Source organism: Polyodon spathula, chromosome 12, assembly GCF_017654505.1.
Source record: "Polyodon spathula isolate WHYD16114869_AA chromosome 12, ASM1765450v1, whole genome shotgun sequence".
NCBI lineage: Eukaryota > Metazoa > Chordata > Actinopteri > Acipenseriformes > Polyodontidae > Polyodon > Polyodon spathula.
In genome coordinates this window covers 1736672-1806934 of record NC_054545.1, presented here as the reverse complement: position 1 = coordinate 1806934, position 70263 = coordinate 1736672, and the positions used below count along the sequence as shown (strand labels likewise).

The window sequence follows — 70263 nt, the reverse complement described above, 5'->3', positions numbered from 1 at the left end:
CCCTCCCTCTCTCACCTGACATTTACAACCCCCCCCCCTCCCTCTCTCACCTGACATTTACAACCCCCGCCCCTCCCTCTCTCACCTGACATTTACAACCGCCCCGCCCCTCCCTCTCTCACCTGACATTTACAACCACGCCGCCCTCCCTCTCTCACCTGACATTTACAACCGCCCCGCCCGTCCCTCTCTCACCTGACATTTACAACCGCCCCGCCCGTCCCTCTCTCACCTGACATTTACAACCGCCCCGCCCGTCCCTCTCTCACCTGACATTTACAACCGCCCCGCCCGTCCCTCTCTCACCTGACATTTACAACCGCCCCGCCCGTCCCTCTCTCACCTGACATTTACAACCGCCCCGCCCGTCCCTCTCTCACCTGACATTTACAACCGCCCCGCCCGTCCCTCTCTCACCTGACATTTACAACCGCCCCGCCCGTCCCTCTCTCACCTGACATTTACAACCGCCCCCCCTCCCTCTCTCACCTGACATTTACAACCGCCCCGCCCGTCCCTCTCTCACCTGACATTTACAACCGCCCCGCCCGTCCCTCTCTCACCTGACATTTACAACCGCCCCCCCCTCCCTCTCTCACCTGACATTTACAACCGCCCCGCCCGTCCCTCTCTCACCTGACATTTACAACCGCCCCCCCTCCCTCTCTCACCTGACATTTACAACCACGCCCCCTCCCTCTCTCACCTGACATTTACAACCGCCCCCCCCTCCCTCTCTCACCTGACATTTACAACCGCCCCCCCCTCCCTCTCTCACCTGACATTTACAACCGCCCGCCCCTCCCTCTCTCACCTGACATTTACAACCGCCCGCCCCTCCCTCTCTCACCTGACATTTACAACCGCCCCGCCCTCCCTCTCTCACCTGACATTTACAACCGCCCCGCCCCTCCCTCTCTCACCTGACATTTACAACCGCCCCCCCGTCCCTCTCTCACCTGACATTTACAACCGCCCCGCCCGTCCCTCTCTCACCTGACATTTACAACCGCCCCGCCCGTCCCTCTCTCACCTGACATTTACAACCCCCGCCCCTCCCTCTCTCACCTGACATTTACAACCGCCCCCCCCTCCCTCTCTCACCTGACATTTACAACCCCCGCCCCTCCCTCTCTCACCTGACATTTACAACCGCCCGCCCCTCCCTCTCTCACCTGACATTTACAACCGCCCCCCCCTCCCTCTCTCACCTGACATTTACAACCCCCGCCCCTCCCTCTCTCACCTGACATTTACAACCGCCCCCCCCTCCCTCTCTCACCTGACATTTACAACCGCCCCCCCCTCCCTCTCTCACCTGACATTTACAACCGCCCCGCCCGTCCCTCTCTCACCTGACATTTACAACCGCCCCCCCCTCCCTCTCTCACCTGACATTTACAACCGCCCCGCCCGTCCCTCTCTCACCTGACATTTACAACCGCCCGCCCCTCCCTCTCTCACCTGACATTTACAACCCCCGCCCCTCCCTCTCTCACCTGACATTTACAACCCCCGCCCCTCCCTCTCTCACCTGACATTTACAACCGCCCCGCCCTCCCTCTCTCACCTGACATTTACAACCCCCGCCCCTCCCTCTCTCACCTGACATTTACAACCACGCCCCCTCCCTCTCTCACCTGACATTTACAACCGCCCCGCCCTCCCTCTCTCACCTGACATTTACAACCGCCCCGCCCGTCCCTCTCTCACCTGACATTTACAACCGCCCCGCCCTCCCTCTCTCACCTGACATTTACAACCGCCCCGCCCCTCCCTCTCTCACCTGACATTTACAACCACGCCCCCTCCCTCTCTCACCTGACATTTACAACCGCCCCCCCGTCCCTCTCTCACCTGACATTTACAACCACGCCCCCTCCCTCTCTCACCTGACATTTACAACCACCCCCCCTCCCTCTCTCACCTGACATTTACAACCCCCGCCCCTCCCTCTCTCACCTGACATTTACAACCGCCCCCCCCTCCCTCTCTCACCTGACATTTACAACCGCCCCGCCCCTCCCTCTCTCACCTGACATTTACAACCGCCCCCCCCTCCCTCTCTCACCTGACATTTACAACCCCCGCCCCTCCCTCTCTCACCTGACATTTACAACCACCCCGCCCCTCCCTCTCTCACCTGACATTTACAACCGCCCCGCCCCTCCCTCTCTCACCTGACATTTACAACCGCCCCCCCCTCCCTCTCTCACCTGACATTTACAACCGCCCCCCCCTCCCTCTCTCACCTGACATTTACAACCACGCCCCCTCCCTCTCTCACCTGACATTTACAACCCCCGCCCCTCCCTCTCTCACCTGACATTTACAACCGCCCCCCCCTCCCTCTCTCACCTGACATTTACAACCGCCCCCCCCTCCCTCTCTCACCTGACATTTACAACCGCCCCCCCCTCCCTCTCTCACCTGACATTTACAACCGCCCCGCCCTCCCTCTCTCACCTGACATTTACAACCGCCCCCCCCGTCCCTCTCTCACCTGACATTTACAACCACGCCCCCCGTCCCTCTCTCACCTGACATTTACAACCGCCCCGCCCGTCCCTCTCTCACCTGACATTTACAACCCCCGCCCCTCCCTCTCTCACCTGGCATCGCTCACTGCACGCAGCCTCAGGGTAAAGGTTGCAGGAAGCAGGCTCTGGCACTGCTGCAGCTGAGGAAGGAGTCGGAGCAACTTTTAAAACTCGCAGTCGATAGCAGTGCTGAATGAGCAACGACAGGGACTCAAAAATGAGTAGAGAAAACGAATGCAATAAAACACAGGAGAGCGAGGAGGCTTCTGTTTATTACAAGATTAAAACATAATGACATTAAAAACAAACATTCATTTAAAATACAGGATTCATTTTTGTTGTGGTTGTTTTTTATATAACAATATTATTTTTTTACATCTCAAATAGCTCCAGTCAGCAATTATAAAAGCACTAACAATGAATATATATCACATTCACTCGGCCAAGTTTGACAGATGAGTAACAGAAAACCACAGAAAAAAAGAAAGAACAAGTGAGTGTGATTATGAGTGGGAGAGACTGATAGAATACAGATTCTATTCAGAAATATATCCTTCGGAGTGAGCGATCGAGGGAGTTAAGAATAAAATCTGAACTAACAGGAGGTGTGCGGAGTCCTGGAGTTGACCGACACAAATTCACACAGACAAAGAATTCTTCAGGAACGCAACCCTGATGTGCCGTGCAGTTTGGGAATTAACTAGAACAGTGTGGAAAAGGAAGAGATTCAGAAATCAATATAAGCAGGAAAGTTTGGGATGCAGGATCTAGACAACAGTCCAGTACTAGTAACAGTAACCCACTACAACACAGTGTCCCTGACAGCAGCTTCCAACTAACCCTGCTGCTCTCCCCTCTGTGCACAAACTCCCCTTCAAACAGGCAGTGCTGCGAAAACACAAGCGAGAAGCAGGTTTCATTTACTTACAATATACATACATGCTTTTAACGAATTAATAAAACATTTCTCATTGTAAAAAATAAACTCACTTTATATATTATACCAACGTAAGCAATTACGGAGTGTGTGCTCTTGGGAGCAAACTGCTTTTAAATTATTATTTTATGAAGCAGAAGATGAAAACGCTTCAAATTTGTAACCATCTCCTCCCCACCCCAGCTGAACAGCAGCTAACAAGGAGCATGTAGCACACTGACATTTGAAAAGGAGCCATCTCTCAAGGGCATACAAGCCAGTGTCCTCGTATTTGTTCATTTCTCCATGCTGGTACGCACGTTATTTATTTTTAAAATCAGAAACTACATAATGATAAAGGGGCAGTGAAGAATTGTAAGAATAGCTGCAGCAACAGTTTGATGCCAGCAGGTGTCACTGTGTGCTATGAAAACTCTTATTATATCCTATTAATTTGATTTTGAGGCCATGGCTTTTGTATGTGTGCATTTGACAGAGATGTTAGACTAGCTCTGTAAGGGTTTGTTTCATTAGCATCACACCCATGCGGTCAGTGGGCCAGATCCTGGGTGTGGTAAACCGCGATGCCTAAACCCCTGAGGTATTTGAGACGCAGACTCTGACACGGACTGGACAGGCTACGGCAACGTCTACCCTACAGAAGCCAGTCATAAGGAACACACTCAATGCAGCGCAACAGCTACACCTGCTGGACCACAACTCTATCAGCACTTTACAAAGACAGAGAACAACTACTACAACTATCAAAACGTTTCGGTGTCCACTACAGAAAAAAAACGAATTTAAATAAAACAGGGCGCAAGATTAGTTTACTTACAAAAATGAACAATGCAGCCATGTTAGTGCGATAGCAGTACTGTGCAACGTGTGATGCGCTCTATGTAGTGTGTGTGTATATATATGTATATTACCTATACACACACTGAGAATGTGCAGAGTGAAACATTAAAAGCTACTTTGAGAGCGAGGTGAGACGAGCGGTCCCATTACATTCATGTCCCCACTTCCTCCCAAGCTTCGTGTTTATCCAGCTCCTGCTCAGCCATTCTTTTTTAGATCTTTTTCATGTTTTCTTGATGAGAAACTCTAGAACCATTGTGGACGAGCGGTCAGTGGCGATGATACTCCTGTTACAATAATGCAAGCTAACAAACACAGACAAAAGACTTCCCCTCAAAATGCCTGGGTCTTGAATTTATAACCCAGCTCCTTCCTTCCTTCTTATCATCTTCCAACAAATTATCATCTCCGACTGGAGCAGTTTGAGCCATTGCAGGTTTTGCCTGTGAGGCTGCTGCACTGTGCAGCCATGCTAACAGGCACATGGGTTAGACCTGGCACACACAGTGGATACACGATGCCACTGCTTTCATTTGACACATAAACCTGTCTGCTTGTAGTCTGAACACAAGCACCCCCAGACCGAAGAAACTTGCAAAACAAGGAGGTGTGGGAGTGAATATGCACGACTGTGCAACCAGCAGCACAGTGACAGCAACACTCACAACAGACTGGATTCAGACAGGCTCTTCTGAACTGCCCTGGGTTACTATATCACATTTTCACTTCAACACAAACACACAGGCTTATCTGCTGTCTAAGCAGAGCCCCCATGTGCACAACCTGCACGATTACAGGCTACTCAAAATACACAACAGTGTCTAAAATAAACTTCTATCCCCGCACACAGAAATTCACTATGGTTATAATACACATTGACCATAGGTTACCATGGGTAGAATATGCATTGACCATAGGTTACCATGGGTAGAATATGCATTGACCATAGGTTACCATGGTTATAATACACATTGACCATAGGTTACCATGGGTAGAATACGCATTGACCATAGGTTACCATGGTTATAATACACATTGACCATAGGTTACCATGGTTATAATACACATTGACCATAGGTTACCATGGGTAGAATATGCATTGACCATAGGTTACCATGGTTATAATACACATTGACCATAGGTTACCATGGGTAGAATATGCATTGACCATAGGTTACCATGGTTATAATACACATTGACCATAGGTTACCATGAGTAGAATACACATTGACCATAGGTTACCATGGTTTACCATGTGTTTTTTTATTTATTCTTTAGCATACCTCTAAAAGCTGGGATGGCAAAAAAAAAAAATCAAGTTATCTTTAAAAAATATACACAGTGAATGTGTTGCTTTTAAAAGTGCGGCCCCTGGTGCCCTACTCTCCTACTCTGCGTGCAGGGCATCGCTATGGTGCTTCCTGTGGGCGGGGGGCAGCAGGTGGGCAGGCAGCTCATTGGGCAGCTCGAAGCCTTCCAGCTTGATCTTGATGAGGTGCTGCGCCAGGGCGAACTCCTCGTCGTCCAGCATGCCATCCCTGTCGCAGTCAGACAGCTTCCAGATCTTGCCCAGGACGGAGTTGGGCAGCTTGGATGACACCAGCTCTTTCTTGGCGTTGGCTCCGGAGATGCGCCCATTGATGGGGGACAGGCTGTAGAAGACCTCGTCGTACTTGGGCTTGTCCCGCGCCACGATCCAGTCCTCTGTGTCGGCCCCCTCTCCGACCCCCTCCCCGTAGCCGTGCCCGAAGGGCCCCTCCTGAGAGCCCTGGAAGGCTCCTCCGCTCACCATCCGCGCAGGCATGGCGCTCTCCTCCTCGCGGATCAGCGTCATCAGCTCCGCGATCCTGGTCGCCAGCATCTTGTCCACGGACTCGATGAGCTTCGGCTTCATTGGCGGGAACTTGCTGAAGTCGTAGTGCTGCAGCTGCTCCTGCGAGACAAAATCATCACAGGGGTGGAAACAACGCTCAAACTGCACAGCAGTGTCACCCATTCCAGGCTTTACTACCAGCTTGATTAGCCACAGTGTACAGGTGTGTCAAACTCCTAGTAAAACCAGGAAAGGATCAAACTACCGTGCAACGGGAGTCTTATTTCCATCTCTGCATTATTCAGAAATTCACTGACAAACTAGACACTAACCTAAAAACTACAGTAAAACACAAAGTACACGCAACAATACACTGCAAACTACACTGCATTAAATGAGACTGACTTAAACGGAGGGGATGGTATTTGGTGTGTTCAGTGTGTAGGGAGGAGGGGATGGTATTTGGTGTGTAGTTCAGTGTGTAGGGAGCAGGTCTGTCTCCACCCCAGGTGAGATGAGGGGGTCATTTTGCAGTGGATGTTGTGTGTGTCTATATCCTGAACCCCTCTCTCTGTGGGTGAGTTGTTAGTGTGTGTGTGTGTGTGTGTCTGTGCATGCGTTGGCAGTGTGTGTGTTCAGTGTCTGTGCACAGTGTCTGTGTGTGTTGCAATGTGTCTGTGCAGTGTATTTTACCTGTATCCTGGTAAAGGGAGGGAAGTCCCCTGGTGAGATGCGGTGCTCTCTGCAGTGTGTCTGTGTGCAGTGTCTGTGCACAGTGCCTGTGTGTGTTGCAGTGTGTCTGTGTGCAGTGTCTGTGTGTGTCTGTGCACAGTGCCTGTGTGTGTTGCAGTGTGTCTGTGTGCAGTGTCTGTGTGTGTCTGTGTTGCAGTGTGTCTGTGTGTGTCTGTGCACAGTGCCTGTCTGTGTGCAGTGTCTGTGCGCAGTGCCTGTGTGTTTTACCTGCATCCTGACGACGGGAGGGAAGTCTCCCGGTGAGATGTGATGCTCTCTCTGCAGGGCGGTGTAGATCTCAGGCAGTTTGCTGATCAGCTCCTTCTTCTTGGAGTCCTTCCCGAACATGGCCGGCATCTCCTTCTTCAAGTGGCTGATGATGTAAGCGTGGACCTGCCACATGGGAGCAGTGTGTTTAGAGACAGTGCGTTTAAAACAACACCAGGACAGAAATGAGAGTGGCACCGAGTAGCAGTTTCAGCCATTCCAGCTATGAGCTTGGTGAGCCACAGTGTATCGTTAACAAGTTCAGGTGTGTCTTATTAAACACATAGCCAAACCAGGAACGGATCAAACTGCTGTGCAATATTTCCACCCCTGGAGCAGCGTGTATCTGATGACAGTGGCAGACAACAACCTGTACAAATGTATGAAGCACACTGTACAAATCATCGCTCTTGCAGCAGGACTTGCTTTATATTTGAGAGTGCGGTTTCGGAAACTTTCGGCTCTGAAACACAAACCCTGGGGGCTGTGAGGGAGCCTGCAACCAACACACTCCCACCCCTTCCAGCCACTGAGGATAGCAAAGACAAGGAAACAGAGCGAGGGACAGAGGAAGGAAGGACTTCTCTCACGCTTTCCCATTCCTTCATGTTTTTCTTTTAATATAAACAGCTGCCAGGGCTTCAGACGACCTTAAATACCTGAACGGTTTAGAAAAACACTGGGAATTAGAAAGTATTAATAATAACAACACAAAGTGAATGGCACGGCCACAGATTCCCATATCCCTTCTTTAGGATCTCCCTTGTTTAAGATACAGTATCTGCTACAGCAGTGGAGCAGCGACTGGCAACGGCACAAGTAAACATGACAGTCAAACAACAAGAGCTTTCGAGGGGTCCAGCTTCAGGTTACAACGAAGACAGGGTGCAAACCAAGACGACAAACAGGAAGCTCCTCCCGGGAACGCTGAGCCAGTCCAGTAACTGGCAGGATCTGCAGTGATGCGAGCGAGCAGCCGGGCACGGGGAGTGTTCGGCAGGAAGGAACGCAGAGCACATTTACTTCCTTTCCCTCTTGCCTGGCTGATGGAAACTCACTCCGGAAGAGATAAGCCAGGCCTGGCTCACAGCTGAGAGCATTTGTGCTTGCTTATGAACACCACAAACTACCAATAAAGGTGGCGGCACTGTTAAAAATAAACCAGCACTGTCGTGCTTACCTGGTCTGCTTCCAATATTTGTTTAGCTTCTCTGAGCAATGTTGTCAATTGTTTATTTTATTTTGTTCCATTCTGTTCACTTTCAGAATTAAACAGCGCAGGAATACTCATGTGTACATCAGCCAAAGAAACCTGCTATCAAAACCTTACTGAGTTACTGTGCATACACAAGGGCACATGTAACTGGTACAGTGGAACATTACAATTTGATAAGAACATCTCATCTCCTCCATACAGTAGCTACATCCGTACTGTGAAACTTTAGACATTCTTTCAAACATCTTTCCCGTCTCCCCTCCCCTCGTACCTTGGCGAGCCGTGCTCTCTTGATGAGGTCGTTGAGTTTGCGCAGGGCTGCGTTGCGTGGGAGGCTCTGGATGTCTTTGAACAGGTCCTGGGCCTCAGCCTCGAAGAGCTTGCGGTTCTCCGTGTTCTGCAGGGGTTTGGACCAGAAGGAGCCCAGGTACACGCGCGCCACCTCTGGGGTGTTGATCACCTTGCCCAGTGACCACATGAGGGCGCCGTACACCCGCATCAGCTGCTGCGTGTCCACCTGGTCGGCCTTGTTGAGCACCACGCGGATCTTGTCGTCCTGGCCGCGGAACGCGCGGATGGCCTCCGAGAACTCGTCCGAGATGTCCAGCTTGTGGGCGTCGAAGAGCAGGATGATGCGATCCACCCGCTCCCCGAACCACTGCAGCACCTGGGCGAAGTCATAGCCTGCAGGGGGCCGAGCAAACATGCAGAGTGAGGGCGTGATCACTGAACCAAGCACACACTATATATAACAGAGTGAGGGCGTGATCACTGAACCAAGCACACACTATATATAACAGAGTGAGGGCGTGATCACTGAACCAAGCACACACTATATATAACAGAGTGAGGGCGTGATCACTGAACCAAGCACACACTATATATAACAGAGTGAGGGCGTGATCACTGAACCAAGCACACACTATATATAACAGAGTGAGGGCGTGATCACTGAACCAAGCACACACTATATATAACAGAGTGAGGGCGTGATCACTGAACCAAGCACACACTATATATAACAGAGTGAGGGCGTGATCACTGAACCAAGCACACACTATATATAACAGAGTGAGGGCGTGATCACTGAACCAAGCACACACTATATATAACAGAGTGAGGGCGTGATCACTGAACCAAGCACACACTATATATAACAGAGTGAGGGCGTGATCACTGAACCAAGCACACACTATATATAACAGAGTGAGGGCGTGATCACTGAACCAAGCACACACTATATATAACAGAGTGAGGGCGTGATCACTGAACCAAGCACACACTATATATAACAGAGTGAGGGCGTGATCACTGAACCAAGCACACACTATATATAACAGAGTGAGGGCGTGATCACTGAACCAAGCACACACTATATATAACAGAGTGAGGGCGTGATCACTGAACCAAGCACACACTATATATAACAGAGTGAGGGCGTGATCACTGAACCAAGCACACACTATATATAACAGAGTGAGGGCGTGATCACTGAACCAAGCACACACTATATATAACAGAGTGAGGGCGTGATCACTGAACCAAGCACACACTATATATAACAGAGTGAGGGCGTGATCACTGAACCAAGCACACACTATATATAACAGAGTGAGGGCGTGATCACTGAACCAAGCACACACTATATATAACAGAGTGAGGGCGTGATCACTGAACCAAGCACACACTATATATAACAGAGTGAGGGCGTGATCACTGAACCAAGCACACACTATATATAACAGAGTGAGGGCGTGATCACTGAACCAAGCACACACTATATATAACAGAGTGAGGGCGTGATCACTGAACCAAGCACACACTATATATAACAGAGTGAGGGCGTGATCACTGAACCAAGCACACACTATATATAACAGAGTGAGGGCGTGATCACTGAACCAAGCACACACTATATATAACAGAGTGAGGGCGTGATCACTGAACCAAGCACACACTATATATAACAGAGTGAGGGCGTGATCACTGAACCAAGCACACACTATATATAACAGAGTGAGGGCGTGATCACTGAACCAAGCACACACTATATATAACAGAGTGAGGGCGTGATCACTGAACCAAGCACACACTATATATAACAGAGTGAGGGCGTGATCACTGAACCAAGCACACACTATATATAACAGAGTGAGGGCGTGATCACTGAACCAAGCACACACTATATATAACAGAGTGAGGGCGTGATCACTGAACCAAGCACACACTATATATAACAGAGTGAGGGCGTGATCACTGAACCAAGCACACACTATATATAACAGAGTGAGGGCGTGATCACTGAACCAAGCACACACACACTGCAGTATCCTGGTGACTATTCATTGGGTTACTGGCACTTCAAACCAAAAGGACAGCCCAACCTGCAAGCCCAAACACTGAAACTTGTTAATCAAATGCCTCGTGTTTGTGAGGCTGTTATTAAGGCAAAGGGTGGTTATTTTGAGGAATCCAAAGATTTAGAGACAATTTACAATTTTCTTGAACATTGCTTTGATACTCCTTATGTTTTGTATATTGTAACCTGTGTTTTCATTTTCAAGTACTTACAGAAACTTATACAAAGTAAAACATTGTCAATTATGAAAAAAACTAGTTTCCAGCAAGTTTACTCAGTTTTGACTGGTACTGTATATTTTATTGGACTTAAAAAAAAAAATCTGATAAAAGTTTGTAAGTATGAAAAACTACACAGAGCCCAAAAGTTCATTCTTCATCCTTACGCACAATACAATAACAGCAAGTCTTTGTTGAGGCTGCCTGGAAGGAGCCCAGTTTCACCAGCTGCATGCTTCCCCTCGTTTCAATTTCTTAATATTTGTGTGGTTTTGCTGAGACCTTGTCTGAAAGAGGAACTGAACCAGTTGTTTTATATATAAAGACTCACATCGAAACCTGTGTCAAAATAATAAAGTTTCTTTTTAGATGTCCTGTGTGTCCTATATATATAAATAAACATTGTGTGTAGGGTGTGTGTTATTGTATATCATATGTAGACTGGGCTAAGCTGACTCAGATGCTCAAACTGTGCAAAATGAGATCCTGCACATGACATAAACTTTTCTAAGTGTATTGGACGTTTGACAAACCCTTAGGATTTCTTACATGATTTATAATATTTACCACAAGCCTGTGCCTTACTGTACTGTCTGAAGTTATGAACGATGTTTCCCATGAAGCTCTTCTTCACGGATTGTGGATAAAAACACCAACCTCGCGTCAGAAAGGCAGGAGTCTGCCGCTTCAGTACCAACACTCAGACACTGTGTAACTGCTGGAATGGAATCTCACATTATCACAGCGATGAAACACACAGCCTGTGACAGCAGGGGACAAGGCTTTCTCCAAGGCTACCTGCACCTGGAAATATACTTCCACGCTGCAAACTATAAAAAGGGAACCACAAATCAGACTGCCTTTCATTGCACTGTAACTGCACACTTCCGAAATGTTTCCGGGAGGCCTTGTACACTGAAGGAGGCCCTGGACGAGATGCTGGTCTGCTCTCGATTCTCATGGTTTTATCTTTAATGTGATATTATGCAGTTGGAATTGCTGCTGTAGTTTAGAAGTGGCTTCCAATGTTTAATTAATTTATAAAAGTTCATGTCTCTGATAGTTTATGCTGCCAAAACTCACATTGTACAAAGTCTTTGTTTCAAGACAAACGCTCCCTAAAGAATGACATCATCACAAGAGTAGTTATTAGGGTCATTCCAAGGTAAACACTTTCAATTGAATCATTTCTTTCCTCATCCCAGAACCAGCTCAGAGAGAGTCCAGATAAATGAGATAAACTGCGAGTGTCCGTCTCATTTAATTGAGCGAGACGTTTTTAATAAAGCTGCAAAACCCAGTACATGCTGCCTAGGGTTATACTGAGTGCATTACTTCTGAATCTGGTTATTCAAAATTGGGAAATACTTCCAAAGGAATATTATAGAAGCCTCATCAGCAGCAAGGATTTTGCAATGATCTTCTGACTGTAGCTAAGTCCATGCTATTGCTGACCCAAACATCCGTGCTATGCACTGTCCCTTGCAATACTGTGATTAGTACTTTGCTAAATTTGATTCTGGCCAGGGTTTCTTTATCATGTTTTCAGCCAGCTTGTGCATTTCAGTGCTTGAGTGTGTGCGTGCGTGTGTGTGCGTGCGTGCGTGCGTGTGAGTCAGTCACAGTAGTTAGTTCAATACATCAAATCAGAAAGAAATGAAGTGAAAGAGCAGAGCTCAGAGTCAGCAGCAACAGAATTCCTGCTGGAGGAAACGTGTTCACTGAGGGGTTGTATTAGTGGCTCTGCAGACCCACCTCACTGTTGGGTTGTATTAGTGGCTCTGCAGACCCACCTCACTGAGGGGTTGTATTAGTGGCTCTGCAGACCCACCTCACTGTTGGGTTGTATTAGTGGCTCTGCAGACCCACCTCACTGTTGGGTTGTATTAGTGGCTCTGCAGACCCACCTCACTGTTGGGTTGTATTAGTGGCTCTGCAGACCCACCTCACTGTTGGGTTGTATTAGTGGCTCTGCAGACCCACCTCGACTGATGCGCTGCTTCTCTCCAGACAGGATCCCGGGGGTGTCAATCACGCTGATACTCTGCAGCACCTGGTTGGGCATCTGGGAGCAGACAAACCTGCAGAGAGGAGCAGAGCGAGAGGGTTAGAGGGGCAGAGAGAATGACACTGACAAGAAAAGGTTGACAGAACACAAATGAAACTGGATGTTTTAGTTGTGTGTGAATACTAAAGCAGTATGTAATAGATCTACAGGGCAGTGTGTGGGCTGCATCAACAATCGCAGCTCTTACACAGACCTCTGCTTTCAGCCTGTCCGCTCCCCGCTACACCTACCGATACTCCCCCACACACACAGACCTCTGCTTTCAGCCTGTCCGCTCCCCGCTACACCTACCGATACTCCCCCACACACACAGACCTCTGCTTTCAGCCTGTCCCCTCCCCGCTACACCTACCGATACTCCCCCACACACACAGACCTCTGCTTTCAGCCTGTCCCCTCCCCGCTACACCTACCGATACTCCCCCACACACACAGACCTCTGCTTTCAGCCTGTCCCCTCCCCGCTACACCTACCGATACTCCCCCACACACACAGACCTCTGCTTTCAGCCTGTCCCCTCCCCGCTACACCTACCGATACTCCCCCACACACACAGACCTCTGCTTTCAGCCTGTCCCCTCCCCGCTACACCTACCGATACTCCCCCACACACACAGACCTCTGCTTTCAGCCTGTCCCCTCCCCGCTACACCTACCGATACTCCCCCACACACACAGACCTCTGCTTTCAGCCTGTCCGCTCCCCGCTACACCTACCGATACTCCCCCACACACACAGACCTCTGCTTTCAGCCTGTCCGCTCCCCGCTACACCTACCGATACTCCCCCACACACACAGACCTCTGCTTTCAGCCTGTCCGCTCCCCGCTACACCTACCGATACTCCCCCACACACACAGACCTCTGCTTTCAGCCTGTCCCCTCCCCGCTACACCTACCGATACCCCCCACACACACAGACCTCTGCTTTCAGCCTGTCCCCTCCCCGCTACACCTACCGATACTCCCCCACACACACAGACCTCTGCTTTCAGCCTGTCCCCTCCCCGCTACACCTACCGATACTCCCCCCCACACACACAGACCTCTGCTTTCAGCCTGTCCCCTCCCCGCTACACCTACCGATACTCCCCCACACACACAGACCTCTGCTTTCAGCCTGTCCCCTCCCCGCTACACCTACCGATACTCCCCCACACACACAGACCTCTGCTTTCAGCCTGTCCCCTCCCCGCTACACCTACCGATACTCCCCCACACACACAGACCTCTGCTTTCACACCTACCGATACTCCCCCACACACACAGACCTCTGCTTTCAGCCTGTCCCCTCCCCGCTACACCTACCGATACTCACCACAGACCTCTGCTTTCAGCCTGTCCCCTCCCCGCTACACCTACCGATACTCCCCCACACACACAGACCTCTGCTTTCAGCCTGTCCGCTCCCCGCTACACCTACCGATACTCCCCCACACACACAGACCTCTGCTTTCAGCCTGTCCGCTCCCCGCCTCTGCTTTCACACCTACCGATACTCCCCCACACACACAGACCTCTGCTTTCAGCCTGTCCCCTCCCCGCTACACCTACCGATACTCCCCCACACACACAGACCTCTGCTTTCAGCCTGTCCCCTCCCCGCTACACCTACCGATACTCCCCCACACACACAGACCTCTGCTTTCAGCCTGTCCGCTCCCCGCTACACCTACCGATACTCCCCCACACACACAGACCTCTGCTTTCAGCCTGTCCCCTCCCCGCTACACCTACCGATACTCCCCCACACACACAGACCTCTGCTTTCAGCCTGTCCGCTCCCCGCTACACCTACCGATACTCCCCCACACACACAGACCTCTGCTTTCAGCCTGTCCGCTCCCCGCTACCCTACCGCTACACCTCTGCCGATACTCCCCCCACACACACAGACCTCTGCTTTCAGCCTGTCCCCTCCCCGCTACACCTACCGATACTCCCCCACACACACAGACCTCTGCTTTCAGCCTGTCCCCTCCCCGCTACACCTACCGATACTCCCCCACACACACAGACCTCTGCTTTCAGCCTGTCCGCTCCCCGCTACACCTACCGATACTCCCCCACACACACAGACCTCTGCTTTCAGCCTGTCCCCCCGCTACACCTACCGATACTCCCCCACACACACACACAGACCTCTGCTTTCAGCCTGTCCCCTCCCCGCTACACTCCGATTCTCCCCCACACACACAGACCTCTTCTCTTTCCAATGTCCTCCATCCCTCCCTCCCTCCCTCCCTCCCTCCCTCCATCCATCCTCCCCCCTCCCTCCCTCTCCTCCTCTCAACACAGCTTCCTCTTTCTGGTCTGTTCTTCCTGCCACACATCCTCTACACGTCTGTGGAGAAATGTATTTTGCTGTAGAAATCAACCTGATGCATGCACAGACAGTGCCTTCTTCATAAGGCCTCCCTCTGTACTGCAGAATTGGTTATAAGGCAGCATTGTCCCTGCTCCTGTTTGCCAAAACAGTGGCACTTTCATACTTCTGTAAGGCAGAACACAAACAACATGATCTTGTAACTGTGTCTTGCATTGTATATTACCCCCACCATCAAAAATATAGCAACATAAAAGTTTGGGAAGGAGAAGAGCCCGCTCAGCTTACTAGCACAGCGCTTGCTCCTACGAACGCAATCGAACTCAAATGGACAGATCTACGTGCTTCTTTAAATGCTCCCCGTGTTTCACACAATACAGCCTGCCAGGGTGTGTGTGTTAATTATCAGGACAGTTTATTAATCAGAGCGTTAAATTAATTAATTGACAAATCTGATCAATCCGGTCACGCAGCAAGACCACTTATCCACTTTGTGGTAAAACTTGGCGACAGCAGCCTGTACCTCAAGTTATCAAGAGTGTCAGAACCTCAAAGAGTTTGAGGGTGTGGAATCATTTATAAACAAGAACCTGAGGATTGTTTTTTATCTAGTGATGTCCGAGCTTGCCAGAGTATCTGCGTCAATCCTGATTCCAAACCCTTTTCCTTTTAATATAAATACAATCAACTCCCTGAACTGAGTTCAGAGCTTAGAGACAGACAGAGTGAGCGCTCTGCACAGGGTCACAGAGGAGAGGGGGAGGGGGAGGGAGAGGGGGGGGGAGTTGTTTATTTATTTACCAGTGTTCTGTTTTATGTTCCTCCCTCTATTGAATTACTCCACTTCATGATTTACTTTTTATGTTGATGTTCACAATGTTTATGTCGTGTTCATATTATATTCTGTACTTTGAATTGCTTTGCCAATACTACCAAGGTTGTCATGCCAATAAAGCACCTTTGAATTTGGATTGAAAAGAGGAGAGTGAGAGTGAGAGAGAGAGAGAGAGTGACACACACACACAGGAGACAGAGACAGGCTACTCCTTTTCCTGCTCCTCAAAGGAAGCGGTTGGATCCCGGTGTTCAAGACAATCTCTCCTGAGAGCAGGCACAGTGAGGGAGACTGGGAACACTGGTGATACTGGGGACAGCTGGGCGACAGACACAAGCTATGCAAATCCTGCCTTCCCTCCAAACCCACCCCAGCCTGACTCCATTCAATTGATGTAAACAGCATTGAACACAGTACCTGTTTAAATTATTAAGATGAGTGTTTGTACATCGGGGTTAAAATTAACATCCAACAGTCTCATCCACGACTATTAAACATGCTTAGAATACATAGTCATGCAGAAAATAACGATTCCCACTAGAAGAGGCGTGCTAAGGAGTCTCCGTTTAGCAGGACTGCATACTCTACCACTGCAGTGTTTTACAGTTAAGTATGAGCTGTGAAAGATGATTTAGTTAGAAGTTTGTGTTGGTATTAGTGCATTACATCCAACAGTGCATGCAAGACTAGTGCAAGACGATGTAAAAACACAAGGCAGAGTCCAATCTGATTGATTTAGACACCACAGTAATTAAGATCCAAACGCTCCTCGCTGCTCAGTGGCTTTCTCTTTCCTGAAAACTTGCCATAAACGCTGGGGCGTGGGGTGCGCAAACACAGCTCCCAAGTGAAGGTAAGGAAGGCGTGTTTCTATTGTGATGGGAATGCAGAGCCTTGCATTGCCTGCCTGTCTGTCCAGAGCACTGCTATGGATCGCGCCACCCTACCTGTTAAGGAAGGCGTTCCCGAAGGAGTTGAGTTTCCGGAAGGGTTTGTTTGGATCGACAACCAGGGCATTTCCGGGAATGATGCCCTCGGTCTCCCCGTGCATCACCGCGATGAAGGAGTCTGTCGTGGGCTCGGGACCGATCCGCATCCCAGGGAAATCCTGCTCCAGGAGGTACCTTCAACCAGAGAGAGAGGGAGAGGGGGAGAGGGGGAGGGACACACAGGATCAGACAGTGAGACACATAGGAATACAGACTACGTGTTTTAAGGACCCGCAGACACCCTGTGTACAGTCCTGCTCCAGACACACAGATCAGAGACACAGAGACACACAGACAGGGCAGTTCTCAGAAAACCCTGCAGCAGTAAAGAGTTAACTGCTGCATCTTCTGCAGCCCTGGGGCAGGTCAGGGATTTAAACAAGGATGCAGGGGACGATAGCAAGTGTTATTAATGGCAGTAAACAATCAGACAGTGGCACTGGTGCCAGACCAAGACAATGAAAACACTAGCTTCCTATCCCACAGCCCTCCCTCCGGAGCCCAGCGACAGCAGTGGCCTGCAGATCAAAAGGACTGACGGACACAGTCCTGTCACCCAGCCAGAGGGGCTGATGAACAAGCAGAGATAAGCACAGGAAAAGCCCTGCCACTTACTCAGTACTTCTCGATATGCAGCTTCACAAGTGATCTGTGATTGACTGATGAGAAACAACAAGAACTGGTCGTACTGGAAGAACATACTGTAGCATGACTGACTTCAAAACACAGGAATAGAAATATGACTTAAACTTGATACCCATACACTGGGGCTAATCAAGCAGGCAGTACCACCTGGAGTGGGTCACAATGCTATGCAATAGCAGCCTTATTCCCACCCCTGTAAAGCAGCCGACGGGATTCTTCTGTTTTGTTTATTCTTGAATTCAAGGATCCTATTTTTCATGATCGAAACAGGAGTGAATCTTACCAGCAGCATCCTAAAACATGGCTCACACCCCTCCTGATTACAGCAGACCTCTCTGCACTGCATGTGGCTCATTTGGGTTCTTTTCAGAACTCTCCAAGCACTGTCGATTGCTGCATAGCGGAGCTGCAAGCACGGTTATTTTTGGCACACTCTCTCCAGGAGTATTAGAGGAGACTTCTGCCTAACTAAACGTGTTGCACCCATCAAGTCTCCTCTAGAGCAGCTTGGGCCAGCGATAGAGAGCGAATACTGGGAGAGACAGCGGCCAGCTCAGTCATGAAACACAGGCAATGATTCAGCTTAGTACACGACAGCGAAACGTTTAAACTGAGACAGACTCAGCGGGACACCTGACCTCCCTGTGACAGCCTGGAGGTGTGAGATTTCACTCAATTTCTCACACCTCGACCAACACTAAGCTTGGATTATGTTACCATTAGGAAGTAAAAGAGCCGTGCAATTAGGGCCTCCGTGAGAAGCTCTTTTAAGAGAGTTTCAGGCACAGCAGGTTTGGGATTGAGACTCCCATTGCACAGCAGTGTGATCCATTCCTGGTTTTACTAGGAGTTTAATAAGACATCCTGAGCTTGTTCCCTATAAACAACTGTTCTGTTAGATTCTCTTTGCCCAACCTCTGTGCCTAGCACCCTATATCACACACATGCATTCCCCAACAGGACTCGTATCAGATTACTGCACGTTATAAACACAGAGGCTTATTGTAGTGCTCTGCAGCCCTGCCCACGCTGCACAGACAGGAATTACAAACAGAGTCGAGTTCATATTTCCAGTTCAAAATCTACTGCCATAGAGAAAATACTAAAATAAACCAAAATCCAACGACAAACGTTTTAATCACAAGTCTTTTTCAACGTCTTCCAACGAGCTAAAGATCTCTTGTCAATTTTTACCGTTGAATTTCAGTTTGTTTTAGTGGAGGGAATGTTTGTGGCAGCGGTGAAATCAGCACTGGCACGGGAGACGTGTAACTCAACTGTGCATTGTTACTATAAACTATACTTGTGCGTGTGCGTGTGCGTGTGCACGACGCGTTTCTCTGTTACTGACTCGTCACACACGACAAATGCTGCTCTGTTACCGATTTAAAGACACTGTTCGGCGTTACTGAAAGCAGCTTGTTTACACGACAAACAACACGTTGTTTATTTGCTCGGAAGCAGTGCTGTGAAGCACTGTTGTAACTACCGTGTTCAAGGACCGGGTACGGCGGTCGCAGCTGCACGGTGAAGCTCAAAACGCCGCTGCGTGGAGGGTGCTGTACTTATTAAAGCCTGTGCAAACGCTGCTCTCACCGGATGAACGTAGTTTTTCCCGTGGAGTACTGTCCGACAAGCAGCACCATCGGCTTGTTGTTAAAATCCGCCGGCTCCAGGGCTGGCGAGTGGAAATCGTGGAACAGGTAGGTTTGCTCCAGCGGCAGCAGCTTCTTCATGTAGACGGACTGCAGCCCCTCCGTGACCGTCTGAAACATCTCGCCCTCCGCGTTCCTGCCGCCGTGCTCCCTGCTAACCCAGCTGAACATGGCGATGCCCGGAATAATATCGTTGTCTTCTTGACTGATTCCGATATTCAAACCCCCACGCCGTGATGTGCGAGTGTGCTTGTTTGTAAGTTTTAACGCTCGTCAAGTCGCCCGTATCGCCCCCCCCTCTCTCTCTCTCTCTGTGTCTCTTCACTGCCGGCCGAGCAACTTCCAGCTCACCTGCCGCGGCCCCGCCCCAGCAAGACCTGACACGTCATGCTGCTGCTTCATTATTCATGAGGGTGGATTTAAACATTCGTCATGGAACTGCTTTACATTAAAACAAACAAGCGTTCACCAGAGCCGACTCGAGCAGATTCGGTATAGTTTATTTAACGGGGCACTGCACACCGCGTGGCAGTCGTTATTATTATCGCACGGCGCCCGCACCTCATTAATAATTCATGAGACGCGCCCCGGTTTGTTCGGTGTTGCCCCGCCCCCTTGTCAGAACTCGGCGTGCTGGTGATACGCGGTGTGCGAAAGCATGGTATGCAAATAGAGGCGTGACGTTATAGAAAGCTAACAAACACGATGAAAGCTCGCAGGGAGAAGATGTTCTCCGCGCTGCATTGGGAATCGGAGCTAACGTGGCAGCCGTGGTTACTGCTGACAGAGCGATAGGAGGAGAGCCATTGGGGGCGTTCACGGAGACACGCTTATAAGTTCATTGGCTAAATTGGTCAGATTCTGCACAGAATCTGCGCAGAATGATCTCCCTGAACGCACCCACCCTCTCACCGCCGCAGGGTTTGTTCAATTCACCAAAACTCCGCTTCCCTGCCCTGCTGCGCAGTGACGCGATGTGGAAGCCAAATTTAAGCGGGCGTGGCGCCGTTAGTAAGTATTCAGCTCGCGGGACAACTCCAGATTTGTGCTGCGTGAAGTGAAAACATCCACCTAAAAAAAAGAGCAGGCGCACCCCTCCGCCGCTGCTGCTGCAGCCCCACGTCCTTCCCGCAGAGGCCGCTGCTGCTGCAGCCCCACGTCCTTCCCGCAGAGGCAGCTGCTGCTGCGGCCCCACGTCCTTCCCGCAGAGGCCGCTGCTGCTGCGGCCCCACGTCCTTCCCGCAGAGGCAGCTGCTGCTGCGGCCCCACGTCCTTCCCGCAGAGGCAGCTGCTGCTGCGGCCCCACGTCCTTCCCGCAGAGGCCTGCTGCTGCTCCTTCCCGCAGAGGCCTGCTGCTGCGGCCCCACGTCCTTCCCGCAGAGGCCTGCTGCTGCTGCAGGCCCCACGTCCTTCCCGCAGAGGCAGCTGCTGCTGCGCCCCACGTCCTTCCCGCCCCACGTCCTTCCCGCAGAGGCCGCTGCTGCTGCGGCCCCACGTCCTTCCCGCAGAGGCAGCTGCTGCTGCGGCCCCACGTCCTTCCTGCAGAGGCCGCTGCTGTTCAAGAAAAAAAGGAGCTGTTGGTAGTTTGGTGCAAAATCAAAAGTAACCATCATTAGTACGATTTTTCCCCCAAAAATAAAAATACAAGCTCTTAAATAATGCATGTAGGAGCGGTCTATTCGAGGTTTGATTACATCATTGGGTGATGCGCCAATATAGTCTGTTCAAAATACCCTCCTAACAATCTTTTAACGGCAGTTAACCATATTGACCATAGCAAAAGCACGGCAAAGTGTAATAACGCATGGCAGAGCAGAGGTAGGCATGGTGAAGCCTAGAGCAGTATGGTAAAGCATATTGAAAAAGCACGGCAAGCCAAGGTAAACTGTGGGAACATGGGTAAAGCAGGGGGACCCCTAGACGGATCAGAACGCAGGGGGGAGGCTAGGTGTCATTATCAGGGACCCCCAAGTGAAGTCTGACCACAGGCTGGGAGCCTGTTATGTAAAGCATTTCTAACACGATCATGTGCTCCGAGTTGAAATGGTTTTCCACATGGTTTTCATTAGCAGCCCATCTATCTCCTGGTTTTTCAAGAACCTGATTAGAATGATGACTCAGGTCCTGAATCTGCCTGATCTAATTGAGCTGCGTTTCCCTGGTGAGGCGTGCTCTGTCTTGTCATGTGGATTGAAATGTGCTGCTGTTCAATCTCAATCTGCAGATTCTCCTGACCAGTACATTGAAATAATGAAACTGCAGGTCCTGCTTGAGGCTCTGTGATACAGGTGACTGCTTAATATGTGAAGGATGCAAGGAAATGCATGCACATGAATTAGGGAGTGGTTAACAAGTAGAAAACACAGTGTACTGATTAGAGGAGAAACCTCAGAATGGAGTGTGGTAACCAGTGGAGTACCACAAGGATCAGTATTAGGTCCTCTGCTATTCCTAATCTACATTAATGATTTCGATTCTGGTATAGTAAGCAAACTTGTTCAATTTGCAGACGACACAAAAATAGGAGGAGTGGCAAACACTGTTCCAGCAGCAAAGGTCATTCAAAATGAGCTAGACAAGAGTCAGAACTGGGCAGACACATGGCAAATGACATTTAATACAGAAAAGTGTAAGGTACTGCATGCAGGCAATACAAATATGCAATACTGAAATTGAAGAAGGAATCTATGGAAAAGACCTTCATCTAGACAATGTGGGGAAGCTATGAAAAAGGCCAACAAGATGATCGGATACATTGTGAGAAGCGTTGAATTTAAATCAAGGGAAGTAATATAAAAACTGTACAGTGCATTAGTAAGACCTTGTCTAGAATATTGTTTTCAGTTCTGGTCATCAAAAAGGAAAAGGATATTGCTGCTCTAGAAAGAGTGCAAAGAAGAGCGACCAGAATTATTCCCGGTTTAAAAGGCATGCCATATGCAGACAGGCTAAAATAATGGAATCTATTCTTGTATTCTTGACCAAAGAAGACTACATAACGATCTGATTCAAGCATTCAAAATTCTAAAAGGTATTGACAATGTCAACTCAGGGGACTTTTTCAGCCTGAAAAAAGAAACAAGGACCAGGGGTCACAAATGGAGATTAGACAAAGGGGCATTCAGAACAGAAAATAGGAGGCACTTTTTTACAGAGATTTGTGGGAGTCTGGAACCAACTCCCCAGTAATGTTGTTGAAGCTGACACCCTGGGATCCTTCAAGAAGCTGCTTGATGAGATTCTGGGATCAATAAGCTACTGACAACCAAACGAGCAAGATGAACCAAATGGCTCCCTTTCTTTTGTAAACTTTCTCATGTTCTTATGTTCTAAAGCAACAGCACCCCCATGTGGTTACGGGAAGGGTGACGCCTGGGAAATGATAAATTTGCATGGTCATTTTTATCCATGCTTTCCTATCGCTATACCATGGTTTGCCATGTCTTTTAATATGCTTTACTATACCTCGCTGTGCTTACCACACCTCTCTGTGCTTTACCATACCTCGCTGTGCTTTACCACACCTCTCTGTGCTTTACCATACCTCGCTGTGCTTTACCACACATCTCTGTGTTTTACCATACCTCGCTGTGCTTTACCACACCTCTCTGTGCTTTACCATACCTTGCTGTGCTTTACTATACCTCGCTGTGCTTACCACACCTCTCTGTGCTTTACCATACCTCGCTGTGCTTTACCACACCTCTCTGTGCTTTACTATACCTCGCTGTGCTTACCACACCTCTCTGTGCTTTACCATACCTCGCTGTGCTTTACCATACCTCGCTGTGCTTTACCACACCTCTCTGTGCTTTACTATACCTCACTGTGCTTTACCACACCTCTCTGTGCTTTACCATACCTGGCTGTGCTTTACCACACCTCTCTGTGCTTTACCACACATCTCTGTGTTTTACCACACATCTCTGTGTTTTACCATAGCTCTCTGTGTTTTACCACACCTTCCTGTGCTTTATCATACCTCTCTGTGCTTACCATATCACACTGACAACAGAATCACACACTGACAACAGAATCACACACTGACGACAGAATCACACACTGACAATAGAATCAAACACTGACAATAGAATCACACACTGACAACGGAATCACACACTGACAATAGAATCACACACTGACAATGGAATCACACACTGACGGCAGAATCACACAACAGAAGCACACACTGATGACAGAATCACACACTGACGACAATCACACACTGACGACAATCACACACTGATGACAAGGACACACTCACAACAGAATCATACGCTGATGATAGAATCACACACTGATGACAGAATCGCACAATGACGACAGAAACAGTCACATAGATACACTGGATACAGACACACACACACACACACACACACACACACACACACACACACACACAGTGCTACAGATACATCTGACTTTACTGAACAAAGGGACAATTAAAAAATTGGGAGAAAGTAGATTAGAAAAATATAAATTCTTGCCTTAAACAGAGATGTGTGTTTGTTCTATATGTGTGTGTGTCTTTGTGTGTGTTTGTGTGTGCTCAGAGTGTATGTACCTGTATATGTGTGTATGTGTCTGTGTGCAGGTGTGTCTCTGTACCGGTGTGTCTGTGCATGTGTGTCTGTGTACAGGTGTGTCAGCGTGCAGGTGTGACTATGTGACTATGTGCAGGTGTGTCTCTGTACCAGTGTGTCTGTGTGCAGGTGCATCTCTGTACCGGTGTGTCTGTGTGCAGGTGTGTCTCTGTACCGGTGTGTCTTTCTGCAGGTGTGTCTGTGTGCAGGGAGACAGTGCCAATGCCTCAGCTCTGAGAGCCCTGGATGGAGTGTGTGGAGCTGGCCATGTCTCACTCTCTCATGAATGAGCCTGTATGACTCACTAAAGCCAGCCTGGCCTTGTCTGGAAGGTACTCAGTGTGTACTGACCAGAAGTTCCCTGGTCTCTCCTCGCCTCTCCTCTCCCTTCCCTATCCTCTCCCTGCCCTCTCCACTCCCTGGTAGCCTCTCCTCTCCCTGCCCTCTCCTCTCTCTGGACTCTCCTCTCCCTACCCACTCCTCTCCCTGGCTTCTCCTCTCCCTGGCCTCTCGTCTCCCTGCCCAATGTGGTGCAGTGATTAGACTTTCAAAAGACGATAGAGCAGTATGAAGGAAGGGTATGGGAGAGGGGAGGAGAGAGGGAACTACAAGTGTAGGGAAGGGTAACGTGTCCTCGATCATCCCCATGGCTGTCTCTGCTTGTAAACGCACACAGCTAGGGAGGGGCCTCACTGCCACGCTTCCAGAAGAGGGGCTGAACTACCGCAAGCACTCGCTTCTAAAACCGCCTCGATTCAGAAACCCCAAAAAGGAGGTTATTGTTTGTAAGCCTGGGAAAAGATGATCCAAGCAGAAATATCAAGTGAGCATCATGCTGCACAAAACACACAGAATAAGATAATAAACAGGCGAGAGATTCAATATCTCCTAGAGTCGAGACAAAACACTGCCGCAGCAATCCTTTCAAATCACACACACACACACACACACACACACACACACACACACACACACACACACACACACACACACACTCCAGTCACTTCAGCACCGTACTAATGAACAGCGACCTGCTCACTCGTAGTTCCTCCGCCTCGGTCTCAGCAGAGCGGCGATGCGGTGTTCCTCTCCTGTAGCAACACATCGAGGCGAGCTAAGGATACACTCGTCTATTTTTGTCATAATATTTCGGTTTAGTTTTTTTTTTCTTTTAATTGATTTAATAAGAAAACTGAAACAGCTCCGAAGAGAAACAACACCGCAAGCTCTCGTATGCTTCTCTTTTTTTAAAAAGCAATCTTATTTGTTGTTGTTTCTGGTCTCATGAATACTGAAGGAGGATAGCCCGATGTATTATGGATGCCTTATCTGTTTGTGAAGGAAACGCTGCGGATCTTATGATAATGGACTCGGATGCGGGCGAGAGAGCCGAACAAGAAAGCTCGGCAGGGTAATATTATATTGTGTTTCTCAATTTAAATATCTGTATCGATATATAGCAATAGTATGATACTGTATTCCTAATCCGAGCTGCGATGTTGTATATTTTGTATGGTGTCTGATTTTCAGGTTATTTTTCCCCTGGTACGTCCTGTCTGCCTGACCGCGCAGCGCAGCGTGTGTCCCCGGCTCTGCGGCGTTTTTATCATTTTCTCTCGGCGATTGGTTTTTACAGCCACTTTCATGCGACAGAAAGGTTACAAAAACAGCGTTAGGGTCGTGAATGACTGTCTGTGCTTTAGTGAAGCCTGTGGGCAGTTTAATCACACACACAGCGACGCTTGGGGAGGGTGCTGAGTGAATGCGTTGCTGTCTCTGCTAGCATGCGGCACCCGTGTGTACAATGTGATTGTAAAGCTGCTGTTTGCTTTATTCCTCTTTACCTTGTTTAACACGTATCTACTATTAGTAGTATTATTTATTTGCATTGTGTTACACACACACACACACACACACACACACACACACACACATTCATCTTTCCGTCCATTAGGAACTCGTCCTTCATTTTTTCCCTCAAGCAGTACAATTCTTTTAATGAGGGAAAAAACTGGATGCTGAAACCCGTCCAGAGCCCAGATCATGTAATCCGGTATAAATGAATATAACCTTCACTGAACGCGAAGGGTGGTCCTCACATGGTGCGCTTTAAAGAACACAGCTGGATTTTTCTGTGTAATATAAGAACGCCTTCTCATTGGCTCATGCATAGGCTTGCCTTTCTGACTCTAGGTGTCATTGGTTCAATTGCTGAAAGGACAATAACCCTGTTTTCAGTTCTATCGGCTGGTTTCACCAATCTTAGACTGTCTGACCTGAGGAAACATTGCTGTAGAAGGTCGAGGTCTGTGAAACCAGCCGTGTTACAGCTGACGAGCCCCTCCAATTAAATGAATTATTTTGAGTTTATTTTAGTTGATGTATTTTGACCTTTCTGAACGAATCTTGAGGCTGTTGGGAGCCAGGAGCTGAGATAATCAAGCCCATTGTCTTCTGAAATTGGAAATTGATGAGTCTGTGATTGTGATTGTGATTGCCATGTCAACAGTATCTACTGTATAATTCATGAAAGAAAAACTCCCTCCCAGTCTGTCCTCTCCCAGTTCACCAGTTATTACAGTAAGGAACAGATTTGTTGACTCTGGTAAGAGTCTTGCACTGTCATTTATTCTTCCGGACAGCTCCCACTAAATAGTTCATAAAGGACAAAAACACTGGATTATGAAACCATAAAGATTGCTTTGAGGAGCTCAGTGGTTAGATAAAGAAAGCGCTGGGCTGCAGTGTGGAAGGCAGTGGGTTTGAGGAGCTCAGTGGTTATATAAAGAAAGCGCTGGGCTGCAGTGTGGAAGGCAGTGGGTTTGAGGAGCTCAGTGGTTATATAAAGAAAGCGCTGGGCTGCAGTGTGGAAGGCAGTGGGTTTGAGGAGCTCAGTGGTTAGATAAAGAAAGCGCTGGGCTGCAGTGTGGAAGGCAGTGGGTTTGAGTAGCTCAGTGGTTAGATAAAGAAAGCGCTGGGCTGCAGTGTGGAAGGCAGTGGGTTTGAGGAGCTCAGTGGTTAGATAAAGAAAGCGCTGGGCTGCAGTGTGGAAGGCAGTGGGTTTGAGGAGCTCAGTGGTTAGATAAAGAAAGCGTTGGGCTGCAGTGTGGAAGGCAGTGGGTTTGAGGAGCTCAGTGGTTAGATAAAGAAAGCGCTGGGCTGCAGTGTGGAAGGCAGTGGGTTTGAGGAGCTCAGTGGTTAGATAAAGAAAGCGCTGGGCTGCAGTGTGGAAGGCAGTGGGTTTGAGGAGCTCAGTGGTTATATAAAGAAAGCGCTGGGCTGCAGTGTGGAAGGCAGTGGGTTTGAGGAGCTCAGTGGTTAGATAAAGAAAGCGCTGGGCTGCAGTGTGGAAGGCAGTGGGTTTGAGGAGCTCAGTGGTTAGATAAAGAAAGCGCTGGGCTGCAGTGTGGAAGGCAGTGGGTTTGAGGAGCTCAGTGGTTAGATAAAGAAAGCACTGGGCTGCAGTGTGGAAGGCAGTGGTTTTGAGGAGCTCAGTGGTTAGATAAAGAAAGCGCTGGGCTGCAGTGTGGAAGGCAGTGGGTTTGAGTAGCTCAGTGGTTAGATAAAGAAAGCGCTGGGCTGCAGTGTGGAAGGCAGTGGGTTTGAGGAGCTCAGTGGTTAGATAAAGAAAGCGCCGGGCTGCAGTGTGGAAGGCAGTGGGTTTGAGGAGCTCAGTGGTTAGATAAAGAAAGCGTTGGGCTGCAGTGTGGAAGGCAGTGGGTTTGAGGAGCTCAGTGGTTAGATAAAGAAAGCGCTGGGCTGCAGTGTGGAAGGCAGTGGGTTTGAGGAGCTCAGTGGTTAGATAAAGAAAGCGCTGGGCTGCAGTGTGGAAGGCAGTGGGTTTGAGGAGCTCAGTGGTTAGATAAAGAAAGCGCTGGGCTGCAGTGTGGAAGGTAGTGGGTTTGAGGAGCTCAGTGGTTAGATAAAGAAAGCGCTGGGCTGCAGTGTGGAAGGCAGTGGGTTTGAGGAGCTCAGTGGTTAGATAAAGAAAGCGCTGGGCTGCAGTGTGGAAGGCAGTGGGTTTGAGTAGCTCAGTGGTTAGATAAAGAAAGCGCTGGGCTGCAGTGTGGAAGGCAGTGGGTTTGAGGAGCTCAGTGGTTAGATAAAGAAAGCGCTGGGCTGCAGTGTGGAAGGCAGTGGGTTTGAGGAGCTCAGTGGTTAGATAAAGAAAGCGCTGGGCTGCAGTGTGGAAGGCAGTGGGTTTGAGGAGCTCAGTGGTTAGATAAAGAAAGCGCTGGGCTGCAGTGTGGAAGGCAGTGGGTTTGAGGAGCTCAGTGGTTAGATAAAGAAAGCGCTGGGCTGCAGTGTGGAAGGCAGTGGGTTTGAGTAGCTCAGTGGTTAGATAAAGAAAGCGCTGGGCTGCAGTGTGGAAGGCAGTGGGTTTGAGTAGCTCAGTGGTTAGATAAAGAAAGCGCTGGGCTGCAGTGTGGAAGGCAGTGGGTTTGAGGAGCTCAGTGGTTAGATAAAGAAAGCGCTGGGCTGCAGTGTGGAAGGCAGTGGGTTTGAGGAGCTCAGTGGTTAGATAAAGAAAGCGCTGGGCTGCAGTGTGGAAGGCAGTGGGTTTGAGGAGCTCAGTGGTTAGATAAAGAAAGCGCTGGGCTGCAGTGTGGAAGGCAGTGGGTTTGAGGAGCTCAGTGGTTAGATAAAGAAAGCGCTGGGCTGCAGTGTGGAAGGCAGTGGGTTTGAGGAGCTCAGTGGTTAGATAAAGAAAGCGCTGGGCTGCAGTGTGGAAGGCAGTGGGTTTGAGTAGCTCAGTGGTTAGATAAAGAAAGCGCTGGGCTGCAGTGTGGAAGGCAGTGGGTTTGAGGAGCTCAGTGGTTAGATAAAGAAAGCGCTGGGCTGCAGTGTGGAAGGCAGTGGGTTTGAGGAGCTCAGTGGTTAGATAAAGAAAGCGCTGGGCTGCAGTGTGGAAGGCAGTGGGTTTGAGGAGCTCAGTGGTTAGATAAAGAAAGCGCTGGGCTGCAGTGTGGAAGGCAGTGGGTTTGAGGAGCTCAGTGGTTAGATAAAGAAAGCGCTGGGCTGCAGTGTGGAAGGCAGTGGGTTTGAGGAGCTCAGTGGTTAGATAAAGAAAGCGCTGGGCTGCAGTGTGGAAGGCAGTGGGTTTGAGGAGCTCAGTGGTTAGATAAAGAAAGCGCTGGGCTGCAGTGTGGAAGGCAGTGGGTTTGAGGAGCTCAGTGGTTAGATAAAGAAAGCGCTGGGCTGCAGTGTGGAAGGCAGTGGGTTTGAGGAGCTCAGTGGTTAGATAAAGAAAGCGCTGGGCTGCAGTGTGGAAGGCAGTGGGTTTGAGGAGCTCAGTGGTTAGATAAAGAAAGCGCTGGGCTGCAGTGTGGAAGGCATTGGGTTCGAGTAGCTCAGTGGTTAGAGAAAGAAAGAAAGCGAGCGACTGCAGGGCAAATCCATTGCTATTCTCAGCTACTGCAGTTGGACCATCAAGCACAAAGTCGAGGACAAGCTGTCATTTGAGGGCCAGGCAGGGCAAGCCTGGCTTGAGAGCACTGGGCAGCGTGCCCTGTGTGCCCTGGGGTAAGAGCTCTGAGCCGCTGAGAGACACTGCTGGCTGCAGCATGGGAGCAATGCACTGTAGTGGGTTTGAGCAGCTCGTCCAGCGTCTTTGAAGAAACTGAAACACCCTGTCCAGGTCTGCTCTGATTGGCTGACAGGCTCGCTGTGCCGCGTTTAGCTTGCTGTTGATATAGCCCCTGCCACTTTAATAAACCAAATGCCAAAAAATAATAAACAAACAAATCCAACTTGGGACCCTTTGATGTGAGCATGAAAACAGCGCTTCGGATGAATCCAGCCAGGGTGTGATCTCACTGTGAGTGAGTGAGTGCGCTTCCCTGCTCTGTTCTCTTGCAGTGAGATGGTGGAAGTGCCACAGGGTGCAGGAGAGCCCAGACCGGGCCTGATCCACACAGAGGGAGTGCCCCCCAGCCCCCCAAGGACAGCCCCCCTCTCCCAGCTTTACCACCAGGTCCCTGTGGACACCGGCCCCAGCGATTCGCCACTGCTGAGGAGATGTCGCTACTGCGGGCACCGGCAGCCAACTACAGCCAGCCCCAGGCCCGAGCACTGTCCAATCACAGACAGCCCTCGGCCAGACCGCCCCCCTGCCGCAGTCAGGACCGCCCTCAGCTGTAGCTCCTCCCCTGTGCCTTCCAGCCACGACACCGTGCACTGCCATTGGCTACAGGGATCACATGACTCCAGGAACCACCAGCCAGTGCAGCAGCACGTGGTGACTGTCAGGTGAGAGCGAGGGGGGCTGAGCGCATTGCTTTCTACTCTTCGTTTCATACGCTATGCTATATTCAATGCTGCTAAATAAAACTTTAAACTGGAAATTCATTTCATAACCCCAGTGCACCCTCTTAAGCTTGCGTGTGGACTGTGTCTCTGATACCTGCTGTCGTGTTCTTCTCTTACAGGCATGAGTCCCAGTACCGGATCCCTAGAAGGTCAGTGTAATTATGGGATGGGATCTGCACTGTCTAGGCCTGCTGTAAAGATCTGTTGAAAATCTTTTAGTGTTCTGAATGCATCGATTATTGTCTGGTATTCAATTAGGAAATTCAAACATGATTGTGAGACACTGCCTGTCTGCAGCTTATAACATGAAATGCATCCATGCGCACAGCTAACATCTGCTCCTGTGTGGTTGGTTGACAGCTATTCCCAGCTGATTGCTGACTGGCCGATGTCAGTGCTGATTACCTGCGCTGTGGTGTTCCTGGCATGCTCATTGGTTGGGGTGCTGATCGGTCCCCTGCCAGACTTCTCTCCAGTGAGTACTCCCCCCCCCCCCCCCCCCCCCCCCCCCCCCCCACCCCCCCCTCCCCCCCCCCCCCCACCCCCCCCCCCCCCCCCCCTCACAAACAGAGGAACAGATACTTTTTAATTGGCTGTTTGGTCCTCTCGACCAATCAGGCCTGGTCTTGTGTAGTTTTGCAGTATCGAGGGAAGAATATGAACAATTGACAGCAAGAGAGTGCCATCTAGGACCATATAAGAGGTACTGCAACTGACAGATTATGTTCCCTTATTTAGAAAATGGGTAAACTTGTTTGCTAATTAACAACAGTTTATTATTATTAGTATTATTAATTATGTCCCTTATTTATGGGTAAATTGTTTGCTAATTAACAACAGTTTATATTATTAGTATTATTATTTTATTATATTATTATTATTATTATTATTATTATTATTATTATTATTATTATTAGTATTATTAGTATTATTATTATTACAGTTGTAAAAACCTAGATGCTTTTTTTTTTTTTAAACTGCCTCACAAATTCCACCCTCGGTAGTCTTTTCAGAAGCATGTTCGTGGTTGAAAATGAACAATAGTGAGACTATTAAACTGGTAATAAATTAAACATTACTAAAAATGTGAAACACAGCTTTAAGTTAAAAGATTCCAGAAAATATGTTTAATTTAGCTTACCTTCAGACATGATCAGGAAGAGAAAGGATACAAAGTGTTGCCTTGTGACGATCTCCTCCCTCTCTCCTCCTCCCTCTCTCCTCTCTCCTCCCCCCCTCTCCCAGGGCTTTGAGCCGCGTGGCACTGAAATCGGGACGCGGATGCATGCCTGGATCAAGCTGCAGGAGAGCACGGAGCCTGGGAAGCTACTGTCCCTGTCTCCCAACCAGTCCCTACTCAGGTACTGCTGCTACTGGGGTCATTTCCGCTGAACTGGGGGAGCTGGGAATGTACAAGGTTGGATAATGTGAAAACCCAATCGCTAAACTCCAGTCCACATTTAGTATAATCTATAATCCCACAAGCCAGTATGGAAGCGATTCACTAAAACCTCAATCAAGCAATGCTGTCGGCAGTATCTGTATTTTTTCTTTCTCAATTCATTTTATTTAAAAGCTGATGGAATCGCATTAAGTTCTAGTTGGTGTAAGGACTGTGTTGCTAAACACCTCTTCCTGTTGTTCCACAGTGAGAAGAAAGAGGGCGCTGTGGGGGAGAGAGAGGCTGTACCCCCCGGCCCTGAGACCAAGGAGAAGAGGAGAAAGAGGAGGATGGTGGAATGGGACTTCACGCAGGACTCCTTCTTTTGCAACTCTCCCAGTCAGTAGGGTATAATTGAATACAGCCAACCCTGCCTCTTATGCTGTTGGAGTGACACTCTGAGTGTGTAAGAGCACTGTGGAGTGACGCTGCAGAGGTCCTGTCACCCACACTGAGAAACAACACTCTAATACCATCAGAGACATGGTCAGCTGGACACACACACTTATTGTAACCCAGGCTTCAACTAAAAGCAAGAACACAATATGTTGTAAAGCCTTTAGCCAGATCTTCAGAATTTGTCAGCTGTCTATGTAATACCAAGCATCCTGCACTGCTAGTGTAAACATAATTACAGAGGAAGTAACTCAGCAGCTGTTTTTATCTTGCATCCCCCTGACTGTCCTATTGTGTTTGCAATCCTTCACAGTGGTTTCGTGTCCTGATGCTTCGATATTGAGGTATTCCTATTCTCTGTGAATCTATCTGAGCAGCACCCTCCTACTCTGTGCTGTCTGTAGAGATATATAGACTGACTCTCTCTCTCTCTCTCTCTCTGTCTCTCTCTCTGCGTTGCAGATGTCAGCTTTGCTCAGCTGGTGTTCCGCTCTGGAAACTCGGACAGTCTCTGGAGTCTCTCCGCGATTCACTCCATGTGTAAGATGGAAGAGGAACGGGTGAGTACAGAGTTTATAACACCAGGGGGCACCGTGTCAGACAGTTTACTCCAGACTGGTATCAAAGGAGTGCTGACCTATGAACTATCAATACGACAATGGAACACAGCTCTGTTTAGTAATCCACTGTATGAGAATCTAGGATGTGTATCTAGTTATATAGTTACATACACATAAATCAAATATACTGAGTGGCCAAAGAAACACAGCATATGAGAAAATCCCATCCCACAATGAGAGTGAATAAAGTGAATAAAGGAGTCATGGTAACGCAGAAGCGTCTCTCTAGCTGTCCCTCCAGCACACACTGGCTGCCCTGACCCACGGCAGGGTCTGCAAGACAGGCCCCGGGGTTCCATGAGTGCCTGCATTCGCAAAAAGCCTGTTTGAGGCAAGCATTGGCTGCGTTCTTAACATAAAAGCAAAGTCCCATCTTTAAAGATGGCATTAATTAACTGCAACAGAAACCAGATTCTCAATCCAGCTTAACAAGCAACGCAACAGGGGTACTGCAGCAGCAACCAAGGCAGCACAAGGGCTGCTGCCTAAAAATGCAACATTTGTTAAACTGCGCAGGTCTGTATCAAACGCTGGAAAATCCCACGACTCTCTGATCATCACCAACACAAAAATCTTGGGCTGCTCATTTCATCTTAAAATGAACGATTGATTAGAGCTACAAACGTGCCGGAATTATCAGCGGTGGTTCTTTACCACCAAGTCCCCTTCCTGCTGATCCCTCCCTCCCTCACTCCTCTCCCTTCTGTGTTTTTCAGATCCGGTCCCACTCTCACTTCCAGAACCTGTGCCTCAGGCGGGGCGAGGAGGGCGGGCAGTGCTGCCCCAGCTGGTCCCTGGGCAACTACCTGGCGGTGCTGGAAAACGTGACGTGTGAGGAGCTGAGCGAGCAGCAGCTGTCAGACCGGCTGCACCAGCTGCGGAGGTGCGCTCCCTACTACCACGAGGGCAGCCTGGCGCCGGCCTGCGGGGAGCGGGGCAAGGCCGGCCGCTGCTCCACCGTGCCCGACCAATGCAAGAGCTCCAGCGCCGTCTACCAGATCCTCCACTATCTGGTGGACAAAGACTTCCTGGGGCCGCAGACCACTGGATACCAGGTGCCCTCACTCAAGTACAGCCTGCTCATCCTGCCCCTGGGCAGGGGGGAGTCCCTGATGGACATCTACCTGCAGAACCTGGAGGGCTGGGACCTGCGCTTCGGCACCACCGTGGTCACTGGCATGGACCTGGGCATCAAGAAGCAGCTGTTCTACTACTACCTGGTCAGGGACCTGGTCTATCCCCTCCTAGGGGCGGCCACCCTCGTCCTGGCCACTGCCTTCTACCTGCGCTCGCTGCTCCTGGCTGCCGTCACTCTGGGGGCAGTCCTGGGCTCCTTGGGGGTCTCTTACTTCTTCTACAAGCTGGCCTTCCGCCTCGCCTTCTTCCCCTTCCTCAACCTGGCTGCTGTTCTGGTCCTGCTGGGCAGCTGCGCCAATCAGGCCTTCACCTTTTCAGACCTGTGGGGCCTGCAGCTGTCCCAGAAGCCCCCCGCTCTCCTGGATAAGAGGGTGAGCCGGGTGCTGCACGAGGCCGGCTACCTGAACCTGGTGTCCGGCCTGACGTCCAGTGCGGCCTTCTACTCGGGTTACCTGAGCAGCATCACGGCAGTGCGCTGCTTTTCCCTCTACCTGGGCACGGCCACGCTGGTGAGCTCGCTCGCCGCCCTGGTGTGGCTGCCCTGCTCCCTGGTCCTCCGCGAGAGGTACTCGCACGTCACAGTCTCCCCACGGCCAGCCGGCAAGGTGTGCTGCGCCCCAAGCTCAGGGGGGTTCTGGGACAGCAGCTCCCGGAAGCGCTTCCTCTTCTCCCTGGAGCGCAAGATGAGGGGCCTGAGCAGGGGCATGACCAGCACCTCGGACCTCCTGTTCTTGAAGGTCCTGCCCTGCGGGGTGGTCAAGTTTCGCTACATCTGGCTGTGCTGGTTTACGACGCTGGCTGCCGGGGGCACCTACATCACCTGCGTGGACCCCGGGATGAAGCTGCCCGTGCTGGAGAGCCAAGCCACTCAGCTCTTCCGCTCCAGCCACCCCTTCGAGCGCTACGACGCGGAGTACCGGCACCAGTTCATGTTCCAGAGGCTGCAGAGCGGCGAAGAGAAGCCTATGGCCATCACGCTGGTCTGGGGGGTCCTCCCTGCTGACAACGGGGACCACCTCGACCCCCGCAGCACGGGCTCCCTGGTGATTGACCCCGAGTTCAACATGAGCAGCCCCGAGGCTCAGGTTTGGCTGCTGGAGCTCTGCGGCAGGACGCGAAACCAGAGCTTCTACTGGGAGCAGTGGGAGGGAGAGCGCGACAGAGGGGAGAGTGTGTGTCTGGTGGAGAGGCTGGTGCGCTGGATGAGCAGCAGGCAGTGCTCCCTGAACGACAACGACAACAGCCTCTGCTGCAACCACATCCCTTTCCCCTACCGCCCCGCTGTGTTCCAGCACTGCCTCGGCATATTCACCGCGGAGAGGAGGGAGGAGGAGGAGAAGAGGGGGCTGCGGTCTGACTCAGGGAGTGTGCGCTTCGACTCTGAGGGCCGTGCGGTGGCCCTGACGCTCGTGTTCGGGACTACCTACCGCTACAGCTTCAACTACAACCAGACGGCCCTCTTCTACCAGGAGATTGACGCCTGGTTCCTGGAGGAGATGTCAGGGGCTCCCCCGGGGTTGCATGGGGGCTGGTTCGTGAGCCACCTGGCCCTCTACGACCTGCAGCAGTGCCTGAGCTCCGAGACTCTGGTGGTGACGGGCTTCTCGGTGGCGCTGGTCTTCACCACACTGCTCCTAACAACGTGGAACATGCTGCTGAGCGTCTACGGTGCCGCGGCTGTGGGGGGCAGCGTCTTCGTGACGGTTGGGCTGCTGGTCCTGCTGGAGTGGCAGCTGAGCGGGGTGGAGGCCCTCTTCATCTCAGCCGCTGCCGGGCTCTCTGTGGACTTTGCCGCAAACTACTGCATCTCCTACAGCCTCTCCCCGCACTCGGACCGGCTGGGCAGGGTGGCGCACTCCCTCAAGAGGATGGGCTGCCCCGTGGCGCTAGGGGCCGGCTCTTACTTCTGCGCCGGGATCCTGATGCTGCCGGCCACCGCCCTGGTGTTCCGCAAGCTGGGCATCTTCCTGCTGCTGGTGAAGTGTGTGGCTTGTGGCTTCGCCACTTTCTTCTTCCAGTCCCTGTGCTGCTTCTACGGGCCCCAGAAGAACTGTGGCCAGATCCTGTGGCCCTGCGCTGTTGCGGGCGTGGATGCAGGAGGCCACAACACCAAGCAGGACAGTTCAGCCCCCGGCGTGGCGGCCACCAGATCAGCCAATAACGGAGTGTTTGGCTGCCAGTCAAGAGCCAGGAGGAGTTTCGGGAAGGGAGGAGGCAGGGGCGAGGAGCAGCTGTGCCAGAATCAGCAGAAGCAGGGAGGAGAAGGAAGGGGCCGGGGGGAAGAGGAGGAACACTATGAGCTGCAGCCTCTCGCCAGGCAGCTGAGCGACAGCTTCGAGAACAGCACCTGCACCAGCAAGCTGTCCAACCGGCCCTCGGTGCTGAGCGAGGAGATCCAGTTCCGCGGACTGAGCCCAAGGAGGACCGTGCTGGGGAGGAGCGGAGAGGAGCAAGGGGAGGCTGGGAGGGGAGAGAACCGGGGGTGCCGCCTGCACAACTGCCCCCCTCCCCCCGCATTGCAGACATCCTCCCCCTACAGAGAGAACCTCCTGAGGCCCCTGGCTCCCGCACCATCTCTGGGAGACCAGGCCCAGGACAGGCTGCTGTGCAGGAGGTGCCAGGGCCAGACCGGGGGGCTCCGACACTGGAGAGCAGCCTCCCTCTCCTCCTCCTCCAGCATGGAAGACATCACCCAGCCCCTGGACTCACGCCACCCCTCAGTCAGCGACGAAGGGGGAGCAGCCAGCAGCTCTTACCAGCACCACCCCCACCGGCGCCTGCTCTCCTCCCAGTCCCAGAGCTCCTTCGATGGGCTCGAGGACTCCAACGAGACCTGCCTGAGCGACATGGAGGGGGGGCCGGCTGCCCCACTGCCCCCCTCCAAGCCCCAGGAGGAGGGGCCACCGGGACATCTCAACGGAAAGAGGGACACCTTGCGGCTGGCCCTGAGGGAGACGGTGTTCGATGAAGCGCCCCCAGTGGCTGGGAGGGGCAGTGCGAGCCACAGGGAGCAGCAGCCTGTCATCCTGCCCAACAGCAAGCCTGATCTGCCTGACGTGTGGATCAGGAGGGAGGAGGAGGAGGGAGGGGAGGGGAGGGAGGACAACAGCTGATGGGGACTGAAGAAGTTGAAGAAACTCCCTTATTGATAAAAACTACTTACCGTATTCAAAAAAACCTAAATGGTTGGCGATCTTTGTCTTTCAACTCTTTCTAGACAGACTGGACCAGGACACTGGGCTGCTGTCTTTGAGCTAAATGCAACACTCACACCAGCACAGGGACCCCCATGTGACGCTCCCGGTCAGTGCATCTTGTTTTAAAATGCATGGACCTCCACAGCACTCTTTTTAAGCTCCAGAAATTGAACTCTTCATTCGAAAGCATGAACACGTGCCAAAAAGAGGTACTTGGGCTCTGCAGCCCCCGGAAGAGACTGGGCCCTATCGAGAGAATTAAACAGCGAAAGAAACACAAGGTAACAAGAGACACAGTCCATACTGGCTGCAGGACATCGTGCCAACGGCTCCATCTTCTGGTCAGCTCTGTGCATTACAGTTCCTACTGACCAGCAAGGCCGGCAAAACAGCCAAGTACACATGAACGTGTTTGTTTCAGGCACTTAGGAGTTTTCTAAACACACATTATTACATATATATATATTATTAAAATAAGATTATTTAAATGGAAATAGAATAGTTATTCTGTAGATTTAGTTCTTTTTTTTAACAGAAATTTCCATTTTGAATGGTGAAGTAATATTTTTTTGCCCCTCCGCTACCCATGGCAGGATGTCTGCTCCAGGAGCCCCCACGCTGAGTAGCACAGCTGCTGTAGGGAGAACAAGGGACTGGAGGAATGAAGAGCAATATCGCTGCCTGACAGCCACTCTAAAGTTGGGTTGAAGTTAAAGGTTTCGGTGTAAATGGTGATTTAAAGTCAGAGCTAGGGTTTTGTGCAGCTGCTCCTCAAAGCGTGGTGATTCAGACAGATAAACTAAGTGCTAGGCTGCCCCCAGGGAAGCACAGTTTTAGGGTCAGGCTGGTATTCTGTGTTGCCAGCCCGCGCCGCACTGCCAAGCAGTCCTGAGTTTGAATATGCTGTCTGGATCTGCTGTGTGTCTGTATGTACAGGAAAACAAAAGCAAGTGCCAAACAGATGTGATTTCCAGATGCATTTATTTTTCTGCCAGTGGATTCTGTTGCTTTGTTATATATCAGTGTGTAATTGTACACAGTTATGGGGTTACAGTCACGAGAAGCATTTCTGGCTGGCAGCTTTCTGCTTACATCTGCCTTTGTTGTTGGTTGAACTGAAGGGAGCGCAGCATGTTAGGGCTTCTCTCTTCCTGAACATCAGAGCTCTGGCGTACAAAGTTCCCATTCGTCTCTGAAATCCTGACCCCTCAGAGGGGGTTATTAAACCAGGGGACAGGTTTGGTAAAGTTACATCTTCATGAAACAGTTTGAGACTGCTGCCGGTTTATTAGAAAAGGTTTACGCTTACAAAAGCATCTTTAAATAACTCCTGAGGTAATAGTGTTCGCTTAAACACTTCTACTTATTAAAACAACAACCAAGAAAGACGCAGCATTCAGCCACATGGTGGCGAAACGCTCTTGTCTAAAAAATACTGATTTAAAAAAATAAAGATTATTTTTGGTTTGTCTTTTTGTGGTTCTTTATGTGTATTTTGTCCGATAATTCTTTGTATTCGTGTAAGTGCCTGTATAAGTGTGTGAGTGTCTGTGTGAATGGGTGAGTGTCTGTGTGAATGGGTGAGTGTCTGTGTGGGCGTGTCAGTGGCAGAATATTAATGTCTGAGCTGCCTATAGCAATAACACATGAACTGTGTCCCAGAGCGTTCTGACTCCACTGGATCACTGCTTACGGGGCTCCGCTGTTTAAATTGTCAGATGCACAAATGACTTAAAAACTCTGTTTGGTTTCTTGAGAAGCCAATCCTAACCTAACTCTCCCTCAGTCCTAACCATAACCCTCCCTCAGTCCTAACCCTAACCCTGCCTCAGTCCTCCAGCCAGTCCTCCCGAGCCCATTCAGGCAATCGGGTGGAGTACTCAAAGTCGGGTCCTTTATATCGCAGAGCATGTAAATACATAACCAGCTCCTTCTCGGTGGGGTCCTGCCTCGCAATCCTACACTCACTGCACAGGGGGTCCTTAACCGGGGGCGAGGCCGGAGCGTCCGCCTCAGTGCCAGCCTGGATCTCCCCTCCTGACCGCTGTGCACTCTCTCCAGCTGCACCACCACGAGGAACAGGATTTTCTGCCGCTGTTTCCTTGAGGTCTGTGTCATCAGCCAGAGGAACTCCCTGCGCACACAAACTTCCTTCAGACTCGTCACAGCAGCCTGAATCCTTTCCTGTCCCTTTAATTATGCTGTGATTGCTTTGAGTTTGATGACCAGCGCCAGCAACCTCATTCAAAACATTTTCTCCAGCCTGACATGTCACTGCGCTGCCCTCACTTAGCCCCAGCCCCTGGGGTGTTGTCCCCTGGGGCTCTCCTCCCTTGTCGAGTTCCCCCTCCGCGATGTCCAGGAGATGCAGGCTCTCGTTAGCCCGGTGTTCCTCCACCAGAGCCCGGAGCAGCTCCTCGTTGCTGAGGTCCACGCGCCCGCCCCGGCCCCCCTCGGGCCCCCAGACGGGGGAGCTGTAGATGGGGTCGTTGGTAATGGGGTGCCCCAGGAACTGCAGGTGCACGCGGATCTGGTGCGTCCGTCCTGTGAGGGGCAGGCAGCTGACCACACTGGAGCCATTGCGGCTGTCCCAGTGGAGCCGGCGGAACACTGTGCGACACGGCTTTCCACGAGGGTCCACGCGACACACACCCACCTGAGAAAGGGAGGGAGGGGAGAGAGAGAGAGAGAGAGGAAGAGAGAGAGAGGAGGGGGGGTAGAGAGAGAGAGAGAGAGAGAGGGGGGGGGAGAGAGTGAGAGAAGAGAGGGGGGAGGGAGAGAGAGAGGGAGGGAGTGAGAGAGAGAGGGGTGAGAGAGGAGAGAGAGATAACTAGATCAGCTGTAAGGAAATCAACCCTGATCATCACTGTGGCAGCTGAAGCATGTCCCCACTTAGTTTGCTGCAGTACAACCTCAAAGTTACAAACACTCGGGGAATGAAGTTCCTTCTTACTGGTTTGTTAAATATTTAGCCATTCACTTATTTCAAGTAGAAGCAGCTTTGATGTCTTTTTAAATTACCTGCTGGTTCTGTGTTTCCAATACTGGATGCAGCATTGTTTCCCCACTCCATCCCAGTTAGCTCCCCTCATCACACTGAATATATTAGTAGATATCCTGACTGAATCATCAGCCCTCTTCAAAAACAGCAATATGTCAGTGAAGTGGTACTCTCCATTTACCAGCAATGAACTGTCGGCCAACGCAGGGCAGCCCTGATGAGAACGCACCCTCTACCTGGCACCCTGCACCCACCTTGTAGGACACCACGAGGATGGGCTCCTCGCACACAACCTCCCCCTCAGGGAACTGCCCTCGAACCCGGCACACATACTCCTTCTCCAGCTGAGAGAGAGAGAGAGAGAGAGAGAGAGAGAGAGAGAGAGAGAGAGAGAGATTGATCAAACTCCTCGCATCTACTTGATCATTTCAAAAATATATCGGTGGCAGACTGATATAGAGACACAGACAGGGTGGTGATCTGCTGCAGCGTTCCTCACCTCTGTCTCTGATGAGCTGGTCCAGTCTGCGATGGCACATACACACACACTCTCTCTCTCTCTCTCTCTCTCTCTCTCTCTGCTGTGTTCCTCACCTCTCTGTCTGATGAGCCGGTCCAGCCTCTGAGAAGGCACACACTCTCTCTCTCTCTCTCTCGAGAGGTGAAGAGAGACCTCTCTGTCTCTGGATGAGACAGAGACACTCTCCAAGGTCGAGACGCTACCGTGTTTGTGTGTGTGGTGTGTGGTGAGGAGAGAAGGAGATGAGGACGAGACTGACGACCAGGTCGGCTGTGGGGGCCACCTCTCTGTCTCTGACGAGCTGGTCCAGTCTCTGCGATGCCTCCAGGGTGCGAGCGAGGAGCAGGACCCCGGAGGTGAGCCGGTCGAGTCGGTGCACGGTGTGCAGCCCCCCCAGCCCGCGCTCCTTGCCCAGCAGGAACAGCACGCTGTTGTGACGGAAGCGGCCGCAGGGGTGCACGGGCAGAGAGGCCGGCTTGTCCACTACCACCAAACCAGCCTCCTGCGACAGCACCTCCAGGGGCCGGGCGCTCACCGGGGGCTCATGGCGGTGAACGGTGTTCCGCAGGAAATCATTGTTCTGGAGGACAGGGGGAGGGAAGGGAAGGGAAGGGAGAGGGGAGAGTAGGGAGGAGAAGGGACAGTGGAGAAAAAGGTGGGAGTAGGGGAGAGAATGAGGATGGTAAAAATAAGAGGAGGGGTGGAAGAGAAAATCAGGCTTCACTAATATACACCCCCAGGGGGTAAATCAAACAATACATCTTAATACTGTACAGCATGACTAGGTGGAGTATATGTGTGTGTGTGTGTGTGTGTGTGTGTGTATATATATATATATATATATATATATATATAATATAAATGCACCTTCAGTACGATGCCCAGGTCCCGCACGGGCTCCTCGTTGAGTCTGATCCGGCCGGCTGCCGCTGCCTGTCGGTAGTACTCGATGGGCTCGGCCCGGAACTCCGAGCTGAACACCTCCAGCAGGGTCTTGCCGACCCAGCGCCCCTTGCAGTAGGTCTGGAAGTCAAAGTAGTACGGGCGCACCTTGCGGAGCCCGCCCTCGAAGTAATAACTCGTCTCCTGGAAGTGCTCCTGGCTGAAGCTGACGCCCGGGTTGCGCTTCTGCGGCGGGGGTACGTACCTCTCCCCAGGAGGGAGCTTCTTTCCCCCGGCGCCTCTCCGCCTCTTGCCGCGGCGGCGTCCTGGCTCCTCGGTCTCGTCGCTTTTCCGTTTCTGCGCCGGTTCGGGGATCGCGCTGTCGGGAGCAATGGGACTGGGTTCGCGTTTCTTTTCTGTTGTAGGTTCTGGACCTGAATTCTCAGCTTTATCCATCGGACCCGGTCTGATTCCCTGAATTGCGCTGTAATCAGAACTGCATCGCGGTCCGGCTCCAATTCCGGCAGTAAAGCGTCGCAATGTTAATGGGAAACGCTGGTTCTGATTCCAGAGTATCCTCGCTGGCTCGGATCGAACCCGCTTCACGCCCGGTTCAGGTGCTCTGCTGTCACGTCGGTTCTGCGCCGGTAGCGTAGTTCCAATTGCCTGTTTATACCGGGCCCCTTTGGGTCGCTGGTTCTGTGCCTGTTGCTCCTTGCAGAAGCCTGAGCTACGGCTCACAGAGCTGATGGGATTCGGTTCAGATCGTGTTTTGACCAACTGCCTGGTCCAGTGTGAGATTCCGACTCGGAGGCCTGATCTGGACATGAGACTCGCGTGTATTCCGCAGCGTCGCTTGTCTACAGCATCATAAGGGTGACCTGACCACGCCTGACTAAGAAAAAAAAAAAAAAAAAAAAAAAAAAAAAAAAAAAAAGTCAAGTCCTGGTACAGCACGACCGGCAGAGCGACGGCTCTGTGCGCAGGAAGCCCCTCCTGGGCTTCAGAGGCGCAGGTACCCGTCTGCCTGTCCTGCTCTGGGACCCTCAGACTGTCAATATGTATGTATGTATGTCTGTCTGCATTTCTGTCTGTATGTCCTACTCAGGTCTGTCTGTCTATCTGTCCTATTCTGGTGCTATCTGACTGTGTATGCATGTCTGTCTGTCTGTATGCATGTCTGTCTGTCTGTCTGTGTGTGTATGCATGTCTGTGTGTATGCATGTCTGTGTGTGTGTGTATGCATGTCTGTGTGTGTGTGCATGCATGTCTGTGTGTGTGTGCATGCATGTCTGTGTGTGTGTATGCATGTCTGTCTGTCTGTGTGTCTGAGTATGCATGTCTGTTTGTATGCGTGCATGTCTGTCTGTGTGTAAGCATGTCTGTATGCATGCATGTCTGTGTGTGTGTGTATGCATGTCTGTGTGTGTGTGTATGCATGTCTGTGTGTGCATGCATGCATGTCTGTGTGTGCATGCATGCATGTCTGTGTGTGCATGCATGTCTGTGCGTGTGTATGCATGTTTGTGCGTGTGTATGCATGCATGTCTCTGTGTGTATGCATGTGTGTGTGTTTGCATGCATGTCCGTGCGTGTGTATGCATGTCTGTGTGTGTGTATGCATGTCTGTGCAGAGAGAGACGGAGAGAGAGGATGTGGGAGCAGGGCAATTAAATCTGAACCACTCCCACTCATCACAGCACTGAGAGCCAACGTTCCCACGCCTGTGAGTCTGTACGGTTACTAATAGGTGTTGTTAACGCAACTGTAAGAGGAGGACCAATTTATTTACCATCAAACTCTGTTATTAATCCAGGACAGGCATCCCATTCGAGACATTCTCACCCCCTCACGCTGGCTTTATAAAACACAGCAGGGTATGTTTTCCAGAAATGAACACAGTATCTGCACTCATGCAAGATTAGGTGGGAGACAGGGCGGTCCGGCACCCACCATCCTGACCAGGCAGGAAGTGAGATAGCTGTTCCCTGATCCCACGTACAGTGCAGCAGCTCCCTCCCCCAGACTGAGAGGCTTAGACACACACTTGTTGTGGGGAAATGTAAATCTAAAGCCTGGTGAAGTGGCTATTGCTGATGCTATTGTAACAAGCGGAGCATCGAAATATGAAAAGTACATTCACTTTGAAACACCCAAATGCCTAGTATAACAGCAATGATGCAACATAGGGGAACTGTTCAATAAAAACACAAAAATAAACCGGGGGGCTCCATCTCCCCCAGACTAGGAGACACAGTAACTGTTGCAGAATGTCTCTGGCATGCTTGACCAGTGCCTATCCCCAGTCTGGAGCTGGTGGTCAGATCTAGTGAGCTGCCTGAATGCTTGGCGACTCATCTCTTACATCAGTGATGTAATGCCCCTGGTCTGTGGCCAGTGTGACTTCATACACCATGCTCTGCGGGAGAAAGGAGAGTCAGAGACCGGGGGCCAGCTTCACATAGCACTGCTACAGTAGCACTTCATATTTTTTATGGAAGTGAATTGGATTTAGCAGACTGCTATCTAGACCAGCTTTGCGAAACTAACCCGATCCCTTAAAGTACAAATCATGCAGCAGGCCACAGCACAGCACCTCTGAACTGGACGGGTCCTTCCAGCTCAGGCGGGTTCAAATGCCAAGGCTTTGCAAAGAGCCGGGCTCCTCTGCACATGTGGTTATACAGCGTTTACCTCATCGTACCAGCAGGGGTCAGACTCTGCATCACACAACGCAGCACACAGCAATATCCCCTAGCAAGAGTCCCGAGGACATCAGATCATTCTTAATGGCTAGGTATTGGGTTTGAGGTTCGGTTTTAGGGCAGGGGTTGGGTTAGGGTCGCTGACTGAGTGCATTCCAGCATACAAAGTTTCGCTAGTGGTGCGCCTCTGCTTGATTTAGCTCTGACTTACACATAACAAAATAAACTGTAATATTGAAAACAGCGAACTTGTGAAGGGCCCTAATGTACAGAGTAAAATACACGGTTTGCACAACTAAAAGAACACAGTTATCGACCCACGACATGTCGAGGCAGCACTGTATTTATTTGATATCGTTTCGGATTGTTTTTGGAATAAAGTCTTGTACAGCGTAGTGCACGATTAGGCAGCGTCAAGACTTATCGTGAACTTTAACCAAAAGAGCGAGACTTTTAGTCGAGCCCACCCTGATCGAAGTTTCTCACACTAAGCGGCAACACAACCGCTACCGCGCTTACCTGCAAAACACATGCGCCCCCACTTCGCCCTGCTTCCCGGCAGCGAGCGGTTTCATCACACATTCTAGCCAATAAGACGCTGTTATTTACAGGCGGACGCTCGTCTCGCCGCTTACTCCCTGTTAACTTTCAGTATGGTTGACAGCAGGAGTAGCTTATCGTATCAAAGCGTCTAAAAAATCTGTTTTCTGATTGGCTGTATTCATCGTCCGGCATTACTGAGCAACACCTACAGGATGTCATTGGTTTGAAACAGGAATCTGCTGCGGAATTGTTCCTGGGGTCAGTTTACTGGGTTTGTTGATTAATTTAACTGATAATATTGGGGACATAACTGCAACTAAAGATTTATTGAAGCTTCAAGAAGACCATTGTTTTAAACGGTACGGTATTCATGCAATGTATCTCTGTTATCACGAATGAGTCATTTAGCAGACGGGGGGGGGGGGGGGGGGGGGGGGGGTGAGCTATGTATCGGGGGGGGGGGGGGGGGGGGGGGGGGGGGGGGGGAGGGGGGCATCGGGGGGGGTGAGCTGTGCATCGGGGGGGGTGAGCTATGTATCGCCCCCCCCCCCCGACACGTAGCCCCCCCACTCGATACGTATGCATCGGGGGGGGTGAGTAGTAGCTCCCCTGCCGACAGAGTCGCTTCGACACTGCTGCTGCTGCGTGCGAGGAGCGCCCCCAACTCGATCGCTTCCAGCAGTCGCTTCCAATAGGACGGAGCACAAGGAGGTTTAGTGACTCGCTCAGAGTCACACACAGCGAGTCAGTGGCTGAGCTGGGATTGAACCGCGAACCTGGTAACAAGCCCCCTTTTTTAATCACTGCTATTAACTCAGACAGGCAGGCTACCCATTCATTGTGCTGCTGTGCAGAGAGTACCAGCGCTAGCACGCTTTGTTTTGATTTCATAAATGATCGTGTTTATTTTAAAACGTCAGACGTCTTAGTTTTAAAATGGCATTTATTCAGTGTTACTAATTTATAACGAACCCAGTACTTTACACGGGCCGGTTATAAGCTGTCATGAGTAGCACTGTAAAGAATAACGAGGCGTGGTAAAGCATATTCATAAACACGGCAAACCTGTGGTAAATGCACAGTATATATAACCTTGGGAAAAGCATGGGGTAAAACTACATGACTTCAATGGTAATATTTTATAAGGGCTGTACAGTGCAGCGCTCAGCTGTCTCCAGTGCACATGATTCTTCACTCTGGCACTCCCGGGTGGCTCAGAGGTTCCTCATGTGCTCTGTGTCTGTTCCCATGCCCAGTGCTCATGATTCTTCACTGGAACTCCTGGGTGTTGTTCCCGGGTGGGTCAGAGGTTCCTCATGTGTTCTGTGTCTGTTCCCATGCCCTGTGCTCATGGATCTTCACTCTGGCACTCCCGGGTGGCTCAGAGGTTCCTCATGTGTTCTGTGACTGTTCCCATGCTCAGTGCTAATGATTCTTCACTGGCACTCCTGGGTGTTGTTCCCGGGCGGGGCTCAGAGGTTCCTCATGTGCGCTGTGTCTGTTCCCATGCCCAGTGCTCATGGATCTTCACTGGCACTCCCGGGTGATGTTCCCGGGTGGGTCAGAGGTTCCTCATGTGCACTGTGTCATTTCCCATGCCCAGTGCTCATGGATCTTCACTGGCACTCCCAGGTGATGTTCCCGGGTGGGTCAGAGGTTCCTCATGTGCACTGTGTCATTTCCCATGCCCAGTGCTCATGGATCTTCACTGGCACTCCTGGGTGTTGTTCCCGGGCGGGGCTCGGAGGTTCCTTATGTTCGCTGTGTCTGTTCCCATGCCCAGGGTTTCTCTCGCTCTTTCCCTGGAAGCTGCAGCATGTTTGACAGTCTGGAGTCCCGGCTGGCTCGCTCCAGTGGGGAGCTGTGGTCTGAGATCTGCTCCGGCCTACCTGCCCCCGAGGGGGAGGGGGTGTTCGCTGACTCCTTCCAACCCCAGCAGGGATCGCTGCCTGGCAGCAACAGCAGTGGGGTACACAACAGCGCCCCCCGCAGCCCCTGGGCACCCATGGCAGACTCCGAGGTGTATCTAGCCAGTCTAGGTGAGTGTGTCATTTTTGGAGACACAAAAGAAAAAAAGAAATCATAAAAAATGTTGTGATAATAAATTAGAAATTGTTCCTTTTTTCATGGGTTTCCTGTTCATACATTTACATCAAGCAGTATTTCAGTGAGGGATCAGAAAAGGCTTTCAGCTAGAACACAGTTTGGAAGCTTGTATCCAGGAAGTGTCTCAGCTTGCTGTCCTCTCTTCCTCTCTCAGAGAACCGGCTGCGCAGGATCAAGGGCCAGTCACAGGAAGTGACCTCACGAGACATGCTGCGCACGCTCTCCCAGGCCAAGAAGGAATGCTGGGAAAGATTCCTCCAGGAGGCTTCGGAGTCTGAGCTGTTCATGGACGGGAGCGAGGTGGACCAGAGGTGAGAGAGAGGGGACCGGAGAGGAAGCGAGGGACGAAGGTATTCATCAAGAGAAGAGAGAGGGAAGAGGGGATTTGTCAAGGAGAGAAAGAGGAGGGAGAGATGGACAGAACGGGAGGAGAGCGCATGGGTCAGGGGGAGAAAGAGGAGGGAGAGGGGAGGGAGGATGTAAGATGTACCGTAGGTGAGGCACAGGACCTGGGGAGAGGAAAGAGAAAAATACTTTTAGTCAAGATGTTTGTCACTGCATTTGATCTTTGTGTTTGTCACTGCATTTGATCTTTGTGTTTGTAGCCGCATTTGATCTTTCTCTTGGTGATTCTGGTTGGTTAACACCCTGGTCTTGTTCCCTGCTGTCTCGCAGTGCTGTGGAGCAGCTGAAGCGCTGGCTGCAGCCAGAGAAGGTGGCGATCAGCGCTGAGGAGCTGCAGGCCCTGCTGCAGCCCAAGAGAGGAGGCTCGGAGGAGGGGGGTTCTAGCGGGGAGAGAGGGGAGGAGGAGGAGGGTGAAGGTGAAGTAGAGAGTCTGGGGGCTGAGAAATAGACCCATTCGTACCTGCTGTTCTTGCCCTCTCCATGCTACTGTACCGTTCATACTGGCTGTGCTTGTCCTTTCAGCATTACTGTAACCTGGTCAGGCAATCTCATCATTAAAAACAACCATCTCCCAACAGCTGCACATTGATTCGAATACCCTCATATAAATCATTCAAACACAACCCTTTCAGCACATTGATCTGAATACCCGCATCATATAAATCATTCAAACACAAACCTTTCAGCACATTGATCTGAATACCCACGTCATATAAATCATTCAAACACAAACCTTTCAGCACATTGATCTGAATACCCACGTCATATAAATCATTCAAACACAAACCTTTCAGCACATTGATCTGAATATCCACGTCATATAAATCATTCAAACACAAACCTTTCAGCACATTGATCTGAATACCCACGTCATATAAATCATTCAAACACAAACCTTTCAGCACATTGATCTGAATACCCACGTCATATAAATCATTCAAACACAACCCTTTCAGCACATTGATCTGAATACCCACGTCATATAAATCATTCAAACACAAACCTTTCAGCACATTGATCTGAATACCCACGTCATATAAATCATTCAAACACAACCCTTTCAGCACATTGATCTGAATACCCACGTCATATAAATCATTCAAACACAAACCTTTCAGCACATTGATCTGAATACCCACGTCATATAAATCATTCAAACACAAACCTTTCAGCACATTGATCTGAATACCCACGTCATATAAATCATTCAAACACAACCCTTTCAGCACATTGATCTGAATACCCACGTCATATAAATCATTCAAACACAAACCTTTCAGCACATTGATCTGAATACCCACGTCATATAAATCATTCAAACACAAACCTTTCAGCACATTGATCTGAATATCCACGTCATATAAATCATTCAAACACAAACCTTTCAGCACATTGATCTGAATACCCACGTCATATAAATCATTCAAACACAACCCTTCCTGAAGGTATATATATATATATATATATATATATATATATATATATATATATATATATATATATATATATATATTATTTAGACAGAAAAAATAGAGAGACAGTGTAAATAGCTTTGAATCACAGAAAATCATCGGCCTTTATGAATCTTCTGTTCCAGTGCATTTGGTTTCATGAAATACTGAAGTAAACAGTTATTCTTTCAGTATGTCTGCATGTCACACTGTTAATAGGTCTGGATGCTGCATGTTATGAATACACATAACCAAGTCATGTGGTTTTCACAGTGACTCTGCAGGCTTGTGGCTCCACAGTGTCATGAAGCCTGTAGGAAGGTGTTATCAATACTGCATCACCATTTCATTGAACTTTGATTTGATTCATCCATTTAAAAAACTATAATCATCGATTTATCTTTAAACAGATTATAAGTAACCTTCCTGCTCTAACTGTGTCTCTGCATATATCTGATGTCTGCAGTATATCTACCTGTGTCTCTGCATATATTTGATGTCTGCAGAATCCCTTACTATATTCAACAATAAAATATTAACATAAAAAATGACTGATTTATCATAAATCGCAAAAGATTCTTGCTAGATTTGCTGTGGAATTTCAGCAGTGTCAGAATACAACCCCTTCCCTCCCCCATGGTTGAAGAGAGGCGCAGTGCTGGGGGGAAACTATCACAGACGTGGCCCTGTATTGACCAATGTCACCAAAGACCATGAACAGGACTGGCTGCTCATTCGCTTGCATGTACTGGCCTGGTGAGAGCAGTCAACCCTGTTCAGTGTATGGCGATGCAATTCTGTACCAGCAGGGGGCAGCATTGTCTTGTGATTTACTGCAGCTAGAAAAAGATGGCCTTTAGTGCAGGCAGCCACTTAGACAGTTCACTGCAGTATACCGCGGTCATCTGATAGACAGTTCACTGCAGTATACCGCGGTCATCTGATAGACAGTTCACTGCAGTATACCGCGGTCATCTGATAGACAGTTCACTGCAGTATACCGCGGTCATCTGATAGACAGTTCACTGCAGTATACCGCGGTCATCTGATAGACAGTTCACGGCAGTATACCGCGGTCATCTGATAGACAGTTCACTGCAGTATACCGCGGTCATCTGATAGACAGTTCACTGCAGTATACCGCGGTCATCTGATAGACAGTTCACTGCAGTATACCGCGGTCATCTGATAGACAGTTCACTGCAGTATACCGCGGTCATCTGATAGACAGTTCACTGCAGTATACCGCGGTCATCTGATAGACAGTTCACTGCAGTATACCGCGGTCATCTGATAGACAGTTCACTGCAGTATACCGCGGTCATCTGATAGACAGTTCACTGCAGTATACCGCGGTCATCTGATAGACAGTTCACTGCAGTATACCGCGGTCATCTGATAGACAGTTCACGGCAGTATACCGCGGTCATCTGATAGACAGTTCACGGCAGTATACCGCGGTCATCTGATAGACAGTTCACTGCAGTATACCGTGGTATACACAGGCACGGCTGAAGGCGCTGATAAACATGCCCGTTCTAAACTGGCAGGCATAGCGAGTGGTGCTGGTCCAACAGTCAACACACAAACAACTTCCAATATATTTGAGTGCTTGTGCATGCTCTTATTTGCAAACACAAACATAAAGAAAGTAAAGAAAACCATGCCACAGCTTTCCCTGGTGCAGCTTGTAGACTTTCAATAAACATTGGTGCCTGTGCTGGAGCAGCTTGTATTCAAAGTGTTACCACAGCCTACCACCCCTTGACTGGGATTCCAGTGGTCTTTATACACACCTGTATAATTACCAACCGGAATCATTTATTAATGGACTGGCCAACCAATCACAGTGCCAGTTTCCTCAATTCCAGCCACATTCTCACAGGAACAGAGAGAGCCAGGGACCCATGACATTCTGGGACAGGGAAGCATGGCCACAAAATAAAACAGCAAATCAGCCTCATCCTGTCACAAGCACACACAGATTGTTGTTAGCATGTCTGGGGGAAAGTGTGTCCTGTGTTCTTGGTTCATTGGGTCACCAGAGAAATGTCTCTATGAAAGCAGCTTTGAAATGAGAAGGTGAAGCAGCCTCTGATTTACTGCACTGTCAGGTGAGGCTGCTCTACAGGAAACCAAGTCTGGCGATCACATACACTGCACTGCCCTGCAACAGCTGCCCTTTAAAATGAGTGTTCAGATGAATCACCATGCAGGGCAAACACTCCTCTGAGTATTACTTTTAATTGAATAAATCTCACCTAAAAGAATATATTTAAATGAGAGAGAATGATCTATTCAGGGATGTAGAGAGACCTGGATATAGGTGAGGTATGATATGATCCCTGGAATTATATTTAAATATTTTAACAGCACTTTGAAAGGTCCAATTGGGACTCTTCTCAAGCTCTGTGTGTGAGGAGAAAGGGAATGTGGGCTCTACAGCTGACCTGAGAAAGATTTTGTTCTGCAGCATCAGTAATAAGTGAGTCATGTCTCTGATCCTCATTACAAACTGAATAAACATCATTTTGTTGCTAATTCACAGGCGCGGCATTGAGATTCAGATCACACAGCTTCAAATACCAATCAGACGATACTGCCCCCACATTTAAATGACCTTAAATACTGACCTACGAGCAGAGTGAAGTTTTAATGATCCCTCAAACAGTACCAATTAGCAGCCTGGCCGCCTCCTATCAGCATGATCTGGAGTGCTGAGTCTCTGCGCCCCTCTTCTCCGGTATTGGGGGGACTCGAGAAGGGGCGGGGGCTGGAAGGAAGGGGCTTTGCTGCGAATATCAAGCAAGCGTTTACAGGAAATGACTGCACTTTCTTTCAGTCCAGCATGAAACACCCAGATCGATAAACAAACATGCAAACTGAGTCTAAATCCAGTTTGCATTGCACAGTATTTAGTTCTTTCTGCTGACTTTCTCCAGAAATGTGTCCCATGCAAGCTTGTTAAAAGACAGCATTGATTTCTGCTGCCTGTCCTTTCACTTCCGCAGAAAATGAATTATTCAGACCGATTGCCACCTGTTTGTTTTTTTGTTTTTGTTTTTGTTTTAAATAACACAATTTTTTTTAAGGATACTTTATAGAAAATAAAAAAGAAGTGGTTGAGGATTAGCTTTACAAATAGAGCCAAGGCCTGGATTCAATCAAAATGATGGCGCTGCCATACACAGCCATTATAAAGTACAGCTCATGAGGTCTCCTTGTTTTAACAGCAGTCTGAAAGAGCTGCCGGTTTTGTGTTTCGTTCCATTCATAATTCATCAGCAGTTCTTATCAACCCTCACATTGAAAGAACGGCGTTTACATGGACCGGAAAGAGCAATTAGGTGACATAATTGGTCAAGTAAAGTGGTGCAATTAGTCCAATTTGACTGAGCCAATATTGAATTTGTATTAGTGAAAGGCTTGCCCGTGTTTGGTACGGGGTGTAAGCACACAGAGTGATTCATGGAACTTGCAATTACTGTGTTCACCACCGGGCTGTACCAGTACCATCTATTTTCAATGTTTCAATGTTTCTCTTGCAATCAATCTTGCCTGATTCTCTGTTTACAATCTCCATTAAAATACATTGCAGCAATACAGCTGGAGAATAAAGTACCGATATATAGACAGATGCAGTGGCCAGTGCCTTCGTCAGTGTTACAGGCTGGACACTGGAGTGAGGAGGTGACCCAGTCCCATGTCCACGTGACCCTTCAATCAGGCAGCTAGCAGCAGTATTCAAGCCAGGTGAACTGACCCTAACCCTACCCGTCTCAGTGCTTTGAGTCGACCTCTTCCTCATTTTCTGTCTTGCTAGAGGGGCTGATGATCGTAGCTGGGAAGCAGCCTCAAATGCCTGGATGCGACAAACCCTAGCAAGACGAAGCCCTGAGATACAGGCCTGTATCAGCAGGTTTCTGTGCTCTGATTATAGGTGGCTGTTTTTCAATTGGAAGAGGAAATTTAAATGACTATGACAATGGGCTGAATTAAATTGAATTTAATGCCTCTGCCATTGCTATGCTTTATAATGGCTATCTATGGCGCCTCCTTAGGTTGGATTGAATCCAGGCCAAATTGGTTCTCATCTGTGGCTGTCAGTCCATTGCAAACCAGGACCTTGTTCTAAGCAGCTCCTAATTACCTTCAGTGTGCCTCCCTCTGTTACAGAGTCACACCAGCAAGCAGCACCCCAGGCTGGATGCACAGCGTGAAGGGATGCTTCTGTCACCTTCATTCAACTAATATGTCATATCCTACCTGTCATGCACAGGGTTAGAAACTCACTTCTGTACCAAGTCGTGAATTGCAGAATATTATTATGGAGAATGGGAACAATCAGACTCGTTACATCTGCTCTGAACTGATCGCACTTCTCATCACAGCATGAACAAGTAAAAAACTATTCATTCATGCCGCTGTAGGTTCATAATAATGTATTTACCAGAGGCTTGATTGTGCTGACTCCTGGCTCCTGGTCATTTCAATAGCAATTCTAATAATGCTAACTCGAGGTAGTTCCGAGTGCAGGAGTATTGTGAGTTTCCAGCCTTGGCAATGCTGTGCTCAGGAAGGTGCTCTATGGTTGTTTCCTCTGAGATCATTTTCGTTTTTATTTAGGCTGAAAAACTATTCCAGCAAGAAAGCATGCTTCTGAAAAGACTCCTGAGGATGGGAGGCTGGGGAATGCTGTATGTTCGCGTTGCCCTTTTGCTATAACTCTCAGTGGAATTATTTCTTCCACGGGGGTCTGAGGAGTCAAAAAAGAAGAACAATCCCAGATATTGACAACACTTCTGATAGCTGTGATTAATAACTTCTGCGCCTGAAAGAGCTGCCGGTGCTTCTGGTAATCACATACACAGAGTTCGTGGCACAGTCCCGGCGTCAATTAACACCAACCAGGCACCCCCGGGTTGCTGCTGCTACCAGCGTTCCCTGCGCTGCAGCTGCCGCTAGATGGAGGTAACTGTGAATTGATAAATTCACAGGGGCAGCTATGTGACTACAAGTCAGAGCTGCTTCTGATACTTGATGAGTAATCATTTCTGTCTTTCATTCTTTTCACTTCCACCTATAAATCAGGAACACGGTATTTCTTAAATTGCTCGCTGTATAACTCTACAGTTACGGCACAATTATTTTATCCCAATCGCAACATTTGCTACCTGGTTGGGTCCCAGGTGTTTCTAACGCCAGATGATACACTAGAATCGCGGCTGCACTCGACCAGTTTCATACGGCTGGTTTCACAGCTCGACTAGCCAATGGTACTTCAGATAAATCCGACATCACTGCTCATCGGGAACTGTGAAACCACCTGATAAATATTTATTATTTCCACGAGGTGTTAAAGATGCCCCGATTCACTAATTAATCTAATTAAAAATATATAATTACCGTGACTGGTTTTTTCTTATCTGGGATTAAAGGGTGATGAGTTAACAGCCCTGTATTACTGTACCTCTCCACCGAGCCAGCTCTTTGACATGGTAAGAGATGCGTCACTGAGCCGGACGGGTTGGGTTTGCGGTTCTCCTTGGACTGTCAAGCTAATGCATTGGATCATGTCTTCAGCACTGCGGTAGGGTAGTTCTCTTTAGCCGCTGTCTGTGTTAATGAAGTCCAAGTCAATGCACGCTGAAGCGTGTTCTCCAGAGACCCTTTACAAAGCATGCCGCCAATAACGCGCGTAATGACACGCCGACCCGAGCTCTGCAATCGCACTGACAGATCTGCATGGATTGCCTCTGAAGGTTTAATTGGAGTGATTTACTGCAAGCAGTTTGCAGCTGGCTAAACCTGTACCCAGTGTAATGGGTTTTTAATAGTCCTTTGATTTGTGGGTGTATTTTGCCACGGATCTGTAACTGTCACTTCATTGAAGAGAATTTTTAAAGTCTGTTTGTAAAGGTTACAAAGCTGCTATTTGAAGTCTGATTAATTAAATACAGTTTAATAGAGATTACAATTAAACCTTTAACTAATATATACATTATAGTTATTGAGTTCGGGGCTGCTCATTTATTGTCGCTCTCTCCTAAAGACGCATGTAACCAGGCTCGATGGGTAGAAACACTCTTTGATATAGCCAGGGTAACACACAGTGTGTTTGAATTCAGCACAGAGAAGGGCGGGACAGAATTACAGTTGGTTAGGTGCTTTAGTCCGGTGTGATTCAGACTGAGCGTGTTTAACTGGGCTTTTGTCATCGTGATCAGTACTGGTCAGATCATCACCTTACCGCCGGACACAAGTTCGTGTTATCTGTGAGTAAAAGGAGGGGCTTTTCTACTTTATCAGCTCCTGGTTGCTTGAGTACAGCAGCTACTGTGCCTTCGAGTCTGAAGAGAGACACGAGAAGAGGACTTCAAGGCAAAGAAGACTTGTTGCTGAGCGCATCGTCTACCTTTTTCTAAAGGTAGGGCGCGTTTTTATTTATTCTGTTTATTTTTCGATATTTGATGTATGCATGTGAGAATGTATGTATGCGTGTATCTATGTATGTACATGTATGTATGCGTGTATCTATATATGTACATGGATGTATGCGTGTATTTATGTATGTACATGTATGTATGCGTGTATCTATATATGTACATGGATGTATGCGTGTATTTATGTATGTACATGTATGTATGCGTGTATATATGTATGTACATGTATGTATGCGTGTATTTATGTATGTACATGTATGTATGCGTGTATCTATATATGTACATGCATGTATGCGTGTATTTATGTATGTACATGTATGTATGCGTGTATATATGTATGTACATGTATGTATGCGTGTATTTATGTATGTACATGTATGTATGCGTGTATCTATGTATGTACATGTATGTATGTGTGTATTTATGTATGTACATGTTTGGATGGATGTGAAGCAATAAACGGGTATGGATATTTCTTGAGTTTTCAAATATATTCTGAATAATAATAATAATAATAATAATAATAATAATGCTACTTACTGCAGATTTCATTGCACAGTATCTATGATAGGATTCACCATAGATACTGTAGAAAGAATGGATTTGTTTCATGTAGTCCTGAGATTACATTTATAGTGTAACTGTCAATGGCAAATCTTTCATTGGGTGATATAAGATTGATTTACCAGGAATAATTCACCTTGTATACAAGAGTATTTATTATTATTATTATTATTATTATTATTATTGCACATTTTAAAATGAAGAGTTTCTTAATTATTTCCCAAGAACTGTCCGCTGGGTTGGGTGCATGTAGCAGACCTGAAATAAGCACTGCACTGGAAATGGTTGGTTACTTGTTTTATAACAAGATTCCGTTTAGTTTATTTGTTTTGTGTTGGAGCAAAATGTTCAATCTTTGCACTGCACCAGGCGCTCTGTATTCCAGAGGAAGTGTTTCAGAACGTTTCGGACAAAAGCCCTTCATCGCCTCTGTAGAAAGAAAAGTAAACGGAGCGCAGTGAACTTGGTATCGTGCGCTGCGCTGGGTCTACTTTTCTATCTACACAGATGAAGAAGAAGAAGAAGAAGAAGAAGAAGAAGAAGAAGAAGAAGAAGAAGAAGAAGAAGGGGAAGGGCTTTTGTATGAAACGTCCTGAAATAAAAGATTTTTTAATCATTTCTGAGCTGGGGCTGTAAGGATAGAGCAGAAGAAGCAGAAGGGAGTGGTAAGTAGGACAGAGTGCCGACTAGAAAAGACCGGACCTAGGATAGAAGAACAGGCGAGGCCCACTCTAGTAGCAGACCAGTGAAGCTGGACATGGAAGCTAGGATAGAAGGTGGTCACTGACTGAGGGCGACGATGCCGACACAACACAGGGGCGAAGGACCCAGCAACTGAAAACACATACAAGGGTTATGACTCCCGGAAGACTGGGACACGAAAGGAGAGAGAGAGAGAGAGAGAGAGAGAGAGAGAGAGAGAGAGAGAGAGAGAGAGAGAGAGAGAGAGAGAGAGAAAGAGAGGTACCCAGCATCTGAAACTTCTGTAAAGGGGTGCTCGTTAGACCCACAATTGGCCGAGACTTCACGCTACCTGGGACCTGAAATAAGGACGAGGCATAGAGGTTAGTATGGGACTCGAGCATGGAATAGCCACGTCCTGAATTGAGTATAGAAGAGAGCTTCGAGTGAGGCAAGATAAGAGCAGGAGCTGCGAAAGAACAAAGTGGCCGGGGGTCCGCTCTGACTCACATGGTGAGAACACCCCTGAAGGTAAAAGGAGGCTGATGCCTAGCCCTAAGGTTGGGGAAGTAAGACTCACTTGCCCCCCAGAGATGACCGATGCGAAGGCATGTATGAGAAGGTGGAGGAGGGGAGAAGGAGGAAAACGAAACACTAGACAGCGAAGGTGCAAGTGATCAGGGCTTAAATAGAGAATAGGTTCTAATTGACAGCAAATTGGAAGCCCCCTGCTGCATGCCTCCTGAACTACGAAAGCTAACATTTAAAACGTATGTACATCCAAAAACAGACATTTCATTTACATACACTACAGTTATACCTGCTTTCACACACACACACACACACACACACACACACACACACACACACACACACACATATATATATATGAACAAACATTACGCACACACACACTCGTATTTTAGCATACCTGTATTTTGAAGTGTATCCACAATTCCTGTTACCAATAGTGACTCTCCTGTCCTGAGGTTCCATCTCGTGGCCCTTATAATCTCATAGACCATCCTGCAGCAATGCAGAGGGAGTGACTCATCGTGACCTGGGCCCGACAGGCATGCCCTGTTTATTCAGATCCATCGCACTGGAACCAGGAGACCCTGGAAACGAGAGGCATAATTGCAGGTTGTGGATGCACAGTCTGCTCTGCCTCGCATCTCCACTGACAGGGAAGAGGGGGCACGTAGCTGTGTGTGTGACAGAGACGTAAACTCAGCAATGAATCTGCACTTACTTATCTAACCCGTCTGTACCATTTCATATGCGTCACCGTGATTTACAATCAGGGATACAAAACCATTCTGGATTCCTTCCTGTACCACCTGACAGCTTGTCATGTCTCCGAAGAGAATCTAGCTCAGGACTGTTCAGTGTCTCTGTGGGTGACCTGCAAAGAAAACCCAATAAGCCTGGTCAATAATTCATGATCTAGACAGGACCAGCAACCGCGCATCTTACAACACAAACATCACAACAGAGTGTTAAACACAGAGCATCTTACAACACAAACATCACAACAGAGTGTTAAACACAGAGCATCTTACAACACAAACATCACAACAGAGTGTTAAACACAGAGCATCTTACAACACAAACATCACAACAGAGTGTTAAACACAGAGCATCTTACAACACAAACATCACAACAGAGTGTTAAACACAGAGCATCTTACAACACAAACATCACAACAGAGTGTTAAACACAGAGCATCTTACAACACAAACATCACAACAGAGTGTTAAACACAGAGCATCTTACAACACAAACATCACAACAGAGTGTTAAACACAGAGCATCTTACAACACAAACATCACAACAGAGTGTTAAACACAGAGCATCTTACAACACAAACATCACAACAGAGTGTTAAACACAGAGCATCTTACAACACAAACATCACAACAGAGTGTTAAACACAGAGCATCTTACAACACAAACATCACAACAGAGTGTTAAACACAGAGCATCTTACAACACACACATCACAACAGAGTGTTAAACACAGAGCATCTTACAACACACACATCACAACAGAGTGTTAAACACAGAGCATCTTACAACACAAACATCACAACAGAGTGTTAAACACAGAGCATCTTACAACACAAACATCACAACAGAGTGTTAAACACAGAGCATCTTACAACACAAACATCACAACAGAGTGTTAAACACAGAGCATCTTACAACACAAACATCACAACAGAGTGTTAAACACAGAGCATCTTACAACACAAACATCACAACAGAGTGTTAAACACAGAGCATCTTACAACACAAACATCACAACAGAGTGTTAAACACAGAGCATCTTACAACACAAACATCACAACAGAGTATTAAATAGGATGAGGAATTAAATACAGTGACAGTGGAGATGTGTGACAAAACAGGGTCTAATATGTTTTGTAATGCTGGAGGCAATTTAGTCTAACAAAAAGATGACCTTTCATAGTTTGAGGAAGTGTCCTTGTTAACAGCTGTGCAACCCCAATGTAAGGATCTGCAAGGATTCAATTATATGCTAGTTTTAAACAAACCCTTTAGGGCTTGAAATCTGGGCTTTATCAGCTTGCTGGGGAACAAGCTCTTCCTTACAGGGACCGTCTCCTCTGATACGCTCATCACAAACCATTGCAAACGCTTCAGGGACCGTCTCCTCTGATACACTCATCACAAACCATTGCAAACACTTCAGGGACCATCTCCTCTGATACGCTCATCACAAACCATTGCAAACGCTTCAGGGACCATCTCCTCTGATACGCTCATCACAAACCATTGGAAACGCTTCAGGGACCGTCTCCTCTGATACGCTCATCACAAACCATTGCAAACGCTTCAGGGACCGTCTCCTCTGATACGCTCATCACAAACCATTGCAAACGCTTCAGGGACCGTCTCCTCTGATACGCTCATCACAAACCATTGCAAACGCTTCAGGGACCGTCTCCTCTGATACGCTCATCACAAACCATTGCAAACGCTTCAGGGACCGTCTCCTCTGATACGCTCATCACAAACCATTGCAAACGCTTCAGGGACCGTCTCCTCTGATACGCTCATCACAAACCATTGCAAACGCTTCAGGGACCATCTCCTCTGATACGCTCATCACAAACTATTGCAAACACTTCAGGGACCGTCTCCTCTGATACGTTCATCACAAACCATTGCAAACGCTTCAGGGACTGTCTCCTCTGATACACTCATCACAAACCATTGCAAATGCTTCCGGGACCGTCTCCTCTGATACACTCATCACAAACCATTGCAAACGCTTCAGGGACCGTCTCCTCTGATACGCTCATCACAAACCATTGCAAACGCTTCAGGGACCGTCTCCTCTGATACGCTCATCACAAACCATTGCAAACACTTCAGGGACCATCTCCTCTGATACGCTCATCGCAAACCATTGCAAATGCTTCAGGGACCGTCTCCTCTGATACACTCATCACAAACCATTGCAAACGCTTCAGGGACCGTCTCCTCTGATACGCTCATCACAAACCATTGCAAACGCTTCAGGGACCGTCTCCTCTGATACGCTCATCACAAACCATTGCAAACACTTCAGGGACCATCTCCTCTGATACGCTCATCACAAACCATTGCAAACGCTTCAGGGACCGTCTCCTCTGATACGCTCATCACAAACCATTGCAAACACTTCAGGGACCATCTCCTCTGATACGCTCATCACAAACCATTGCAAACGCTTCAGGGACTGTCTCCTCTGATACACTCATCACAAACCATTGCAAATGCTTCCGGGACCATCTCCTCTGATACACTCATCACAAACCATTGCAAATGCTTCAGGGACCATCTCCTCTGATACACTCATCACAAACCATTGCAAATGCTTCAGGGACCATCTCCTCTGATACGCTCATCACAAACCATTGCAAATGCTTCAGGGACCATCTCCTCTGATACACTCATCACAAACCATTGCAAACGCTTCAGGGACCGTCTCCTCTGATACGCTCATCACAAACCATTGCAAACGCTTCAGGGACCATCTCCTCTGATACGCTCATCACAAACCATTGGAAATGCTTCAGGGACCGTCTCCTCTGATACGCTCATCACAAACCATTGCAAACACTTCAGGGACTGTCTCCTCTGATACACTCATCACAAACCATTGCAAATGCTTCCGGGACCGTCTCCTCTGATACGCTCATCACAAACCATTGCAAACGCTTCAGGGATCATCTCCTCTGATACAGTATCGGCTTGAATATAGCCAGCAAGATACAAACAAGCATGTCAGTGTTGAGTGGACTTGCTTTAGAGTCCTGCAGGGATCCCAAGTCACATTCCATGGTCAACCTAAACTAAACTCTCTGGAGGAAACCAAACCAATGGGGCAGACGGGTCCTAATAAAGTGTACAGGCAGATTGTATATGTTGCTTTAATATATTAATCAATCAATAATATCTCCTCCCCGTCTTCCAGGTTTGATCACTGGAGAGCGGGGGGGTCTGCGTGCTCCAGCGATGGACTTGGCCGTGCTAGTGAACGAGTCCTGGCCCAACGCCTCACTCCCTTCCTCCTCCTCCTCCACTAGCCCCTTCACTGGCCTGGACCTCCTGTTCCACCTCAAGCCCCTCTTCATCCCCCTGTATGCCCTGCTGGTGCTGGTGGCCTGCACGGGGAACCTGCTCCTCATCCTTCTCATCGCGCTCACCAAGAAGCTGCACAGCACCACCAACTTCCTCATCGGGAACCTGGCGGCGGCCGACCTGGTCATGTGTCTGTTCTGCGTGCCGCTCACCGCGACCTACGCCTTCGAGCCGCGCGGCTGGCTCTTCGGCAGCTTCACGTGCCACTTTGTCGCGCTCATGCAGGCTGCCACAGTGCTGGTGGCGGTCCTCTCACTCACTGCCATTGCGGTTGACCGCTATGTTGTCGTGGCGTACCCAATCCGCAGGAGGGCTGGCCGTCGCCACTGCCTCTACCTGGTGGGAGCCATCTGGCTGGCTTCCTTGGCTCTCTCGACCCCCACCTCCCTCCACACCACCCACCTGGACCTGAGAGAAGCGGGCCACAACATGGCCATCTGCGAGGAGTTCTGGCAGGACCAGGAGAAGGAGCGGCTCATCTACTCCTGCTCCCTGCTCCTGCTCTCCTACCTCATTCCCCTCTCAGCTATCTCCATCTCTTACTGCGCCATCACTCGCCACCTCTGGAAGAGGAGCATCCCCGGAGCGGCCCCTTCCTCAAACTGGGAGCGCTGGGCCCGCAAGAAGCAAAAGACCTTCCGGCTCCTGCTGGTCTCTGTGCTCTCCTTTGCCCTGTGCTGGCTGCCCATGCAGGTGGTCAACCTGATTATGGACCTGGATGCGGACTTCACCATCCTGGATAAGAGTTACGTCAATGTGGTACAGGTCTCCTGCCACCTGGTGGCCATGAGCTCCGCCTGCTACAACCCGTTCATCTACGCCTCGCTCCACGAGAAGTTCCGCTTCCACCTGGGCAGGTACTTCTCTCGGGGGCACCAGGGCAGCACGCAGAGCCGGGGGGGCAGGGGCAGCAGTACTCTCACCCACACCCACACCCTGACCTCCCATCGAATCCCCCAGATACACACCTGCTTCACCATGGAGGACATCCCCACCGACAAGTTGGTGCTGGGGAGGCACGTCTCCTTCCACTAGCCAGAGACTTTCAGGCCATTTCTGGGGTTTCATTGAGAGATACGTTGATGCCACCCCTCCATAAATTGATAAAGTGGGAAGGATCACTCTTAGTGGTCCCATTAAAAAGAATGTTTACCTTGCAGAGGACATGGCGCTGGTTACAACAGGCCTTTGGGATTTCATTGGGATAACGGCATGGCACGCCAGTCTGTTGCTGGATGCCTGATTCAGGTTGATGGAAGTGGCACTGACCTTATTTCTTCTATTCAAATAAAGAAAAGGAAAGACCTGTCATAGCTGTAACCTGAGGAGGCATCATCAGTCTGGTGTTCTTGGAGAGAAGTGTCTTTCTCATTGCAACACAAACCTCAACCCCCCTCTTGGATTTTATCCAGCGCAGTTTGTGCTTGCAAATGCAACGATCCTGATGGAGTGTGCCAGGGCCACGTGATTCCCAGATTCCATGAGCATCACATCAGCCTGGATGGCACTGGTTCTATGAGACTGAGAGTCTGCCAGGTCGTTGATCTGGTCTGAACAGTGACACGTGACCATCTCTTAAACCCTCCATACTGGAGAAAATCTGCATCCTCCAGACTGCTTGTCGTGAAATACAAATCATTAGAAAATGGCAAAATCTGAGGGAGCAATCTCATTGGCTAACAAATGTTCCAACCAGTGCAGATATGTCACCACACCAGGACAGTGTGTAACTTTTAGAACCATTCGGATGATTCCCTTGATGAAAGCTAGGTTAGGTGAAAGCGTGGTAAAGCATAGGGAAGCTTTGTAAAGCCCAGAGGTATGATAAAGCAGATTAGAAAACATGTTAAACTAAGGTAAATGGATAGCATAGCCATTGGGAAAGCAAAGGGGTAACTGCTCAATGAGTGAGCGTCTATACCCAGGTAAACTCCATATCAAATCCACAACCTGGAACAAAGTTATGGTCCAGATCATTTCAGTTGGTTGTATGTATTTGTTTTTAACAATGTAATTCAGTTCAGTGTAGCTACATTTAGTTCATGTGCCTGTATTTTGAAATGTGTCTCAGACACACATGGTAGATCTACCTTTAAGAGCAGTCAGTGACTACCAATACACGATCAATGTTAATGTAATTGATCAGCCCAGTGTTGTTCACAGTGCGCTATTACTGTAATGTATTTTAATAAATGTCTATTCAGCGTACACTCTTATTAAACTAGATTGTGATGTTTGCAGCGTGTTTTGTCAGTTTTCTGCTCACTGCACAGTGCTTTGTGTGACTTTTTGAGCCCTGTGTTTTGAGCCCTGTGTTTTTGAGCCCTGTGTTTTTAGCCCTGTGTTTTGAGCCCTGTGTTGAGTGATCCTCTGGAAGCATGCAAACGAGCACTGTAGAAGTGGTTTCAAATCCTGTGTAAAAATACAGAATAAACATCATGTTTTAATCCGGATGATTGTTTCCAAGCTGTTTTGTTATAGTTATATAAAATGAAAGACATACCGTCTGCCTATCACAGAGGTTGCTAACACTAATTCTGCATCTCCTGCACTCCCAAACCACTGTCCTGCTTCCCAACGCAGCGTCTCAGCAATCTGAATAAGAGCCTGCTTCCCAACGCAGCGTCCCAGCAATCTGAATAAGAGCCTGCTTCCCAACGCAGCGTCTCAGCAATCTGAATAAGAGCCTGCTTCCCAACGCAGCGTCTCAGCAATCTGAATAAGAGCCTGCTTCCCAACGCAGCGTCTCAGCAATCTGAATAAGAGCCTGCTTCCCAACGCATCGTCTCAGCAATCTGAATAAGAGCCTGCTTCCCAACGCATCGTCTCAGCAATCTGAATAAGAGCCTGCTTCCCAACGCAGCGTCTCAGCAATCTGAATAAGAGCCTGCTTCCCAACGCATCGTCTCAGCAATCTGAATAAGAGCCTGCTTCCCAACGCATCGTCTCAGCAATCTGAATAAGAGCCTGCTTCCCAACGCAGCGTCTCAGCAATCTGAATAAGAGCCTGCTTCCCAACGCAGCGTCTCAGCAATCTGAATAAGAGCCTGCTTCCCAACGCATCGTCTCAGCAATCTGAATAAGAGCCTGCTTCCCAACGCAGCGTCTCAGCAATCTGAATAAGAGCCTGCTTCCCAACGCAGCGTCCCAGCAATCTGAATAAGAGCCTGCTTCCCAACGCAGCGTCTCAGCAATCTGAATAAGAGCCTGCTTCCCAACGCAGCGTCTCAGCAATCTGAATAAGAGCCTGCTTCCCAACGCAGCGTCTCAGCAATCTGAATAAGAGCCTGCTTCCCAACGCAGCGTCTCAGCAATCTGAATAAGAGCCTGCTTCCCAACGCAGCGTCTCAGCAATCTGAATAAGAGCCTGCTTCCCAACGCAGCGTCTCAGCAATCTGAATAAGAGCCTGCTTCCCAACGCAGCGTCTCAGCAATCTGAATAAGAGCCTGCTTCCCAACGCAGCGTCTCAGCAATCTGAATAAGAGCCTGCTTCCCAACGCAGCGTCTCAGCAATCTGAATAAGAGCCTGCTTCCCAACGCAGCGTCCCAGCAATCTGAATAAGAGCCTGCTTCCCAACGCAGCGTCTCCGCAATCTGAATAAGAGCCTGCTTCCCAACGCATCGTCTCCGCAATCTGAATAAGAGCCTGCTTCCCAACGCAGCGTCTCAGCAATCTGAATAAGAGCCTGCTTCCCAACGCATCGTCTCAGCAATCTGAATAAGAGCCTGCTTCCCAACGCATCGTCTCAGCAATCTGAATAAGAGCCTGCTTCCCAACGCAGCGTTTCCTTCTGCAATCAGTGCACTAGAGCAGACATTTTGAAAAGAGCTTTGAAACAGAGTTTAAAGCTATAAGTGTAAAAAGGTGTCAGGATTAACAATGAAAAGAGAAATGACAGGTCTGTTATATAAACAGCTGGAGCAACACGTGAAACGCTGTATTTTTCGGAAACCCACACACACTCTTTAAGGCCACTAAATACCACTGGAAACAAATAAAAAAATATCATTACAACATTAAGCATGTAAGAAAAATACCCCCTATAGAGTGGTGGATGAGTAACCCAGTTCAATGAATTGCACTTTCACAATTTTAAAAGAGCGTTCTACTGTACGTACCTTCAGCAGCAAGAGCTCTTCTGTTGTGTCACACTAATAAAGAGCTCTCTGGGTGGGGCTCTTTAGTTCACAATCTCAGAGGCTGACCTCGTTATTGTTTTTTGCCCAAGTTACAAATGTACAGTGTGACTATCCTGCTGCTGCTTATCTTTCTGAGATCTGAGCAGCTCACATTCAAGAACAAGCAGAATTTTCCCTTTATAAAAGTCTACCACAGTACTTTGCAGTTTCCACCATGCTTTTCATGTACCAGAGTTTACCCTGGTTTGTTGTGCTTATTAATATGCTTTACTGTGCTTTCACTGTGCTTTATTTCACTTTGCTGTACTTTTACTGTGAGAAACCTTTATAAGGGCCTTCTTTACTGATATAAACAACATTTCAACCCGCCCAGGCTCAGTTGAGTGTTTTGTGCAGGAAATGGGTTTCTTCAATGACAATCACGCTCTAATTGAGTGAAGGACCAGTGTTCACTTTAATCAGTGCTCCTGCCTGCCACTTTGCATGTGCGTTGATCTGATGAGCAGCACCGATTCCACGGGTCAGCCCTGTGATTGAGCTGCGGTCTCACATTATCCCATCGTGGGGGGTGCTGACAGGAGTGATTCAAGATTACACCAGCTGACTGAAAGTGACAGCTGAGCTGCGACGTTGATGCCAAATGATATATACCTGCCGTGACTCACCCTCCGCTCCTCCGCTCCTCCGCTCCTCCGCTCTTCCGCTCCTCCGCTCATCTGCTCCTCCCTCACAGTTTCCAGTCACTTCAAACCCCAACGGCAGAGATACAGACTTGACTCCTCGGCACTTCTGGTCCAGGTCTTTGTTTCACCCATGCCCTTGATTATTAATTATTATATTGAATCAATTAAACCCTTATTCAGGTCGTCAAGCTCTTCTCTATTTCACCCACTCATGTACAAAGTCATCACGTACATTTGCACGGTTGTTTAGCAGTTTTCTCATGCTTTATAAAGTGTCTATACATGCAGAAAGCCACTGAGGTGCACGTCCAATCTCCCTCACTCTCTACAAGTCAGAGGGGCTTTCTGTATCAGCATGGGAATCGGGCATGAGGCCGCTGCCCACCTTGTGTTCTTATATGGGGTCTCTCATCTGCAGCAGTAGAAAAAAGAAAGAAGGACATGGCAACTCCAAAGCATACTGAAGACTCGGGAGTCTCAGCTGGCACAATGCATGGAACAGCACCGAGGAGTGGAAGGGTTCTACAAATTGGAATCATTTGATGTGCCCCTTTAATGGGAAAGAAGTGAGAAATCATTGAAACTCTGCCTCTCAACAGTCTACCCTGTCCCTGTGTGTAATGTAAGCTCTGAATCAGCGCAGGGTTAATGAACTCTTAAAATCAAGCTGTATATCAGCAGTTTGCAATCACCAGCCTTGTCGATGGAGCTTGTGATGCATGGGTATAGCGCCTTGCTGCCTGTGAGAATTGAGCAAAACTCATATCTTATCAAATTGTTAATTATTTTTGCTGAACTGCCTGGAACCTCACAAGATTCAATAGGTCTGTGCCTCCTTAATATAGCAATTCATGATCAATGCTGAAGTGTACCGTCTTGTTATCTGGGTTTTTGCTGACCTTGGTGAAGTGAAGAAGAAAGGCAGATGTTAACTGTTAATGTGTTTTGTCTCACACATTGTATCATGCCAGGGAAATGAGACCAGGCTTGGTCTAGGAAATGCTAGCTGTATATCTGTGCCATAAGAAGTCATTTCTTTACTCATACATGCAATCTTTGTGCCATGAGAGAGCAGAAAGGATGAGAGAGCAAAGGATGGTGGCTGCACTGTGCAATTCAGTGGTCTGCATGGAGTAGCAATCACAGCACCGTGGCAGCTACTGTAAATGGGACTGGGCTGCCATTGCTAGAATGGGACCAAGGTATCTCAATTATACCTGAAGTACCTTAAAAATAGATGGTGAGTAAGTAGATTCAAGAAAATGCACAAAGTCCTTTTCTTCAATCAGTTGCCATGTTTATTGAAATATGCAGGGAGTCTGGTCCCAGGTACAAGACAAACAACACTCATCATTACAATGTTTGCATGACATTAAATACCCTTCTGTATAGATGGTCCACCTCCCCTTTCTCTTACACTTAACCAATGGTCAAGGTAATTTAATTTATTGTGTGAGTGTGTGTGTGTCTGTGTGTGTAGGCTAGTGTGACAACCTCTGAACTCAGTGCATTCTTCACACTCCTGGAGACAAAAGGTCCATACAGCTGCCTTTTGTTATCTCCTTGAGACCCCCTTTGATGCCATTGGGATTATCTCTTTTGATCTCTCTGAAGTCTAGAGCCTGTTCCCTTCTAGTCCACAGCATTGTTATCTCATTAGCTTGCAGTCATTGTTGGGCAGTTTGTAGACGCATCGTCTCTATCAGTGGTTAGCAGTACATGCAATTTGAACCAAACAGTCTGCTATCTGCAATATTAGTCTCTTTTCAGAAAAGAACACCAGTATAGCTCTGCTAGTCCACATGCGTAGCAAACTGCTAATCAATTCTCAATCCATGTTTTCCAACAATACCCTTTACAAATGTCAATGCAGACAGACAGACAGAGGCACAATGCTTACAGCAGTCACAGCAGTCACAAGGGGGTGAGAAGAGTTACCTACTATCATCTATTACCCTGCGATACTAACCTGGATATCTAACCCTTAGAAAAAAAGTGTCCCATAGTAAAAGCATAACACAACAAAGTGTAATACGGCAGAGTGAAAGCATGGCAAAGCACAGGCAAGCATTGTAAAGCATAGCGAGGCATGGTAAAGCATAGGGAAGCATTGTAAAGAATAGCGAGGCATGGTAAAGCACAGGGAAGCATTGTAAAGAATAGCGAGGCATGGTAAAGCACAGGGAAGCATTGTAAAGCACAGAGAGGTCTGGTAAAACACAGGGAAGCATTGTAAAGCATAGAGAGGCATGGTAAAGCACAGGGAAGCATTGTAAAGAACAGAGAGGTATGGTAAAGCACAGGGAAGCATTGTAAAGAACAGAGAGGTCTGGTAAAGCATAGGGAAGCATTGTAAAGCACAGAGAGGTCTGATAAAGCACAGGGAAGCATTGTAAAGAATAGCGAGGCATGGTAAAGCACAGGGAAGCATTGTAAAGAATAGCGAGGCATGGTAAAGCACAGGGAAGCATTGTAAAGAATAGCGAGGCATGGTAAAGCACAGGGAAGCATTGTAAAGCATAGAGAGGTCATGGTAAAGCACAGGGAAGCATTGTAAAGAATAGCGAGGCATGGTAAAGCACAGGGAAGCATTGTAAAGAATAGCGAGGCATGGTAAAGCACAGGGAAGCATTGTAAAGAATAGCGAGGCATGGTAAAGCACAGGGAAGCATTGTAAAGAATAGCGAGGCATGGTAAAGCACAGGGAAGCATTGTAAAGAATAGCGAGGCATGGTAAAGCACAGGGAAGCATTGTAAAAAATAGCGAGGCATGGTAAAGCACAGGGAAGCATTGTAAAGAATAGCGAGGCATGGTAAAGCACAGGGAAGCATTGTAAAGAATAGCGAGGCATAGTAAAGCACAGGGAAGCATTGTAAAGAATGGCAAGGCATGGTAAACGTGGAAAACCTGGCTAACAATGGTAACTGCATGGTATAACCAGGGGAAAGCACTTGGGGAACACTGCAAAAATGCCGTGCAAAACTGTCCTGTGAGAGTTGCATTGTGAAGGAGCTGTCTCGTTCTGCAATGAGAGAGAGAATGGACTGGCAGGGTGGAAGCCCAGTGCATTGGTATAATAGAAAAGCAAATCTCCTCTCCTCTCAGCGCCCCTAGACCCCTTACTCTGACAGGAGGCTTGATGATCCCTCAGCACTGAAGTGTCTCTCCCTCCCTCCCTCTTCTCAGCACCCCCAGACCCCTCATAACAGCACTGTACCAAAAAGAAACATTGCAATAATGCAATTCAGTGCAAAGTCTCCGAGCCATCATGTATATAAACACTAATATAAGCGTACTCACAAATGTTTCATCTAAACTCTTTTTCAATGTCTTCAAACTCATAGAAGAACAACTTCTAGAAGAAACTTTTGCCATTAAATGTAGCACTAGGGAGTTTTATAGTGCGCTTCTGTAAATATGATTACTGACAATTTAAAAAATGAGTCTAAACATGAACCTTTTCCTGAGCACTGTTCAACACAAGGTGTGTGTGTGTGCGAGAGTCTGCGTGTGTGTATGTGTGTGAGTCTGTGAGCGCGTGTGTGTGCGTGTGAGTCTGTGCGAGTCTGTGTGTGTGTGTGTGTGTGTGTGTGTGTGTGTGTGTGTATGTCTGTGTCTGTGTGTGTGTGTGTGTGTGTGTGTGGTGTGGGGGGGGGGGGGGGGGGGGGGCTACAGGGCAGAAGCAGTCAGAGAGCCCAGGTGCAGGAGTTGTGGAATGTCTTTAAGACTCTAACAGCCAATCGATCTTCTCAGGTCACTCTGCTAGCAATGAGCACCCTATCCAGTCCTGAGCAATCCACTTGCTTACATGGGCTTGTATACTGCACTGCACCTGCAGAGCGATTGCACTGTGCTTGTATACTGCACTGCACCCGCAGAGCGATTGCACTGTGCTTGTGTACTGCACTGCACCCGCAGATCGATTGCACTGTGCTTGTGTACTGCACTGCACCCGCAGAGCGATTGCACTGTGCTTGTGTACTGCACTGCACCCGCAGAGCGATTGCACTGTGCTTGTGTACTGCACTGCACCCGCAGAGCGATTGCACTGTGCTTGTGTACTGCACTGCACCCGCAGAGCGATTGCACTGTGCTTGTGTACTGCACTGCACCCGCAGAGCGATTGCAATGTGCTTGTGTACTGCACTGCACCCGCAGAGCGATTGCACTGTGCTTGTGTACTGCACTGCACCCGCAGAGCGATTGCACTGTGCTTGTGTACTGCACTGCACCCGCAGAGCGATTGCACTGTGCTTGTGTACTGCACTGCACCCGCAGAGCGATTGCACTGTGCTTGTGTACTGCACTGCACCCGCAGAGCGATTGCAATGTGCTTGTGTACTGCACTGCACCCGCA

The 70263-nt window shown here is 48.9% G+C and overlaps 5 protein-coding genes across 7 annotated transcripts; 3 read left to right on the top strand and 2 right to left on the bottom strand.

Annotated features, from left to right (window-relative positions):
• Positions 1 to 3129: 3129 nt before the first annotated feature.
• Positions 3130 to 19985, bottom strand: LOC121324423 (EH domain-containing protein 4-like). Its single transcript, XM_041266277.1, has 6 exons — positions 19384 to 19985; positions 17101 to 17277; positions 12906 to 13003; positions 8617 to 9029; positions 7091 to 7255; positions 3130 to 6250 (listed from the first exon to the last, which is right to left on the bottom strand). The coding sequence occupies exons 1-6, from the start codon at positions 19611 to 19613 to the stop codon at positions 5705 to 5707; spliced, it is 1629 nt and encodes a 542-aa protein (XP_041122211.1). The 5' UTR covers positions 19614 to 19985; the 3' UTR covers positions 3130 to 5704.
• A 5066-nt stretch (positions 19986 to 25051) lies between these two features.
• Positions 25052 to 37048, top strand: LOC121324200 (protein dispatched homolog 2-like). Its single transcript, XM_041265795.1, has 8 exons — positions 25052 to 25436; positions 29885 to 30274; positions 30454 to 30483; positions 30695 to 30809; positions 31580 to 31695; positions 31984 to 32114; positions 32634 to 32731; positions 33508 to 37048. The coding sequence occupies exons 1-8, from the start codon at positions 25342 to 25344 to the stop codon at positions 37039 to 37041; spliced, it is 4509 nt and encodes a 1502-aa protein (XP_041121729.1). The 5' UTR covers positions 25052 to 25341; the 3' UTR covers positions 37042 to 37048.
• Positions 37049 to 38953: 1905 nt separating this feature from the next.
• Positions 38954 to 44894, bottom strand: LOC121324197 (RNA pseudouridylate synthase domain-containing protein 2-like). The gene is made up of 5 exons (XM_041265790.1): positions 44753 to 44894; positions 41514 to 42423; positions 40930 to 41226; positions 40381 to 40470; positions 38954 to 39781 (listed from the first exon to the last, which is right to left on the bottom strand). The coding sequence occupies exons 1-5, from the start codon at positions 44806 to 44808 to the stop codon at positions 38954 to 38956; spliced, it is 2181 nt and encodes a 726-aa protein (XP_041121724.1). The 5' UTR covers positions 44809 to 44894.
• Positions 44895 to 45001: 107 nt separating this feature from the next.
• ccdc32 (coiled-coil domain containing 32) lies at positions 45002 to 47862 on the top strand. Of its 3 annotated transcripts, none has more exons than XM_041265793.1 (4): positions 45003 to 45034; positions 46560 to 46815; positions 47037 to 47193; positions 47558 to 47862. In XM_041265793.1, the coding sequence occupies exons 2-4, from the start codon at positions 46593 to 46595 to the stop codon at positions 47733 to 47735; spliced, it is 558 nt and encodes a 185-aa protein (XP_041121727.1). In that variant the 5' UTR covers positions 45003 to 45034; positions 46560 to 46592; the 3' UTR covers positions 47736 to 47862. The 3 variants fall into 3 exon arrangements, with proteins under 3 accessions (XP_041121728.1, XP_041121727.1, XP_041121725.1); XM_041265791.1 differs by having other exon boundaries at positions 45003 to 45135; XM_041265794.1 differs by lacking the exon at positions 47558 to 47862 and having other exon boundaries at positions 45002 to 45135; positions 47037 to 47197.
• Positions 47863 to 60955: 13093 nt separating this feature from the next.
• Positions 60956 to 62116, top strand: LOC121324290 (prolactin-releasing peptide receptor-like). The gene has a single exon (XM_041266001.1). The coding sequence runs from the start codon at positions 60956 to 60958 to the stop codon at positions 62114 to 62116; it is 1161 nt and encodes a 386-aa protein (XP_041121935.1).
• The last annotated feature ends 8147 nt before the right edge of the window (positions 62117 to 70263 follow it).

Coding starts and splice junctions, on each gene's coding strand:
- LOC121324290 (XM_041266001.1), top strand. CDS start 60,956: ATGGACTTGGCCGTGCTAGTGAACGAGTCCTGGCCCAACGCCTCACTC.
- LOC121324423 (XM_041266277.1), bottom strand. CDS start 19,613: ATGTTCAGCTGGGTTAGCAGGGAGCACGGCGGCAGGAACGCGGAGGGC. Junction 17,278..19,383: donor GGAAAAACTACGTTCATCCG/GTGAGAGCAGCG, acceptor CTCTGGTTGAAG/GTACCTCCTGGAGCAGGATT. Junction 6,251..7,090: donor CTCCCGTCGTCAGGATGCAG/GTAAAACACACA, acceptor TTTGTCTCGCAG/GAGCAGCTGCAGCACTACGA.
- LOC121324197 (XM_041265790.1), bottom strand. CDS start 44,808: ATGAAACCGCTCGCTGCCGGGAAGCAGGGCGAAGTGGGGGCGCATGTG. Junction 41,227..41,513: donor ACCTGGGCATCGTACTGAAG/GTGCATTTATAT, acceptor CCTGTCCTCCAG/AACAATGATTTCCTGCGGAA. Junction 39,782..40,380: donor TCCTCGTGGTGTCCTACAAG/GTGGGTGCAGGG, acceptor TCCCTTTCTCAG/GTGGGTGTGTGTCGCGTGGA.
- LOC121324200 (XM_041265795.1), top strand. CDS start 25,342: ATGGATGCCTTATCTGTTTGTGAAGGAAACGCTGCGGATCTTATGATA. Junction 31,696..31,983: donor CCCAACCAGTCCCTACTCAG/GTACTGCTGCTA, acceptor GTTGTTCCACAG/TGAGAAGAAAGAGGGCGCTG. Junction 32,732..33,507: donor GTAAGATGGAAGAGGAACGG/GTGAGTACAGAG, acceptor TGTGTTTTTCAG/ATCCGGTCCCACTCTCACTT.
- ccdc32 (XM_041265793.1), top strand. CDS start 46,593: ATGTTTGACAGTCTGGAGTCCCGGCTGGCTCGCTCCAGTGGGGAGCTG. Junction 46,816..47,036: donor GGTGTATCTAGCCAGTCTAG/GTGAGTGTGTCA, acceptor TTCCTCTCTCAG/AGAACCGGCTGCGCAGGATC. Junction 47,194..47,557: donor GGGAGCGAGGTGGACCAGAG/GTGAGAGAGAGG, acceptor GCTGTCTCGCAG/TGCTGTGGAGCAGCTGAAGC.